Raw genomic sequence first — 60,948 nt, forward strand, 5'->3', positions numbered from 1 at the left:
TTGGAGGGGCAAGCGCGGCTCGGACAGTCCCCCCCATGAAACTGCAGAGCGACAGCCACATCCTCAGGGCCAGACACTGTCCTCAGGGCAGCCCCGCTGCCACCGGCTCCTTGGGGACCCCAAAACCCCGCCGTGACCCCCAGCACCTCGGCGGGGCCGTTCGCAGTGCCGGGGCTGGGCGGGCAGCGGGACGCGTCCCGGGGGCACCGCTGCGGTGGGCAGCGTCCCGCGATGGGGAGCCTGGCGCCGGCCGGGCTGCGGGGCCAAAACCTCCCGATGGAAATATTTGGCTCCTGACGCGTTGCGGTTTCCGGGTAATCACGCCGTCAGGGCTTCCTTGTTTTGTGAGGAGCCGGGACGGGCGCCCGCCGCGCTCCCCGCGCCCGGCCCCTCCGCGGCTCCGCCGGGCACGGTGCCACCGGGGACCCGGCGGCTCCAGAGAGCCCTTCCCAACCCGCATGGGCCGCTTTGAACCCAGGGCCGGCAGCCCAGCGGCGCTGGGACAATCTGCCCTTTATCCCGGCACAGAACCGGTTTGTTCTCGGCAGCCCTGCCCAGGTGCGAGGAAGGTGCTGGAGCCCCCGTGCTCGCTCCGCCGCCGTCCCAGCTGCGGGTTGGGGACATCTCCCAAGGCAGCTCAGGCGCAGTGGAGACACCGATGGCTTTTTGCCCAAGTGTCCCATGGGGACAAGCAGGACGGCGGAGGCTTGGGGTCACATGCGAGCTGTCCTGTGCCACTTGTCCCCTGTCAATCTGCTGCCTAAAGCTGTCCCGGGTGAGGTGTAAATCCCCCTGTACTTGCAAACAGCATTACGGGATTACCTGGGCTGTGCGGGGGGGAAATTTCCCGTCCCACTGCCCCCCAGCACAGCAGGGCTGACCTTGGGCCCCACATCCTGCCAGCTGCAGCGTCTCGCACCATCCTGCGATTCTCTGTCCCCAAAAAGGGGGACACCGACCCTGCTGGGCTGGTGGAACCCACCAGATGGGGCCACACGGTGCCTTAGCTGCCCCAAAACCCTGGTTAACCCCGGTGCCCACAGCACCCGGCTCCGCTTTTACCTCCCAGCACCTCCTAAGATGCTTTGAGGATGATGCCGAACGCGGCCTCTCCCCATCTGCTCTCCGGGTGGCTGTGGGATGTCCCCAGGACAGGGACCTGCCTGTCACCAGCAGGACGGGGACATGAGGAGCTGTTGTGGGTCCCCGCAGCGCGGAGCCCCCAGACCCACAGAGCTTTGTCCCCACAATTTTTCCACCAAGGTCCATCACATCCCGTTTGTGATGGGGGACTCAGAGGGACCCCCCACCCCAACAATGTGGGTGAGCTCAGAGCCGTCCACGCTGAAATACCCAAGAAGCCGCCAATTTTGTGGGATTTTTCGTGGAGCCAGTGAGGGGGGAACGTTTTGGGCTCATCTCCAAGATCAACGTTAATGTTAGGGGAGGGCAGGAGGGGGAGAAGAAAAGCATCATTCATCAGCGTTAGGAAAAAGGGAAATCGCATTAGAGGCGGCCGCGGTGATTGCAGATAAGAGCCGATCTCGCCAGATTATTCCAACTTTAATACAGAAGAGGAAAGCCCTGAACAACCAGCGCCTCACTCCCCACTATGGAAATGAAACCCCCATCTGTTTCAAGAGAGCCCAAAACTTTGCTCTCCCCCACATCTGGAGGTCCAGCCACCGCAGATGGGCCCAGCTGCACCCACAGAGGGACAGAACGTTTGTGGGGTGTCCCCTGTCATCAAACCCCCTTTCCCACCCCGTCTCCTACTCACTTTTCGTAGTTGACGTTGTCCTTGTCGCAGCGCGTGTCCTTGTGCTTCTCCCAGTCCTTGCCGTGCTTGCAGGTGGTGAGCGAGACGATGTCCTTCCCATTGTGGATGTGGTGCAGCGCGTTCCTGGTGCCGGAGCCGATGCCGGTCAGGTATCGCTTCCCTTTGAATACCAATAAATACTTCTTTTTGGGGGGGACCGAGTCCTGATACAACCAGCCCCTCTCCCCGCCGCGCTGCGGGTGGTCCTTGGAGAAGAGAGGGATGGAGATGTCAAAGCCCGGCCTGAAGTTCTGGGTGTAGAAGCTGGCTTTGGCCAGGATGGCTTGGCCAATGTCAAAGCCCAGGTCCTCGGTGTAATTGGGCCAAGTGCCTGAGTACAGGTTGAAGATGAGATGGTTACGGCCACCGTTCCAAAGCGGGAAGGCGCGGATTTTCTCGTCGACGTTCCGGACATATTGACTGGAGAGATGGTCGCGGTCCAGCGTGTCGATGCTGAGGATGAAGAGGCAGGCTTCCTCGGGGTTCGGCGTGTAGTAGAGCGAGCGCTCGATGGACGTGAGGATTTTGCTGTAACTCTCCGAGAGGGGCTGGTCCCTCTCCCGGGGGTAGGTGAAGACTTTGAAGCCGTGCTTCTCGCACCTGGAGAAGTCGAAGCAAGTTTCCATCCGGCATCTGCTGTCCTTGTAGACGCTCAGCCGCGCTGCCCGCCGCTCCCGGGGTGATGGCAGCGAGGGGTCCCCATCACTCTGGAGCTCCTCGGGGTTTGCAAAGCTTTTGAGGAGGGATTGATCCGTCCAGTGGGGCCAGTTCCTCCGCGCTTCAGCTTTCCTCCCAGAAAAGAAAGCGAAACGGCGCAGCTGGTCTCCTCCGAAGAAGAAAAGCAGGAGCCAAGAGGCAAGGAAAGTCAGGAAAATGTATTTCTTCCTGGTCTGCATAGGTTCACGTGCAGCCTTGGCTCCTCATCGGGTTTGGATGGGTGCTGGAGTCCAGTCAAAAAGCCAATGTCCCAAACCCCACGGGTGGCTCCTGGTCCCCAGGTGTTGTCCCGTGGCCCTTGCAGCCCGTGGGAGCGCGGATGAACCCCACAGTCCCCTGCTGCCCCTTCCAACCAGGGCTGCGCTGGCTTTTCGGGGCCGTGTCTCTCTGCAGAGTTCGGTGCGGCACCGTCCCGCTCCCTTCCCTCGGCTCAGCCTTCACTCCGCTGGGCCCCCGTGCCGTGACAATGACATTTCCATCGCCGCTTGGCCCAGTTTCAAATCCCTGGAGAAGGGGAGAGGTCGCGCCGTCGCCGTCCTGCCGCCGCCAACCGTGTCACCGCAAGCGGCTCCCGTGTCCCTGCGGTGGGACCCTCCTTCCCAGACCCCTCCTGGGATTTAAACCTCCTTCCCCGCCCCCACGCCAGCTCCCCCCGTTACCTTTGGGGACACGTAGCCCCGGGTGGGTCTCGGGTCGCTGTGCCCCGCAGTCTCGATCCGCGGGTCCCCGCGGCTCCGGGCTGCATCCCCTGCGGGGAAGGCGGCGGAGCAGCCGCCCCGCCGAGCAGCGCCGGTCCCGGGGGTGCCCCCGGCGGGGTGCGCTTGGCTGGGGGGGCTGGAGGTGTGTCCTCCCTTGTCACCTTGTCCGTCTGTCCCTCCGTCGGGCTGTCCCCGTGTCCCCCCCGGCTGCCGGCACCCCTCGTGGCTGCCCGTCCTGCTTCCCCCGTGTCAGGCTGGCTGTCCCTCCCGAGGCTGTCTGTCTGTCTGTCCCCGCTTGGGCTGTCCCCCTGCGTCTGTCCCCGGGCTGGCTGTCCCCCTGTCCCCTTGCCTGACCGTCTCTTTCCCGGTCAGTGCGCGGCCCCGCTGCCCAGCGGGTCCCCGTGATCCATCACCCGCCGTGGTCCATCACCCCCCGCGGTCCATCACTCCCGCTCCGTGTCCCGTGTCCCCCCGCTCCGTGTCCCCCCCGCTCCGTGTCCCCCCGTCCGCATCTGTCACACCGCGTCCTGTTCCCACCGTCACAACATTCGCCCTTGGCCCCGCCCCCCGCCTCCGATTGGCCATCCGCACCTCCGTGGGCGTGGCCAGAGGCCGCGCCCCTCGGAGCCCCACCCTGCGGCGCCTTCCCATTGGCGGAGGGCCGCCACCCGGAGCGCGCCCACGTGGGACAGGGGTTCCCCGCGCGCCCGCAGGGTCCCTGTGCCGCCCGCCCTCTGCGGGACCCCACGCGTGGACTGTCCCACGTCCCGTGTCCCACCCACAAAACCAGGACCTCAGGGCTTCACCTGCAGGATAGCCCACACCATTTCCAGCCAGGAGCCTTTGCCGGGGCGATGTGTGGTGCTGGGCGGCTGAGCCCCACGGCAGGAGCCAGGCGTGGGCTGGAGCGGGCAGCAGGGACAGGCTGGGACTCGCCTCTCCCACCCTGCCCCGGCATCCCCGGCTGTGCCAGCCGCCCTCCGCCCTGCCCTGCCGGCTGGGCAAGCTGGGACGTGCCGGGGTGCCGGATCCCACCCACGGGTGTAACAACCTGGCCGGGCTCAGCCTGCAGCTGGACCGGCCGCTGGGTGCCTGGCACAGGTCAGGGTGTCACCAGCCCCAGGGGAGAAGGTGCAGGGCACCCCAGGGTTTGGTCTTGGGTCCCCTCTTTGTGCCACATGGGACCCAGGGGGCACACACAGAGTGACACCCCCAGGGTCCCACTCGGTGCCATCCCGTGCCCCAGTTTCCCGAGCACCCAGGGGACCGTGCTGGGGTGCCCGATGTGCGGCTGTGTGCGCAGAAAACCGGTGGGGATGGTTTTCACCAGATCTTTAGATATTTATTTGCCGGGCCCAGCCGAGGGGACGGCTCGGCCCCACGGGGAGTTAATCCCTGGCCACGCAGGGGATTACCACGGGACCCGGGGCCGCTGTAGCTGCAGAAAGCGGATTAACCGAAGGACAGGGAACGTGGGGACGGGCAGCTGGAGCCCCGGGCACCTCTGGGCTCTGGGTGGGGGGGACATGGGGACAGTCCCCAGCAACAGGGGCCAGGAACCTGGCTGGGGTGCAGACAGGGCCAGGGCAGCCCCAGGGTCAGGGTGCTGCCCATGGGCTGCAATGGGGACACTGGGATTGTGTCCTGCACTGGGGACACTGGGAGCTGTGGTTTTGCACTGGTGGGACTGGGAGCTGTATGTGGCACTGGGGACACTGGGAGCTGTGGTTTTGCACTGGTGGCACTGGGAACTGCATGTGGCACTCTGGGGACTGGGAACTGCGTGTGGCACTGGTGGGACTGGGAGCTGCATGTGGCATTGGGGACACTGGGAGCTGCATGTGGCACTGGGGACACTGGGAGCTGTGGTTTTGCACTGGTGGCACTGGGTGCCGCAGCTGTGCTGAAGACACCAGGAGCTGTGATTGTGCGCTGGAGCTTGGGAGGGGCACTGGGAGACACAGGGGGAGCTGGGGGGCGGCACTGGGAGCTCTTGGGGAGCACTGAGAGCTGCGGGGGCACTGGGAGCTCGCGGGTACTGGGAGCTACGATGGTAACTGGGAGCGCTGGGGGGAGCCCTGTGTGCTCTGGGAGCTGGGCACGGGGAAGCACTGGGATCTGTAGTTCAGCTGGGGGTACTGGGACGTGTAGTCCGGACACCCAGCGCATACTGGGAGGTGTAGTCCCGGGCTCGGGGTGTACTGGGAGTCGTGGTTCCGCGGTCTCGGGGCTGCTGGGAGCTGTAGTTCTGCACCGGGGGCTGCGGGGCTCTGTCCGGCTTGAAATGGGGGTCTGGCTGGAAGCATCTCTGAGCACCCCGGCAGCGCAGGGATGTGAACGGGGACTGGGACCAGCCCAGGGACAGGAGGGAGGCGGCCCAGCCTGGCTCCAGCATGAAGGACAATGCTCCTGCAAACAGGCACACGCGGGCAGTGGGAACGAGAGACTTCGGAAGAACCTCCAGCACCTTCCTGGGGAGCACCAGGGACCGCAGAGCAAGGGGAGCTTCTTACGGGGGGTCCAATCCTCAGCCATCCCAAAGAAGGGCTGAAGCCGGCGGAGCTGCACGGATTTACCGCACCAGAGACCCTCCCCAGGCAACCCTGGACACGCCGCCTCAGCAGCTGCCGTAACATCCAGGCTCTGGGCAAACCATCTGCTTTCGCATTGTCCCCGGTGCCACCGGGATGCATTCCTGCTGGGGACACGCCGGGGGACGGCAGCAGCAGCCCTGGCCGTGCTCCCCCTCCTGCCACCGCGGGGAGAAGCTGCTGCAGGGTTTCCCGGGTGCCGAGCTGGAGGGGAGCGGGTTTGGGTGGTGACAGCGGGTGACAGGGCACCAGCAAAGCCCTTTCCCCAGGGGATGAAAGAGGAATGGAAAAGCCGCATCATCTCACTCCCCTGGAGTTGTTTGTCGCTGTGACAGCCACGTCCTCGCCTCACCGGTGGCCCCTGGACCGTCTGCGCCGAGGGCGAGTCCTGGGGATGCTCCAGGGCTGGGCAGCAGCACAGGGGACATCTGTCCACATTGCCACCTCTCCCTGGTGACACAAAGGGCTGATGCGAACAGGACCGCAAGACCTCGGTGCTTTTGAGGCTTCCAGCTATTTTTTTGGTAATGATTTTACACCTAAACCACCATCTCTGGCCCTGGAAGCAGGCTGCGCTGTGGCAGCCTCAGGACCACCCTGCGCAGACGCTGAGCGCGGGTGGGGGACGTTCAAGGTCAACGAATCGTGGGGGGGGGGGGGCGTGGGGAGCAGAGCCCGTCAGGTCCTGTTTTAACAGTGAGAGACAGTGACGGGTGCAGAAATCAAATCCCATTTTCCTCCCCGAATTAGCTCAGCCGGGGATCCGTGCTGGCAGCTCGAGGGAAGCTGCAGCCTGGTGGCGGCTCCGGCGCCGCACAGCTGAGCCAGGCTATAAATTCTGCAAGACTCTTATGTAAAGGCTTTCAGGAAGGGGGTGGCAGAAATCAACTGTGCTTCTGACATTCGTTAACCCTTCGGTTCACAGAGAAATGCTTATTACTGTCCGCAGTGCCGGCTGGGCTGGGGGAGAGGGTGAGTGGACAGATGTCCTTTGTCCCGTTGCTCCCCACTCCAGAGGCGGCATCTGTGCCCGGGACCATGTTCCAAATTCGTGTCTCTGGAGGAGAATCCTGCTAGAGGAAAGAAGAGAGTTCAGAAAAGCCCCGGGGTCACTCAAGCAGGACAGACACCCCCTTTCCTCGGCTCCATCAGCCCCGCTCTGCTCCTCTGTGCAATACGGTGGTGCAGGAGCCCTTGCCACTTTCCTGCTTCACTGTCTCACTTCATCTGCTTTAAAAACCCAGCGCAGCCAGGCTCTCCTTGCAAGCACTTTCCTCCCAATCCCCATCACATAGAATCATTTTGGTTGGAAAAGACCCTCAAGATCATCGAGTCCAACCATTCCCCACCCCTGTCCCTGCCCCATGTCCTGAGAACCTCATGTCCGTCTGTCCAACCCTCCAGGGATGGTGACTCCAGCACTGCCCTGGGCAGCCTGTTCCAATGCCCCACAGCCCTTTGGGGAAGAAATTGTTCCTAAATCCAACCTCAACCTCCCCTGGCGCAACTTGAGGCCGTTTCCTCTGCTCCTGGCGCTTGTTCCTGGGGAGCAGAGCCCGACCCCCCCTGGCTCCAAGCTCCTTTCAGGCAGTTCAGAGATCAGAAGGTCTCCCCTCAGCTCCTGTTCTCCAGCTGAACCCCCCAGGTCCTGGCTGTGCCAGGCTGGAAGGTTTTCTGGCAAAAAGCAGGAGATCAGGGTTACCATCTGCAACAACCCAGCGCTTGGTCACCGTGTCCTCCCAGCGCAGGGGTTTGGGTTTGAGCATGAACCAGCCAGGTTTATATCTGTAAAACCCCCGTGTTTTATCCACGGAGGGATTTTGCTTCTCAGGGACATGGGGAGGAAACACAGGGTGTCACCTGGGGGGAGCAGCACCCGGGGCACCCACCTGCAGGTCGGCAGCTCAGCCGCCCCCTGCCTGGGAATGTTCTGCTTTGGAAATTCACTTCCAGCCATAGATCCAAGCCGGTAGCTTTAAAAATAAAACAAGAAATACAAAAGCTGCCCATTGATATTCCCCTCACAGCTGTGCCGGCAGCACGGCTGGGGTGAGGACACTCATTCCTCTTACCCACGGCTTTATCTCCGCTCCCCGGCCGCCTTCGGCTTCAAAGCTTTTCCCCTCTCGGGACCAAAATCCGACAGCGTCAGCACAGAGCCCGCTTGGAGATCTTAATATCTCGGAGCTGAGAGTCTCCTTCTCATCATCCCCCCCCCAGGAAGCCCCTTCCAGCCCGTTCCTCCCCATCCCAGCGCACAAACCGGCACCAAACTGGAGTTACCGGCGCCAGCGCTTAGAGGAAAAACCCCACTCATTTACTCAATTGTAGCTTTCCTGTTGATTTAATTAATGCAAATTGAGACGTGTTAAAAGCTCCGTGTAATTACCATAAGACTGTTGTGGTGTTGTTTGGGTTTTTTTTTCCTTTTTTCTTGTATTTTTAAGGAAAATAGTAAGGGCTGTGTGCACAGCAGCTCGTGGAGGTTTGCGGCCCTGCAAGCTGAGCCCAATGAGAAGGGCAGAGGAGCCGGTACCGACCCCAAAACCAGCCTGAGCGGAGCTCCTCACATCCCTCTGCTTGGTGAGTATGTGCTTGATTTTACGTTGATTTTTCTATGCAAAGCTTTGCTCTGCGTGAAATTCCGAATTAAAGTCGAGTTCCTTAATCTCCGAAGCAAATTGTTATCACCAAGCGTATTGGCTTCCAGGCTGCCTCGAGCTGCAAACCCCGGATGCTCATGGTCACGAGGGATTCAGCTTAACTTTGTTGTTTAGGTTTGGATTGGATCTTGGGGACAACTTCTTCCCCAAAGGGCTGTGGGGCATTGGAACAGGCTGCCCAGGGCAGTGCTGGAGTCACCATCCCTGGAGGGCTGGACAGACGGACATGGGGTTCTCAGGACATGGGGCAGTGTTGGGGTGGGGAACGGTTGGACTTGATATTAAGGGTCTTCTCCAACCAAAACGATTCTGTGATTCTTCTATGACCTCCCCCAGCCGCAGTTCCTCCCGTGCTGGGTTTGGGGCAGGACGGGGGCTCTGCTGGGTGTCGAACCCTCGGGATGCGGCTCCGGACACGTTTGCCGTTGTCACAGTGCGATGCTGCGGGGCCGGGCTGCTCCTGCAGCTCCCCCACCTCCAAAATGCCCAGACAGCTCCTGTTCCCTCAGATGGCACCATCGAGGGTATTTTGAGAGCACATCTGGGTTTTTATGGCTGTTTCCACTCCGCAGCACAAGTCCCATTTCAGGCTGGAGCTCTTGCTGACCCTGGAGAGGATTCTTGGGTAAAAATGGGATAAAAAGGATGGAGAAGTGAAACTGAGGTGCTGGAGGACACAAGAAGCTGCGTGAGGCCTCTCTAGTTCCAGGCTCACCCAAAAAAGCCCTTGAAACAGATTTGAAGGGTGTTATTTTGTGAACATCAAGATTTCCCCCAATTTAGGAAGGCCAGGCTGAGCTCGGCCCTGTGGGTATCGGCTTATGGGGGACCCCAAATCCTCTGTTTTAAAACCCTTTGGTTTGTGGCTTCACCCCAGATTGGGCTGTGGGGACATGCTGGGACTGTCACCCCTCCCCGGGTGACACGGTGGCATCAGACACCCCAACCCACCAGCTTCAGGATTCCTTAATCTCCTCGCATTGGTAGCGCTTATCTAACGACGCTTATCACGCAGGGCCTGGGTTGGGGGTTTTGTATGTGTGTGGGGTTTGTTTTTTGATTTTTAAATTGTTTTTAATTAAAACGAAGCACTTAATTGGTAATCGAAACATAAGCATGTGTCTCCGGGTATTGATTTTAGCAGTTTGCTGGTTTATTGCATAAAAGAGAGCCGTGTTTTTCCTCCGGAAAGGCTGGCTTTGTCTGCCTGTTCTCACAGCTGCAGTGGATGTGTCTGATCTATTTCTTTTAAATATATATATAGATAGATCTATGATGAACTCCAATTAGTGGGGGAAAAAGGGATCAAACAGCACCGAGCAAACGTTTGGTGCAGGTTTTGTCTCTGTGCTGGTGCTGCCGAGCGATCGCAGGGGTGACGATGGAGCAGGAATTAACCCGTTTTGATGAAGAATTGGCAGTGGGGATGGGAGGGAAAACGCTTCTCGCCTAAAGTGTGAAAGGATAGATCTGGATCTCCTCATCCAGGTGCCGTAAAAACCACCACCACAAACCAGGCTTGTTTCCTTGGCTCACAAATCCTATGGGAAGAGCCATGTGTTATTCTGACAGATCGATGTCTATACGCAGCACCTATAGGTATTGCCGCGGGATAAGGAGCTGCGGCTGGTGCGTGGGGCAGGTCGGCGTCCCTGCGGTACCTGAGGGTGGATGCGAGGAGGGGGGGATGCTTCAAAATCCTGCTTTTTGGGCCAAATTCCCCATCACAGCTTTGGCAGCAAACGGCCCCAGTTTGAGCATTATATTCTATCTGATTTTAGTGGGAACAGGCTCATTCCGGGCTCTGTTACAAGCTCATCCATGTAGTTTATTTGAAGCAGGGGAAGGCTATTCCTTTAAGAGGATTTCCAGCCCTGAACTCCTCCCATCCTGACACTTCCAACCTACATTTTGTCTTGAAAGGGTGCGAGTATTTTTAACCATATCACGCCAGGGAAGTATTAATAGCACAATAGGCTTGTGGAGATGCTGGTAGCCCTGAATCCATATTTTAAATTCAAGGAACTAATTAAGAACTGGAGAATAATTAGTGCTATACCCAGCTTTCCTCCCCCCGCCCCACTTCATTTGCAAAGAGCCAAAGGAAATGTCTTTACTGGAATCTTCCACGGCTGTTGAATATTTTATGGCTTCGCTATGCGTTGCTATTCCATGTCAAAATCCCGCTGTCTCCTTCGCTCCGTCCCAGCTGAAATGGCCAACTGTGACACTTTCGAAATATAATTAGTGCATCCCCACAAAACCAAGCAAGCGGCCACAAGCCCCTTTTCGTGCTTCTCTCAGTTATCTTCCAGCCCTTGGCAGCGAGTTGTTTACAGCCTTCCCTGAATAGCAAAGCTCTCGGTGCTCCATATGGGAAATGCAAATTTGCAGATTCCTTTTGGGAGCAGAAAAGGAAAGAAGCAGCGAGGATGAAGAGAAGTGGGTTGAAGGTTCCCGGCTCGGTGAGGGGAAAGCAAAGCGAGGAGACCCCCGGACCCGCTTTCATTGCGTGTTTCTGGACGCAGGGGAGGTGGGAACCAGCGTCCACGTAAATCTGATCTTACATTGGGCTCCCAGGAGGGCACAACTGCACTGTCCCCTGTGCTGGGCACTGGGGAGGCCAAACCTCAAACCTGGGGTCAGCTTTTGGCCCCTCATGACAAGAAAGACCTTGAGGTGCTGGAACAAGTTGAGAGAAGGGACCGGAGCTGGTGAGGGGCTGGAGCACAAGTGTGATGGAGACTGAGGGACCTGGGGGGTTCAGCTGGAGAACAGGAGCTGAGGGGAGACCTTCTGATCTCTGAACTGCCTGAAAGGAGCTTGGAGCCAGGGGGGGTCGGGCTCTGCTCCCCAGGAACAAGCGCCAGGAGCAGAGGAAACGGCCTCGAGTTGCGCCAGGGGAGGTTGAGGACCCAGAGCAGGACCCAGAACTGCACCCCCAAGACTGATGGGGAATTTTCAGCCCCTACAACAGTGTTACAGGACAGTGGAAAAGTCCCTTGGTGTGCACACGGTGAGGACGGAGCAGCGGGTGTTGCTGCCATCGGAGAGCTTCCTAAAGGCAGAAAGGCAAAGGGAGTTATGGGAGAATCCACATGAAAATGCAATGGTTTGGCCTCCCCTAATTTAATTTTGAAGCACATCAGTCTGGTGGTGCAGACAGTGCAAAGGAACAAGTCTGAGCCATTTTTCCCCTGTGCTGGGCACTGGGGAGGCCAAACCTTGAATCCTGGGGTCAGTTTTGGGCCCCTCAGGACAAGAAAGACCTTGAGGTGCTGGAGTGAGTTGAGAGAAGGGAACAGAGCTGGTGAGGGGCTGGAGCACAAGTGTGATGGAGCAGCTGAGGGACCTGGGGGGTTTAGAGGAGGTTGAGGTTGGATTTAGGAACAATTTCTTCCCCAAAGGGCTGTGGGGCATTGGAACAGGCTGCCCAGGGCAGTGCTGGAGTCACCATCCCTGGAGGGCTGGACAGATGGACATGAGGTTCTCAGGACATGGGGCAGGGACAGGGGTGGGTTATGGTTGGACTCGATCTTGAGGGTCTTTCCCAACCAAAATGATTGTGTGATTCTATGACTCCAACTGCTCTTCAGCATCTCAGGGCTCTGCTGGTGCCGTGGAGGGAGCGCCCAGCCCTGAACGGTGTGGGACGTGCGGTTCCAGCTCAATGGCCTTGGGCAGGGTGTACAGAAATATGTTTTAATGAGTGTAAGGAGTGACAGCCCAGGCCAGTGAGAATGAATCTCGGGTCAGAAATCCACCTCCATATGTACGATGTGTGAATGTTGGGGCTGTGAATGAGTGGGTCAGAACGGTGCCCACAAGATATACGTGGGAAACAGTCGCAATACGAGTGTGGTGTGTTTGGAATAACCTTTTTTATTGAAAAACACCATCCTGTCTAACCTCTTGGTCCAGGCCTGTGTCTGTAAACCTATACATTGAGAACTGCTAATTAAAGAGGGCTCAGCTCGGCTCTCGCTGCTAACAAGACTTGGTGTCTGTGCGTCTGTCTGTCTGTGTCCGTCGTTCCCCATCGTGCAGAGGTGTCTGCGGTCGCTCCCTCGGTTGAAGTCTCTGGGCTCTAATAATAGTCGGGCTTATGCTGAAGCCCCATTCCTGCCTCTCCCCAGCCACCTGTTCTCGAGCAGCTCGTGGAATTCGTGTTGCTGAGCTCTTCTCCATGTTTACCAGAGGGTAAAGCTGGGAGAGACGGGGCACAGAAGTAGCTGGATCATGTGAAACCTCATTTTCTCAGGAAAAAGAACAATTAAAACCAAATCAGTAGATCGACCAGCCGGCTGGGGAGGGGTCTCGTGGTTCCTTCCTCAGGTGAAGCGAAGCAGAGCTCAGGATTTGAATCTGGGCAGGAGCAACCCCAGGTTCCAGTATAGGTTGGGAAATTACATATTAGAGAGCAGCGTAGGGGAAAGGGACCTGGGGGTCCTGGGGACAGCAGGGTGACCATGAGCCAGCACTGGGCCCTTGTGGCCAGGAAGCCAATGGTACCTGGGGTGGGTTAGAAGGGGGTGGTCAGTAGGTCAGAGAGGTTCTCCTGCCCCTCTGCTCTGCCCTGGGGAGACCACACCTGGAATATTGTGTCCAGTTGTGGCCCCTCAGTTCCAGCAGGACAGGGAACTGCTGGAGAGAGTCCAGCGCAGCCACCAAGATGCTGCAGGGAGTGGAGCATCTCCCGTGTGAGGAAAGACTGAGGGAGCTGGGGCTCTGGAGCTGGACAAGAGGAGACTGAGTGGTGACCTCATTAATGTTTAGAAATATATACAGGGTGAGTGCCATGAGGATGGAGCCAGCCTCTTCTCAGTGGCAAACAATGATAGGACAAGGAGTAATGGGATCAAGCTGGAACACAAAAGGTTCCACTTAAAGATGAGGAGAAACTTCTTCATGGTGAGGGTGGCAGAGCCTGGCCCAGGCTGCCCAGGGGGTTGTGGAGTCTCCTTCTGTGCAGACATTCCAACCCGCCTGGACACCTTCCTGTGTAACCTCATCTGGGTGTTCCTGCTCCATGGGGGGATTGCACTGGATGAGCTTTCCAGGGCCCTTCCAATCCCAAACATGCTGTGATACTGTGATACTGTGATGTGATCCTAAGAGGAGTGTGAAGACAGTCATCAGAGGCAATGCAAGAAAACAAATGGGATTACTTTCATTTAGAGGAAAACAAGGAAAATACGACTGGTTATGTAAAATGAAGGACGTACAAAATATAAGGCACTTAACATTTATCTTGTATTTCAATACAAAAATAATGGAACAACTGAAATTAAGGCAACAAATGTAAAAATGGTAACCTTTTTAACATAGAAACCATAGCTGACCCGTTGGAATCAGAGTCTTGAGCTAAAACTCCCAACTTAACAAAATACTTCAACAATTACTACAGATATCCAGTTACGCTACTGAGAATAACAGTTACGCATAAAACCAGTTGAAATCCTTGTTTGCCAGGCAAATCAACAATTAACCTGCCTGTACTTAAGAACTGTCTTCATATGGATAGATTGTTCCATTTGCCCATTACAGACACTTCACACCTTTTCCTGAAGCATCTGGTCCTCAGTATTCTGAGATTTACGGTATCAGATTAGATTGAGTATTGATCCAAAACTGCCCCCCAGTATAGAGAAACACTTCATAGTCTCACCCCATGTCAGATTTCAGGCCCAGAGGGACATTTTCTTTTCCTGTCCCCTAAATCCACCCCCGAACACACACAGACTAATCCCGGCCACTCTGGATTCTGGGACAGCAGGCGCTGATACCTCGAATTTATTGCGCATACTGTTTAATGTAAAGGGAAACGGAAAAACCTATTAAGTTTAATTTCAGCAAGCGCTGTCTCTTGAAATGTGTCAAAGTCATTCCATATCCTTTTATATACTTATTTGTTCTGTATTTGATTTCGTTGCTCAGGAATGTTTCTTAGCCATTTAATAATATGCATTTTAGGAGTAATAAGCTCCAATAAATTAACCAGCTGTTTGCACATCAAGTCCATTTTCTGGACTGCTGACCAAAGTGCGACATAAAATGGAGGCAAAAATAAGTCCTATTTTCATATGGGTCATCAGAAAGTTTTGTAAGTTCCACCATTCTGTCCCCCTGCCCAAGTCTAAGGCAACAGCAATAAAATACCACTTCTTGACTGCTGGGAACAGACAAGCAGGCTCTTCTCATTTGAGGGGAAAGACATTAACGGTGACACTGTGAGCTTGGGAGGAGCTCAAGCTGGCGTTGAAGGGACCTGCAAGGCTGCCCGTCTGCAGCCTAGAGTGGAAATACTGCACGCTCTGGTAATGATACTAATGAGGCTATACAGCTTTTACCCAAATAACAATGAAATAGTGACTTTTTAGCTGTCCCTGGGAAGGAGATTACATAGGATATATATGGGATTGTTCTGTAATTTACCCTGGGTTTCAGCCAAACGTGCTTCAAACACCCCAGGAGCGTCCTTCCGCTCCTCTCCCATTGACCCACCGGGGAACACAGTCACTCAGTAACAAAACAAAGTGGCTTATTCTGTTAGAGAAGTGAACTTTCTTGACCATTAGGCATATCTTGTAGTCTAATTGCAGGTAAAATGACACAAATATGATGTCTAGCACTTCCGGTACATCTTGTCCTCAGTGGCGTATAGTACAGACTGAAAAAGGTTCAAGCATGTCCTCGTGGTGACCAAATGACTTTGGGAATGTATAAATTGATAGCGACTCCATCTTAAATCCCATCAGTTTAAACTGTGTACAGGTCAATACAAGAGTAGGCAACAGTTTCAGATGTAAAATCTCATCAGTTCCATTTCTAATTATATAGTATATATACAGTACAAACTGTTCTGCCACTGGTTTTGGCAAATAAAAAGGGGGACAAAGAGAGAAAACAACAGCTAAGTAACCTGGTAAGGATTGTTTCCTTCACATTGGCACAGAGAGGCCACTTTTGAGAGGTTTGTCTTTAAAAGAGAGTATTTTCCTAGTGCTTATTGCAACAGCCCAGTCTGAGTCCTCACTTTTCAGAATGTATAAATCAGCTACGGGCATCAATTAATGAGCCAGATTTGTAATCATTTTATCTCCGATGTGTTGACTCGGACTAGAATTCATGTGTTTAATTTCTTGTAAAGAAATAAGTCTTGAAGGATCTGCTAAAGATTCTGCTTATTATAAAACATTTTACAAGAAAGTGCTTTTCCAGGCAAATGTGCTAAAACATTTATATGCTTTTTCTTAAATAGCTGCCTTTTTTCCTTATCATAACATGAAGACTTCATGACATTTCATAGATTATTTCTGAATACTGAAGAGAAGTTTTCTTTGTCATCTGGTGTGTGGGGTATTTATACTTTATCACCAGATAACATTACCTATAAAACCCACATCTCTTCATTTTCAACAAGCGAGCAATTTGCAATGCTTGTATGACTTTTTTAAAGTATTTAGACCTCATTCCCTTGAAAGAGGTTTTGAGAACTGACCTATTGTCTACTATAAAAACTTATGTACATTGTACTTAATTTAAATATTCTATGAACAAGGAAACTGAAGAACTAACTATTTCTAATGAAGGAAAGTATGAGGATTCTAATAACAAAAAAACTCCAAATGGACTCAACGTGTCCGTAAATACATGCAAGTCTGGACTTGGTGAAGAGAAAGTGGCTGACAGTACATTCTTCCTCTTCACAGGATTCCTAATTCCTACCAAATATTTGGGTTGACTTCCTTTTCTTCCACTTCATCCTCACTGTCATCGACTTGCTGAATTGCCCAGGTCGGACGAATCATCCTCCACGATCTCCACGTCAGATCTGTCGTCTTCTCCGTAGTGCGACTGGGAATCCTGATCTCTGTCTGGTGGAAATTCCCGGCGAGCTGCAACCACTAAGTCAACGGGGAGAGGGTTTCTGGCGGCTGCAGCCAAACACTCGTTACAGAGCCTGTAGCGCCTCGTCCCCTCTTGGACCACTTGTCCTGTTAGCTCAGTCACGTAGCACTTACACTTCCTGCAGATAGGCTTGCACGCCTGGTGCATCTGGGAAATCAAAACGACACATTTGATTGTATATTCACAAATAAGTGGGTTTTAAGACGACAAAGAGTAGGGCTGGAGTAGCATCGAACGGCAGTGTCAACTCATTTTGAGAGACAGTCATCAAACATCAAAAATGAACTAATCACAGCGCTGTAATTGCCCACTCAAGCTCTATTTCAGGGCTTGCATAGAGCAGAACCTTTGCGAGCCATCAATTAACAAATAAATTCATCCCCTTTCATGCAAATTACGCTTCAAATCGACTTCAACAAAACCAGATTAATTCTCTAGTACCTCTTCTTTTACGGGAGTCAATACATCAACCAGAGACACTTGTACTGTGTTGAATTACGCTGAGACAGATTTACGCATTAAACAAAACATGCAGTTATTAACAATACATACGATTCGAAAGTGGCTGCTCAGGTGATCCAGCCTGCTAAACCTTTTCCCACAGGCTTCACAAGGGTAAGGGCGCTCTCCTGTGTGACAGCGAAGGTGACGCTTGAGGTCGCCTTTTCTTTTCGCCGAGTGAGTGCAGAACGGACACTTGAACCTCATCCTGGGCAGATCATCTGCTAAGAAATCATGTGATTTAAACAAAAGTTGTAACCTGTCTGGTCATGTAATGCTCGGGAACAAGGCATTCACTGTCATTTAAACAAATGTTATCAAGCACCAAGATCTTGTGTTTTCCTGTAAATTACACAGAAGTGCAACAAAGTGGACCATTAGCTGTGTTAAAATGAGCTTAAAAATAGCCCAAAACATCACAACTTATTTGCAAGATAAAGCTGTAGAGACACTGAAGATTACATATTTTGAAAGGCTAGTTTGAATAAACCACGTACTTCAGTCATTCCCAGCTATTACACACCTCAAATTCACATTTCTGCACAATACAGATACCCGTTCGGCACCTGTACTTTCATTGGGTAAAGCACATTTTCTCACGCGCACAGCAGATGGTTCACACCTGCAGCATTAAAACTCAGTCTCACCTTCGGCCCAGCTTCCCATGACCCCCATGGGCATGCTCCTGGACGGCTCCTCTCCTTTCGAAGACTTGGCTTTACCAGAAGAATGGGGTGATTCGCGCTCCTGCTGCGACCCGGCCGAGTTCCTGGGTGTCGCGTCAGCCCCTTGGCCATACTGGTATCCCACGCGAGAAGATTCACGTTCTGGCTCGATCTGCCCCTGCTCCTCAGGCTGAGCGCTGTGGCCGGCGGGCTCGGCAGGCCTGTCCTCCAGCTTGCTCGATTTATAGGGAGGAATGTCGGAAGGTTGCTGCGGTCCCAGGTGCCTGGATCTTTTGCCGGAATCCTGCCGTTGCTCGTGTTTGGACGGCTGCTGCTGGGCGGTTCTTTGAGAAGGTGGAGAGTAGCTGAGATTGTTCCCTGCGTTTCCACCCATCACACATGTCCCTTGATCTGGACTCAAGTGCGAAGGCGGGGGGCTGCTCTCTGCCCTCCAGCCGGCGCTGTACACGCAGGACCGGTCCACGCCGTTGGAACTGACATCTTTGTCCGACAGGCTGAAGTAGCGATCCTTCTCCTTCTCGCTGATGTCCAGCGATGACTTAATGAACGTTTTACACACACTGATGACATCGGTCATCTGCAGGTAGCTGGCAGCTGACATGACTTCGATGACGTTCTGGCCAGTGAGAGACAGTTTGCCTGAATACACAAAATCTAGAATAACTGTAAAAGTGTCTGGAGAAAACGCCTGGAAAGAAGCTGTTGTTGGCTCACTCGTCTCCTTCGAGTTCTGCGAAAGGAGCATTTTGAAATAGCCGCTGCTGGCAAACAGCACATTGCGATGTGCTTTGAAGACCTTTCCCTCCACCAGGATATTGCAGTCGCAGAACAAGTCCTGCCTGCGCTGCTCATTTAGTTGCTCCAGGAGGTGAAACTGATGAGAAGAAATCTCCATTCCAGAAGAGATGAGATGAAACACTCTAAAAAAACAAAGAAAATAGTTAGACTCTTGACTTCGGTGTTGTGCAACTCAGCCAAAGATGTCAGACCCAGTTTTACAGATATCTTTACAAAAAATCTTGTAATTTAAAGACATATTTAAATCAATAATATGCATAACTATGCATTGTTTCTTTTGAAGAAGAAAACAGCGATGAAGAAGCCAGATAAACCACTGCACATTAGGTGGCACAGACGTGTGTGCGATGGCAAGAAATGTCTCCATCCTAAGGATGCGGGACAGGATTGTAGGACACAGTCATCTTGCCAATAGAACAGGCCCAGGCAGGACCTCTCAGCAAAGCTTATTTTAATAAGGGTTTTGCAAGGCCGGGTGTTGTAACTAAAGGCAGAACAGGGCAAAAAGCCCCTGCTTATATCCCCCCGAATCCCGGCCGCAGTTTCCCTCCCCTGTTCCCCCCTGGTTGGCACTGCAGGGTTTACAGACCACCCGACCTGCCTCAGTTTACCTGTCTCAGTCAGCTAATCCTAACAACCCCCTTCCCCGTACCGATCTATTTAAAATACGCATTCCTGGCTCTTTGGCTGCCCTTCCCCCTGGATTAACTTGTAAATACAGTAATCAGTTTGCATTCCGGGAGTAGTTCAGAGAGACTTTGTTTTACATTAAGGATTCACAGTCTGATGTCTCTCGGTCCTTCTCCCGGCTGGGGTCAGGGACCAGCTCCTCAGTTTTGTGAGAACAACGTTCCTTCGTTAAACGTGCTTACAGGATGTGTGAAACCCGCTGGCAGCTGCGCCGCCCTCAGATATTCCCGAGCAGCTGTGCTTGCGGACCGCGGCCGTGCCCTGAGCCGCCGCCACCGCGCCGCCCCGCTCCAGCCGGTGCGAACACCCGTTGCCAGAGGAACCACAGAACCGGGGACCAGGCAACAGAACCCCGGCGGCCGCAGCCCGCCCGGCCCGGGCTCCTCCGCCATTGGCGGACGCCGCCGTCAATCACCCGCTCGCCCGGTCCAATTGGTCGCTCGACCACGGGGAGCCCGGGACGCCCGACGGCACCGGACCCGCTAGTTCCTGCGCATCTCCCCCTGGGGTGTCCTGTTCCACCAGCAGCCTCTTGCTCTCCGTGCTCCTCATGACTAATTGCGTGTGAGTGCTTCAGATGGAATAAATTTTTTCTACGTAAATGCTGTGTGGAGTTGTGATTTTTGTGATTTTTGCCTTCTGTATTAACTACTTTGAGACTAAAGAGTAACTCGGAGAGCAGGTGCTGCTACAGATATTCCTCAGTTTGTAACGTGGACGCTTCTGCCTTCAGTCAGGCAGAAAGGGACCTGGGGGGACTAATGGACGTGTGCCCAGGTGGCCAAGAAGGCCAATGGTGTCCTGTCCTGTATCAAAAACACTGTGGTCAGCAGGACAGGGGCAGTGATCCTTCCCCTGTGCTCTGCACTGGGGAGGCCACACCTGGAGTATTGTGTTTAGTTCTGGGCCCCTCAGCTCAGGAAAGAGATTGAAGTGCTGGAGCGGGTCCAGAGAAGAGCAACAAGGCTGGGGAAGGGACTGGAACACAAGCCCTATGGGGAGAGGCTGAGGGAGCTGGGCTTGTTTAGTCTGGAGAAGAGGAGGCTCAGAGCTGAGCTCAGCACTCTCTAGAACTACCTGAAGGGCAGTTCCAGCCAGGTGGGGATTGGGCTCTTCTCCCAGGCATCAGCAATAGGACAAGGGGCCATGGGCTTCAACTCTGCCCGGGGAAATTGAGGCTGGAGATTAGAAAGCAATTCTGTGCAGAGAGAGTGGTCAGGATTGGAATGGCTGCCCAGGGAGGTGCTGGACTCACCGGCCCTGGAGGGTTTTAAACTGGGATTGGCCATGGCACTTAGTGCCATGATCTAGTCAATGGACTGGAGTTGGACCAAGGGTTGGACTGGATGATCTCTGAGGGCTTTTCCAACCCAGTCCATTCTGTGATTCTGTGTGATCGGGACAAGCAGCGTGGAGATGGGGAAGCTGCGGGGTAGCGAAAAATCCGATGGAGGTTAATACAAAGACTGCGAAACACGGATAAAAAGGAATATTGTAGCCGTTCTACTTCTGAGTGCAAGTTTCTTTCAAAATACCGTCTCCTCTAGCAGGTTATTTATTAAATCTGTTAAACTGGTTGACTCAGGTCAAATACTATATGTGATTTCTAGTTTTAAAATGAACTTTGCTAGCGCGGTGGCTGTAACCAGTCTCAGGAAATACTTGCTAATGTTACTTAAAAAACGTGCTTTAAAACATTCTCTGCTTAACAAACGTCAGACCATCCACCACGCGTGCTTAAGGGTGGCAATTTAATACTCAGAAAGCACATTTCCTTATTGGAGATTAAATATTTTTGCAAGTTAAAAGAGCCGCCGTGGGCTGAGTTGTCACCTAATTGTGTCAGTCTCCTTGTGGGATGTTTTGATAAGCGTGTCGGAGGCGACGCTTTCATCTTCCCCCTAAACCTGATCACGTCGCGTCCTAAATTCACACGCACCGGGAGCACTGATGAGACCCCGAATCGAGGGGCTTCGTGGTTTGTGCCCCCGAGTGTAAATCCCACGAGGGCGACGGCTTTAAGTGGGTGCATTTGTCACCAGATTGGAGGCACCATAACCCCTAGAACAAGTCATATTCCTAATTTATAGCAGTTGTTTTCTCCTTTCCCTTTCCGCTATGATCTTTATTTTCCTCAAGATGCACAAATTCATCGGGCCGATGTGGTTCGATTTGGGCTTGAAATGGTATTTTCCATCTCAAACGCTGTTTTGGGGCTAAATAGGAGTAGGAAAAGGCTTTTGTTGGTGATGAGGAATCCAGGAGACAAAACCTATTGCGGTCACGCAAGCCCGTCTGCTTAGAATCGCAGTCGATGTGTTGATAAACACGAATCAAATGCAAATCAAATCAAAGCTTTTCATAGACTCCTTGAGATCAGGCAAAAATAAACGCCACACAAACACACGAGTTTTATGAAACGCCCCAAAAATAAACCTGCTCTTGCAACGAAGCCAAAAATGTGATCGTCCACGTTGCGTTTCCAGCTGCTATTTCTCTTTGTGTCACAATAATACTCGAAGATTTTGGTTTAGGTTGAAACCAGTTGTTGTAGGTGCTGAGAAGCCCAGGGAATACAATGGGAAGCGTTGACAACAGCCCCCGAATGGCTCATAGTTTTATCTCACCCCGCGCCCCCTCTTCAAAAGCGATAAATGATATTTCACCACCATCGTCTCTCTGGGGGTGAGAACTGACACGGGTGCCAAACAAAAAGCCCCAAGCCCAGGAAACCTTGTTTCTTCTGGGAAACCCCGAGATCACCCCAGGATAAGCCCATTGATTTTACTAAGAAGCATTAATGTTAAAGCATCCAACACACTGTTGTTCGACACGGGTGCTAATTAATAAATGATCAAGTAAAACACAGGCTGGTGGCATGGTGTCTTGGCTGCTTTGTCTTCCAGAGACATTTAATGGCATTTAATCCAAGTGCTCAAGATGTTTTATTTAAAAACGTGTGTTGTATGTGATATCTGTGCGTGTCCCGCTGCTATTGAGCCAGAACCCCCCCGGACGCCCCCGTCCCGACCCCGAGGGACCAAGCAGACAAACTATTTTGAACCTGAAATCCCTACAAATCCACAAAAAGGTTCTGCTGGAAAATGGCTCTTCCAACGCCCGGAGAAACCTCTCCCAGTTCTAGCGGCTCGGTGGCTGGATGTGGTTTCCATGGAAATAGACGTCAGATCAGCAAAAAACAGGGCAAGTGTTTAAAATAATCTCTGTTTTGAAAGCTTTATGCGTTTCTGTCACAATATTAACCTTCCTCAAGGTAGGATTTTTTTTTGGGGGGGGGGGTAAAATCCTTGTTTTTAAGAGCGTGGGTCCTTTTTTTGGTATTTAGGATGCTGAGGCTGCTGTGCGGATCTTCATCATGATCTTCATTCGTGCTGTTCTCCGGCCACCTGCCTTTTGTGTGTGTTGGCTCTTGGTGTCACCCGAGTGACTGCAGCACAGAAAGTGCCCCGGGAACCGCACAGGAGTCGTTTGTACAGAGCACGTGAAACTGCCGCCGGTTCATTTAAAACACATTTGTGAGCGAATCACTTATTTACACTTGGGAAGAGATCCGCTCACAGTGCAACCCGTAGGACAAGGACAAGTTGTTTGAATGGCTGTTATATACGTAGTATGGAATCTGTATGAACAATGGATTTTCTGGACCTGCTTTGGCTGGCGGGTGTCATCTCAAAGGACAGGGTGGCTGGCCCCCAAAACACACTGCCAGGGGCTGTGGGGCCATGTGTCAGACCCACGGATCTGCTGTGGGGTTGGCCTGTGGTGGCTGTGACGCTGAGGTGACCAAAGGAACGTGGTGGGCGTCTTGGTGGTGACCACAAGCCCTGATGTTATTGTGGCTCTGAGACAACCAGCCTGGAGGTGACCGTGTCCTCAGGGAGGTGACTGTGGCCCCGAGGTGACCACGGCCCCAAGAGAAGTGGTGATGACCCCAAGGTGACCATGGCCCTGAGGTGACCAGGGGCTGTGAGGTAGGTGACTGTGGTGGCCTTAAGGCAGGTGGCCATGGCCTTGAGGTGACTGTGGCCCCTAGGTGACCAGGGACTCCGAGGTAGGTGACTGGGTTGGCCCTAAGGTAGGTGGCCATGGCCTTGAGGTGACCGTGGTCCTGAGGTGACCTGGGACCCTGAGGAAGGTGACAATGACTCTGAGGTGACCAAGGTGAGGGAGGTGACCGAGGTGGCCTTAAGGCAGGTGGCCATGGTCTTGAGGTGACCAGGACTCTGAGGTGACCAGGGGCTGTGAGGAAGGTGACAATGACTCTGAGGTGACCAAGGTCTTGAGGAAAGTGACCATGGCCCCCAGGTGACTGTGCCCCTGAGGCGACCACGCCAACCACGCCTCCGCTCCTGCCAAACACCCCCGAGGGAACCGGTGACCAACCGAGGCCGCCCAGGGCCCCGCTCCTCCCCACCACCGGGGCGGCAGACAAAGGGAGTCCCGCCGTCCTCCGGGAGCGGGCCGAGAGCACAGCGAGGGGTCGCACGGCCCCGGGGCGGCCCGCGGAGGCGAGGGGCGTCGCGGCGAAGCGCCGCAGCCTGCCCCGCAGCCCCGGCGGGCCCCGGGGGTCGCCGCCTCCCGCCGCCCCCGCCCGCCCGCGGGGAACTACAGCTCCCGGCATGCAGCGGGGGAAGGGGAGGGGGCGCGCGCGCCCCCCGCCTCGCGCTCCCCGCGGGCTCCGCCCTCCCCCCCCGTGGCGGGCGGCACGTGCCGATGCGCTCGGCCAATGGGGGCGGGGCGGGGCGGGTCACGTGCCATTGTTTGGCGCTTTTGTGCGCGGCGGGGCGGGCGGGAGCGGAGTGTGACCGGAGCGGCGGAGCGGGCAGGTGGGTGCGCGGCGGTGCCGGGGCTGCGGGCCTCCCGGGGCGGGGGTGGCTGAGCGTCCGCGGCCCTTCCGATGCGGAGAAGGAGGGCGGTGGTCCACGGAGGGTCCGGCGCTCCGTGAGGTGGGCGGTTGTGCCGCAGCGGACGGGGTTTGAGGGCGGGTGTCAAGGCGAAAGGGGCCATTGGGGGGTCTGCAGCCGTTTGGCGGGGGTTGGGGAGGGTGCCCCGCGCCTGTCCTTTTTGTCCCTTCTCGCGGGGGTCGCGTCCCCACCCGCTTTTCAGGCGTCGCGGTGACAAAGGGAAGGGACTGCGGGAGACAATGGGAGGGGGGACGTCCCCAGACCCCGCAGTCGTGGTGGGGCACGGGGTGTCCATTGTCCTGGGAGCCGCTCTGTGAGGGGCGACGGTCTGTGAGGGGCGACGCCTTGCTGGCGGCAGCGGCGCCCCCTCCCCTCCCTGACAGGACCCCGCCATTGTTAGTGGCGAAGGGGCGGTGCCCGGGCAGCCGCGCCCCGACGCCATCGAGCTCGGGGACCCGCGGTTGAGCCCCGCTCGGCGGCGGTGGGATGAGGGGGTCCCCCCCATTTCCCTCCCGTCACCCCGGGGGAGCGGCGGGGGCCCGCACCTGCGGCGGGGGGCGGCAGGTGCCCGGATGTTACCGTTGGCCCCGCCCTCCCTCGAGCCCCCCGCGCGCGGGCTGGCGCGCGCGCTCTCGCTCCCTCCCCGGCGGTTTGAATTCGGTGCGGTCAGGAAGGCGCGTGCGGGGAGGGGGCGGGGCCTCCGCTCGGCCGGGCGGCAGCCTCGGCGCCGATTGGCTGGCGGCGGGGAGGGGCGGTACCGCTGGGGGCCGGGTGGGTGCGCGGTCTTAGCGCCGTCCGCTGCGTCGTCGGCTTAAAACCGGGGGGAAAAAACCGCTCCTTTTGGGATCCTTTAGAGCCTTTTGTGGCTCTTTTTATTATCTACCTTTATAACAATGGGCGCTGCGCTGTGCGTGCTCCCTGTCTGTCGTGATGTGCGGCATCTGTCTTCAGCTGCACAGATAAAACGGAATTTTAAATGAGCTTGATGCGCACATTTGAGATCCTTTGGTAGCAGCAGGAGTCCTGGCTGTACTGCCCTGTTATGCGTTGTATTTTAATTCACAGAGCGTCTGCTCTGTGCGATGTTAGTGAAATATCCATAGCACTGTATGATGCTGAAATAACGGTGAAAATAGGAGTCTTTGTTTGCCTGCCCTAATTACCATGGAGTAAAATGGACTGAAAATGCCTGGCTATGCAGTTGTACATACAGATTCTGCGATGCCAATAGTTGAAATATCTCAGCTGTTCACAGCAATGTACATCAGCCTCGGCCCCATGGGCTGGCTGGAATTACTGACTGCCATGATCTGCCTGACTGTCCTTTGTTCAGCAGCTCTACTTATGCTTAGCCATTTTTATTAGGAGTTAGAAGAAATGAAATTGATGTACTTACTGTTCAGAGGCATGTCTCTTTGTTATCTAGGAATCCATCTGATTGAAGTTATCACAGACTTGGCTTCTGGAGTAATTTTGTCTTGGTCATGGCTACTTCTGGTATGTAGTATTATGTTGTAAGTGATCTTGTGTGTGTGTTTTTTTCTTCTAATTTCCTCAGAAATAATTTAAAATTTAATATAGTAAAATAAAATGTCGTCGCCGTGCTTTCCTGCCATCTCTAGGCTGCTTTGGAGAAGCTGCTAAAACCAAGTGCTTGTGCAAAGACAGCAGAAGCGTCTCGGAGGAGGCTGTGAGCAGATGGGCTGAGCTCGTCTGCACGCCATCTGCTCCGTTAGCGGAGCTGTCATCCAGACAGCTCGGCGATCAAAACTGGTGCCGCTGACACCGCGCGGGGCTGAGGTGTTGGAAATGAGAACGCTGCCTTACAGATTGCTTTGAAAACTGCTTTCAGCTCTTGGCTCTGTCAGGTTTTAGGCGAATGCCTTGAATTCTTCCTCTGGCTTGTTATTGGAGGAAGAAATTTAAGTTTTTTTAAATTTTCATTTGAAGTACCGATAAACTTGCTTCATGACCTTGGATATTAAAGACTAAAATAAAATGTGGCATCAAGGAAGAATTTCAAACAAAATTGCTGACCACATAATTTGAACGGTGCTGCTTCTGCTTGAAACAAAGCCATCAGCTCAGATGCTGTGTCCTAAAGTGAGCTCTGTGGCATTGAATGTTCACGTTATCTAGGCCAGTTTCTGGCTTAAAATACTGTTTGTTTGGGGTTTTTTTTCCCGTGTTCGTAGATATTCAAGTGAAGGAACTGGAGAAGCGTGCCTCTGGGCAGGCCTTTGAGCTGATACTCGGTCCCCGCTCGAAAGAAGCAACCCCGGAATTCCCTCTTTCTCCCCCAAAGAAGAGAGATGTGTCATTGGAAGAGATCCAGAAGAAGCTGGAAGCAGCAGAGGAGAGACGCAAGGTAAAATTGAAACAGTAGGTTAAGTGGGCTCTGCTTAGCTAGTCTGTGCAAGTCGTGTGTGTGGGGGGTTAATTGTGACAAGCAGTTTGCATTGTGGTAAATGGAATATTAATTGAATTTTGGAATCTCTGGGGTCTTACAAACCTTCGTTCTGGTCTACAAGGCCATACCTTTGTTCCCAAAGTGACCTTGAATAGTCACTTGAAAAACACATGGTGCATTCTGAGAAGCAAGAATCTTCTAGGAAAGATCTGTTGCTGTTCACATAAAGGTCCATGTTCTTTTTTTCCAGAAGAACCCCGTTTAATAAGACTTGCAAGTATTGACAAAAACTTAACGTTCCTGGTAGTTTTTAATGGTGAAATCTGGGTTATGTGGGTGGAGGAAGCACCATGGAGCTTTGCCCTGTATCATGAATTTCTGCTCTTTCACTGGAGAAGAGCACAAAATCTTTTCTCTCAGGAGTTGTGAGCAACTCGACTGTCTCTGTAGTTCGTCTGTTTTATGATCAAAGCGTTTTCTCTGTTCTCTCAGTCCCATGAAGCAGAAGTCTTGAAGCAGCTCGCTGAGAAGCGGGAGCACGAAAAAGAGGTGCTGCAGAAAGCGATTGAGGAGAACAACAACTTCAGCAAAATGGCAGAGGAGAAGCTGACCCACAAAATGGAAGCGAACAAAGAAAACCGCGAGGCACAAATGGCCGCTAAACTGGAGCGCTTGAGGGAGAAGGTGGGTGTAGGATCCCAGTTCCCCTTTTGGGGAGAGATTATCCATGTGAAAACAGGCTAAATAAAACTGAGCGGGGGGTTGGGCTGTGAATCGATGGATGTCCTGGGAGTTGTGTGGTGCTCTGAGCTTGGGGGATTATTACATCGCCAAAAGACTTTGCCAAAATCTTCCTCTCAGGGCGGAGGGATGGAGGTGGGGCAGCATCTCGGTATTACAAAGCTCCATCCTCCGTTTTGGCAGGTTCCCGGTGTGCGTGGGGCGGGAGGGGAGCCGGGGCGCTCACGTTGTCCCTGCTCGTGTCTTACAGGACAAGCATATTGAAGAGGTTCGAAAGAACAAAGAAGGCAAAGACCCCGGTGAGGCCGAAACCGACTGATTTCATTCTGGCAACTCTCTCCCCCACCTCTAAATATCCAAAGACTGTACTGGCCAGTGGTTTTGGTTTTTGTTATTTTTTTTTTTAAGTTTCTAGAAACTGATGTAGAACTGTAAAATTAGATCCAAACTGTACACTTTCTTTGGGGGCTAGAGGGGAGACCTGACATGTTTCACTTTTTCTAAAGTGTTGTGCTATCTTCTTGTTGCATCCTTTTCTACTCCAGCGCGCTTGCTGCTGGGTTTGGTGGCTAGTACTGTATCAGCTCTGTTTGTGAAAGGAATATGTGGTACGCTGTTCCATGCTGAATATCTGTTACACGTCAAAAATGCCAGTCTGCTAAAATACTGCTGTAACTGAGTGACTAAATAAAGCTGCACAGTGCTGTTATGAGACTGACTTCTGAAGAAATGACACGCGGAACAAAATGGGTTAGCCGAGGTCTGTTGGGCGGGAAGGGCCGCAGCAGCCTGGCCGCTTTTTCCCTAGAGTGTGCTCATTGTCTTAGTTTTACAATCGGAGCTTTGTGTTGACACCTCAGCAGTTGTCAGCTGGTGTGTTTTTGTCTGAAAGCGTTCAGAACCACCTCCCTTTGGATGCTGACACTTCAATAAACGAGTCCTTGTTACCACATGACTGATCTGAGGGGGTTCTTTTCCTTTTGTTTTTTTTTGGTAAGGGTTTCTAGAAGATGCCTCGTGCTATTGAATGGTGACTTGTGTCTTGTTCCCAACTCAGGAACCTGTTCAGTGCTGGGACCGGAGATGCTCTTGGGGATGAGAACTGGTTTTGATTTGGCTCTGTGCAGGTGTTTTGGGGCAGTGGGACAAACTGAAGATGAACTCCTGCCCACAATGAGATGTGTTTAATGTCTTTGTGGGGTTTTGGGTTTTCTCTTTTGGCGGTGGGTTTCTTTTTGTGGGTGGGATAGCTACAACCGTACTTGTGCTGTGAGGAAAGATGCTTTTTAGGTAGATTGGGCTCAGAGTTGCTGTACTGCATGGGTACCTTAAACAACCAAAACAAACCCCCTTCCTGTAAGGACACCTGTAGGCATTCATCTTGTGTTAAATTACTTAAAGCCTCTGGTTTTGTGTTTATCACACACACTGATGGGCACAGTGGGGTACACTTGGTCCTGTCTCTTTCCCCTTTCGCATCTGGCTTTGCTGCTGGGTTTGTTTTCAGATTAACTCCACATCTGGTGCTGGCCAGGTGACAGATTTGCATATCCCGAGGATGGAGAAGCTGGTAAGGAGTTATTAAGGGGCTAATTGGGTCCTGGACTACTTGACTCTTCTTCTGGGCTTGCTGAAGAAGGAACCTCAGCTTAGAAAGCTTTCATGTGTCACACTTCACTTGTGATTGCATCAGAGTTGTACTTAACCAAAATCTGATATTGCACCGTATGAACAAAAGAACAGTGAGATAAGCCAGGCTTGATGCTGGAGGGCTGGGATTGGATCTGCTGCCTGAAGGATTTTCAGAAGCCTTAGGATCCTTTGCAATTGAAGGTAAGAGGCTGCACCTGTGCCTGTTGGGGGTTTTTAGTGGCAAATATCAGTGTTGTGTAAGCTGAGAGCACAGGGCTGCGGGTCAGGATCTGCCTGGGGAGGGAATACGGAGCTGGACTGGGAGCCCAAGGCTGCCACCCTGCGTCATGTGCTTGTGTAGTTCCATATAATGGAGGTTTGATTGCTGCATCAGGTCCTACAGACAAACTGGGCACAATTAGCAATCAAAAAAATCAGCTCTTCATTTTGATGTATTTTTTCACCTGCTGAGAAAAGACCAAGCATCCCAAATACTACCTGTGGGGTTTCCTCCCCTCTTCTTGAGGGGATGACAGGGCTGCCAAACCCCAAATGGTGTTAAGAGCACAGAGAGATGTTAAATGTGTGTTTTTGCCTTGCCAACGCTGTCACAGCTCAGGGCTTTATTGTGCCTTGCCTTAGTTCTGGTCTATGTGACTGCCTGTGAAGCTGAGCTTAGTGCCCAGGGGCTGAGCTTAGTCCAGTTCCCCTGAGAGCTGCTGGGGGGGAATGGGAGTGAGATGGGGGATGCAAATAGAGAGTAGCAGTGATTGGAGGGAGAAAATAACAACATGGAGATGATGTTGAGGCAGGGAAATGGAATAATAGTCTTCGGTGGGGAAAGCTGGGCTGAAAATGAAAAAAGACAATTAATTACAAGACAAAAGTCCCCAATGCGGGGGGGGGGCAGCCGCCGGTGGCGGGGCGGGGCTGGCGGGAGGGGGCGTGGTTTGATTGGGCGGGGCAGGGAAGGGGGCGTGGTTTGGTTGGGCGGTGTCAGCGGAGGGGGGCGTGGTTTGGTGGGCGGGGCCGCGGAGGCGCAGGCGGTCCGGAGGGACTCGGTGTCCGGGGGGAGCGGAGCTGCGGCCGGTCCAGCAGGTGCTTTGGCGGGGTCGGGACTCGCCGCGGGGCGGCGGGAGCTGCCGGTGGGTCCCGGGAGGGGAGGGCAGCGTCCGGGGCCCAGCCGACCCCGCACCCAGCTGCCTGAAATCATCCCCCGGGGAGCGAATTCCCAGGAGCGGGGGGATCGGGCCCTGACTGCCCCAAAATGGTTTTGGGGAGGGTTGCGGCCGCTGCGCTGCCGGGAGGAGGGAGAAGCTGCTCGGGCGCTGTATGGGAAGCCCAGCACCGAAAATGCTCGGTTCGCATGTACCGGGAGCTCGGAGAAGAAAACGATCACGTGAAAAGAAACGTTTTTGTGCTTTAGAAGACGAAATGTGATGCGTGCGTGGGAGCAAATGGGAATGTAAACAGCTGGGGGCTGAGTGTGTCATTAAAAAATCCAGCAGGATGGGTGGATGCTGCTTGAGAAGTGCGTGCTCCCCAGGACATCAATAACAGGCCCTTGAGGCAGCGTTATTGACATCTTGTGGGTACGTGGAGGGTATTACTCAGAGTAGCAGCCAGATTAATGATTTCCAGCGCTGCACAGGATGTGCTCCGTTCGTTACCGAGCATTGCTTCATTGCTACAAGAGCTTTGCAAGTTGAGTCCTGCTGCAACAAGCTTTGGAGGAGCAAACACTCATCCCCTTCCCGCCTGGCTCCTGCTGCTCTGAGTGCAGCTTTTCCCACAGTGTTTCCCTGCGCACAACCGGGGCTGCTGTTCCTGGAGGAGTTTTTCTGGCACCTGTGATGGGGCCACACACACTCTGGAGTCCTTTGGGATCAGAAGGGCGGCGTTTTCTTCCAAACTGCAGCTTGAATTTAGCTCACAATGGCTTAATCTGGGAAGCTCTGCTTTTTCCCGCTTCTCCCCAGCCATTCTTGAGGCTGTTTTGGTTCAGCTTGGCAGCTGCGAGTCCGGAAGAGGTTTATGAAGCTGATTGTTTTCATGTTGCGGTGTTACAGGAGGGCTTAGGAGGCCGAGCCAGGGTCAGGGTTTCCCTGAGCCAGACTGTTTTTATTGGATATGGGGCCCCTTTTAACCAGGCGAGGTGGGAAAAGGGCGTTTAAGAGGGGAAACTGAGCTGCAAACAGCCTATTTCTATTTGCATCTCTGCTCCTCAGCTTCGGGCACGCACGAGTTACACACCTACCTCCTCCTGTTCCCAAACCTGTGAAGAGCTGTCCCTGCAATGACATCACTTGCCAGGAGTTGAGGAGCAAATCGGCGCTGGAGTTGGACCAAGTTGGGCTGTTTTCTTCAGAACTTGTCTGAGCAAAAGCAGGTAAAGAAGGGGGGAAACGCATTTGGAGCACGTTCTGTTCAATGTGTTTTTAAGGCTGTTGCGAAGAGGCAGAACAAGCCCACAAGGCTGCTGTTATCTTGGTAAGGATGGAAGCTTCAAAAATGTAAATATGGAAGCGCTCGCTCACAGATTACGCCACTGGGCCTCAGTGATGCAACAGGATGAACCGCTCGAGCTGTGTTAGTTTTGTGCAAAGCCACATGGAAAATGGGCTGAAAAAAGACCGGGAAGACTCTAAACACAAAGGTTGTGTCTGTTAGTGGTGTCACAGTTATTTACGTTCTCGATGCACCCCCAGAGGTCGTGTCACTGCGTGGGGAACGCGGCTCATTTTGACGTGCACAGACAGATAAACGAGGGGAAGATCTGCGCTGCCCCTGGAGCACAAAGTTTATTTAGGATGTTTAGTTTGTTTAGCAGTTCCCAAGCTGCTGGGAAGGGTTGAGCTCAGAACTGGTACACCCTGGTATGGTAATTATTGTGTCAATTAACCCCATACTCGTGTCCTCTGTGCTCCTCCGGTCTGGTGCCTGTGCAGCACGGGGCGCGCTGCCACGGGTTCTGAAATCTCACTTCAGCCTGCTTCATATTACTATTTTTGGTGATTCTTTTATTTCAGCCATAGTGAGGCCACTCTCCAGTCATGCACGATTGTCCAAAGATACGTAAAATTAAATAAAAAGGGAAAAAAATCCTCAACGGACAAAGCATTCAAGCAAGCCCTGCTTGTTGATTTCCTCCTTTGCCCCCCCTTTTTGTTCCCTCCTTTGCCTCGCTTTTTGTCCCCTTCTTTCCTTTTGGTCAAATCACTATTAAACCCTGCAGCAAAACTTCCCTTGTGTCTCAAAGGCTGTTTTGTGCAGCGGGGACCCCGAGTTCAGCCGCATCATGGCAACGGTTGTCCCGGAGAAGCTCAGCCGCCTGGTCTTCAACGTGCGGCAGCTCCCTCAGCTGCTGGGCCCCCTCTCTCCCTCCACCGTCAGCAGTTCCGAGGTGCCCAAGGTCTTCTGGAAGCCCTACATCCACACCGGCTACCGGCCCGTGCGGCAGACCTGGCGCTATTATTTCTCGACGCTTTTCCAGCAGCACAACGAGGCCATCAACGTCTGGACCCACCTGGTGGCCGCGCTGATCCTGCTGCTGCGCTTCCAGCAGCTCTCGTACCGCGTGGATTTCGGGCAGGACCTGCACGCCCGGCCCCTCCTCATCATCATCGTGGCGTCCATCACCTACCTGACGTTCAGCACCCTCGCTCACCTTCTGCAGGCCAAATCTGAGTTCTGGCACTACAGCTTCTTCTTCATGGACTACGTGGGGGTGGCCGTCTACCAGTACGGCAGCGCCTTGGGCCACTATTACTACGCCATCGAGCCGAGCTGGCACGAGACGGTGAAGGGGTTCTACATGCCGCTGGCTGTGCTGCTGGCCTGGCTGTCCTGCGCCGGCTCCTGCTACGCCAAGTACCGTTCCCACCAGTCCCCGCGCCTGCTGAGCCTGCTGTGCCAGGAGCTGCCGTCCGGGCTGGCGTACGCGCTGGACATCAGCCCCGTCCTGCACCGCATCTTCACCGCGCCGCCCGCCCGGCGCGCCGACCCGGCCCTGCTCTACCACAAGTGCCAGGTGCTGTTTTTCCTCATCGGTGCCTTTTTCTTCTCGCACCCTTACCCCGAGAAGTGGCTCCCCGGGAAGTGTCACTTCTTTGGGCAGAGCCACCAGATTTTCCACGTGTGCCTCGTGCTGTGCACGCTGGCGCAGATCGAGGCGGTGTTGTTGGACTACGAGTCCAGGCGCCACATCTATTCTGCTCTTCAGGGTGATTTGGTGCACAATTTCTCTGCCCTTTGCCTCTTCACCGTCACCTGCTCTGTCCTCACGGCCGCTTACATGGCCCGGAGGGTGAAGAACAAGCTGAACATCAAAGAGGAGTAGAAACCCTGAAGGAGAAGCAGGTGAGCTCACCCCAACGGTTGATCTGCAGCCAGACGCTGGTGTGAACCCGGCCACTAATTTCGAGGAGAAGAGGAACAAAATGCTTCGTCATCTGTTACTTCTCTTTGTGTTCTCTGTAGGGATGGAAAGTGAGAGCTGCTCTTTATGCTTTTTTTTTTTTTAAGCAAGCTGCAACTAATGCTGAAATTTATAACATGGTACACTAGTTTAATTCACGTGTCTGAATAAACAGAACATTAGCACTGCAGCCCTGGAAGGTTTTTTGGAAGCTCCTGCGTCTCACCTAAAGGTGAGGAGATGCCACCTGGTCCTGTTAGTGGTGGCAGAATGTGACCCACAGACACAGATCAAGGTGAGCTTGTATAAAACACAAACAAGGGTAGAAAATTTATTTAATATCAGTTTAGGCCCCTATCCACGTAGGGGCAGTAACTGGCACCTTTGCACCTCGGGGCAGCTGGGGCTGTTTCCCCAGGCCCTGCTGTGTTGGCTGCCACGGGTTGAAGGGCACAACCTTCACCTGAAAACACAGGGCAGGAACCTGCTGGGCTTGCAGCTTGTAAAGAGAAGGCTGGAGGGGCTGAGGGCGTTGGGTTGTGTTTGGTGAATGGAGAACAGCTGTGAAGGGGGAAAACCAGGGGTGTGGTGCTGCTCCCCCGCTAACCCCCACAGCAGGTGCTGTTCCTCGGCCCCTGTTGGCATTTCTGTCGGCGCTCGGGAGCTTCTGGCGCCGGCCGCCCCTCTCCTCCGCTGGGGTTCGGCGGTCCCGGCTGTTGTGCCCGCCCGCCGCCGCCGATCTCCTCAGGAGCCGCCATGCCGGCGCCTTTTATAGGGCGTGGCCCAGGGTGGGCGGGGCTCCGCCTGTCGCTCATCCCGTCCCGCCACTCGGATTGGTCCCGCTCCACCACGGGCGCGCGCGGTGGCCGTTGGCGGCGCTCGGCGGGGGCGGTGCGAGCGCGGGCTGTGTGGGAGCGCGAGGCGCGGCGGGAACCTGCGGCTGAGGGAGCGACCGGACGCGGCCCTTCCGGGCCCGGCTCTGCCTGCGGCCCCGGCCCTTCCCTGCTCCGGGATCCGGCCGGAGCCCGCCCGCTGCCGGGGATGAAGCGCAGGCGCAGGGGCGGCGCGGCCCCGCCGGCCGGAGCGTGCGGCGTGTGGCTGGACACGGCCGAGCTGAAGCAGAGCGCGGCGCAGGTGCGGCCCGATTCCCGTCCCGGGGTGGAGATGGGCTGGTTGTGAGAGAACAGGCTGTGGTGGGAGGCGGGAGAGGCCGGCGGTGTCACTGCCGAAGCATTTCAGCACGGTCTGTTGTGACAGGACAAGGGGTGATGGTTTAAACTAAAGGAGGGAGATTCAGGCTGGACATGAGGAAGGAATTGTTGCCCTGAGGGCGGTGAGAGCCTGGCCCAGGTTGGCCAGAGAGGTGGTGGATGAACCATCCCTGAGACATCCCAGGCCAGGCTGGACGGGGTCTGAGCAACCTGAGCTGGTGAAGATGTCCCTGCTCATGGCAGGGGGGCACTGGGGGAGCTTGAAATGTCCCAACCCAACCTATTCTATGAATAGGTGGGAATTACACCGTAGCACTGGAAGAAGGGGAGTATTGTTTTTAATAGCGTTTATTCACTTTCCACTTGTTTCTTTCCCTACCCAGTCTCTCACAGCCAAGACAAAAGCACCATGTCGAATTCTGGAAAGCAAGCGCGCCTGGGACGCGTTCACGCAGCCGAGAGCCGCTCAGCCGCGCACCAGGCAAACCAGCATCTCCGCCTTCTTCAGCGCTCAGACAGGTAACCAGTGTGCGCCCCCTGGAAAGAGCCTCAGCCTGGAATAGGAAGCCCAGCTCACTTTATTTCTTGGCAGCTTTACTAGGCAGAAAAATACATTTTCTAGTGAAGAGTGTAAAGGTTTGAATTCCCAGAAATAATGTTATTGTGATGGTTAATCTAAATGCAAGGACCTTTTATAGTGCTAGGCTAAAGAGTAATAGCGGTCACAGCCAGTCTTAACTGGAGAAAACTAAGTCACGCACTGGGCTTTATTTCCTACAGAACTGGAGTTTTCAGTGGAATGTTGGGAAGCCTGATCCAGCCTAAGTGGTGATACAAACCATCCAGGTGGCAAAATGTCTGGTTTAGAGTTTGTTGTAAATTATACCAGCCCTAAATGGTCAGTTAAATACCCTTGGAGTAACGTCATAGCTGGAAGTGAAAATGAACATTACTTTGGTCGAACAACTTCTCTGTAAGGGGAATCAGCAGGAGGTGAGAGAGGAAAGGTTGTGATGAAGGGTTGCACAAAGCCTTTTCTAAAGAATGCAGGTTAATCCAAACTGAACCAACGAAGGAATCGCCAGGGAACTGGGATATTTAAGGTGATTTAGCCAGCTCACAACTGCTGTGCTTTTGAGGCTGCTTTTGTGCTCTGGAATACAAGAGACTGGGATTTGTCTGCGGGTCTCAAATTAACAGATATGGAGAGAAATGAAATGGGTGCAGAAACCACCAGTGTAGGATTGTGTAGTTGTTTGTGTATTTTGAGTGCTGAGTAGTTAATCAACATTAAACTAGTGTAGCAAGAAGCAGATGAGAGGAAGCATTACATAAATCGTACCATTTCATTATTTGACTGAATTTTTGTGTTGTGACAGGGCCGTTGATGGTTTTTGCTTTGGCTTTGTTATTCCTACTCCTTTTGAATGTCTTGTGTGCTTTCTCCTGTTTTTGTTTGATTCCCTCAACTGATTGCGTTCACCTACTGTGTGTTTGGATTTATTGAATGCTGCTGCTGTTCCTGCAGAGGTCAGTAGGATTTAGGATGTCGGAGTATTTATTAGTATTTTTTTCCTTTTAACTCATCCTAAATTAAGGATGAACTTACTTATATTGAGAAGATGTATCAGATTTCATTTGAAATGGTTTCAGCAGCAAATGTGGGACTTGATGCCTTCAGCAGGTGATGAATTCAAGCTGTAGAAGTTTCACTGTGGGGTTTTGTGGTTAATTTTTCTAACTCTTGGGCTGCTGCTTTTAGAGGGAGTGCTGTAGGAAAGTGGAGAGGGGGAAGGTGGAAAAGCCAAAGCCAGGAGGCGCAGCTGTCGCACCCGACTTGAGGGAAGTACCAAGGAATGGTGACTGACCCTGAGCACTGTGTGCCAGCTCTGGCTTTAGCCAATTCTGTATTGTTTGCAGGTGAAAAAGACAAAGAAAACTCCAGCCCATCTCCTTTCACCCCAAACGAAGGCTGTAAGGAAAAGGGTATTTCTTCATCTGCCTCCCCTGTGAAGATCTTGGCTTTGCTGCGGGTGGAGGAAGCCCAGAAACGATCCAGCAGAGCTGAGGAGGAGCAGGTGCTGGTTCCACCCCAGCGCCGCGCACAGAAAGCACTGGCCTTGCCAAATCCTTCACTGGACTCTTGGTTGTCACAAGCAGAGTCCCACAGCGAGAGCAAAGCGGCTGAGGATTCCTGCTGCTTCAGCTTCAGCCAGGATTCAGAGGGAAACCGCGTCATCGCTCACAGAGACGCCTCTGACTTACTTGCTGGAGAAACGGTGTCAGCGAGTGGCAGCGGAATTTCAGCCTGCGGGACAAAGAAACACGCGGGCCAGCCGCACCCAGAGAACACCCGACTGGATCTCCAACCAAGACTTGGCGCAGACCAGACTAAGAAACCACGACGATCGTGTAGTGTTAATTCTTTAATTGATTCCACTGAGAATATAAATCCTGCTGTAAGGAGAGACGGTCCCTGGGCCGCTGCCTTTGGTTCATCTCCAAGAAGCGCAGCGGGAACGCGGCCTCTGCGTGAGCGCAGCCACAACACCAGCGCTGGCCCAGCTGAGGGCCAGGGCAGGATGGGGCCACCGAGCGGTCCCTGTGGGCAGCTCTTCACCCAGGATTCCCAGGGGAACAGAGTCATCGCTCACCGCAATGTCCCCTCTCCTCGCAGGGACAGGGACAGTGACGGCTCTGGCAGGCGACTGGGGGAGCGGCAGGTAGACGAGTGCTATGATTTACTGTTCACGCAGGATTCACAAGGCAACAGAGTGATCAAACACTGGTAAGTGACCCCAAAAGGGTCACCTAAAGACCTTGGTGAAGCCTCAGGAAAGCTCTTTTTTTTGTAAGAACACAGTCAGAATTGGGTAAGTGTCCGCTTTATTTCTGTATGTGTGGTCTCGCCAGCACATGCAGTAAATCAGTGCAGCAGGCAGGACCTCTTTGTTCTCTGAAATTTTGCTTTAATAAAGATAAAATTTTGAAGGAGTATGTTTCTAAAGGTTTGACTGTCTCAGCCACGATTGTGGCCTGGCTTTAGTACTGCCTGCTGCAGGTAAGTGCTGCTCTTCACCTCTCTTTACTTTCAGCACAGATCCAGCTGGAGTTGTGTCACAGCCCCGAAGTTAATTGCTTGGAGAGGCTCTTTTACCTCCAGCCAGAGCAGGGACACGGTGACAGCTCCGTCCCCTCTGCAGGCGGGTGTGTTACTGGGACGGGGAGAACGATGGCATCAACCTGTGGCTCTGAACTGTCTCCCTGTACAACTGGTTAAGTCGTAAATACTGTGTCTGCTTTTGCTCACTGGGTGGCCAGTGAGCCTTTTTAAGGTGGGGGTGATGATGGTTTAATTTTTCAAGGGCTGGTGGATTAAGAAAATCCTTGGCATCTATGTCCATCTGCAGCAGCTGCAATTCCACACCCACCCCCAAGCTCCCCAAAATGCTGCTGCCATGTTTGGCCATCTGTACGTGAGTAATATCAAGGACAACAATTGTCTTATTAAGGCTCCATTTTATATAAAGGAAAAAAACATACATTAAACAGGCATGAGGAACATTGCAGAGAATGTGCAGCTGGAGGAAACCCCCAGTGAGTGAGAACTGCAGCCACAGCCAACGCCGAGTTCCTGATGGGTGGTGGGTGCTCGGTTCTTAGCATCGGTGCTTTGATAAATAGACCTTTTAAATGCTAAATAAAATACATTATCTGAATACAAGGACTATTAATGAGACATTAAATTACTGGCAAGAAATTAAGGCCATTCTGTCATGCAACTGTGGGAATAATTTGTGAGTCAAGAAACCATGACCGTAACCATGACCAAGGGGTCTGATCGCTGGTTCATCCTGCAGAGGTACCAGGACAACACCTTTTACCGCAGTGATTAAACAAATGCTGACGACCTGGAAACGATAATCAGCTGATGCTCAGTAGCTCCGTACCGTACTCAGAACAGGGAAAGAACTGGGCGTTTGACATTATTTATACTGGAAATGGTAACTAGTTCTAGTGTAACAAGACCATTATAAGTTAATGCTTCATTTGAACCTAAGGAAAACTGAAGGTAGAAAGAAAGTCATCCAGCAGCACTCGTTGCGCTCTTCAGAAGATCCTTATCAACAATCAACATCAAAATACAGGTGGAAAAGAATTTCCACCGTCTTAAAAAGTTTTTTCTTAAATATAACAATACATGGAAAACACATCAAATCCGTCAGGTCTTTCCTAAGTAAGTGTCCGGTGCAGAAACACTTTCTAATTAATAAAAGAGGCAAAAGGCTCAATCCTTAGGAAGGCAGCTACTGTGGAGAAAATTCTGGACGCATAACACTTTTGCTTAGGGAGGTTAATGACAGCGCCATCATTTCTCCTTCAGGGCCAGATCTTCATCCTTTAGGGCAAATTTTCTTCTCAGAACTTCGGCTATCAGAACGGCCGGGTCTTCCTCCTTCATTGAAGTCCGGTTTCTACACAAAAGACAAAAGCACAGTGCGTTAGTAAAGCCATGTGCCAAAACTGACAGTTTACAGCTCTGGTTAGAGTGTTTTAAGTATTTTTGCAGCTCTTATCATCAGCTTTTCTCACAAGTGGAGGAAGGTGCAAGAAAAACACAAACCAACAAAAAGCAGCTAAAAATTCAGACCTTGCATGTTGGCTTAGAAACCCTGCAGCTCATTTGGTGGATCAAGGGGTATCCTGAAAATCTCACCCTCAAAGCTCTTCATAATTTTTATTCAACTGTGTTAATGACAAGTCAAATAAACCTTTGTTCATTAATTACAGCCTACATCCCCTCACTATAAATGTACAAGTGATGTGCTGGTTGAGTAGTTACACACGCACATTATGGGTGTGTAACACCGCACCGGCAGTCTGGACGCAAGCCGAATGTATTTCTCTTGACTATATATTGACTATATAATCTTTTCAGTGCTGAGAATTTAACTTGTCTTAAACTGAATTAGGCATAGAAGTTGTCAACAGCCATCATACAACATGTTATTTTTTTAGCCAGGAATCTTATAATGGCTACATAGATCTTCAGACTGGAAAAACGTGGCAACTGAACTTTATAATTGTGATTTCACGTGAAGGCAGCACAGTGAACATTTTTAATGTTGATGTGGCTTGATTCTGGGCAGAATCCCGTCTCAGCCATGCAGCGGTTTGATGTGTTCTCATGATCCAGGTGGAACTCATCATGAGACAAGTGAAAATCACTCTGCCCACGCTCAGAGCTGAAAAGCTCCGGGGGTTAATCCTGAATGTGGGCACACAGGGCAGCATGACCCCCGCTCTGAGCGCTGCCAAGACACACGGTTTGCTTTTCATTGGGGCAAACACAAGGGTTTTTTCAGGTGAATAACCTGACACAGCCAAATATTGCGCTTATCAGTGTAAGTTCCCCTCCAGTGGTTTCTATCCAGGCGGGTAAGCCACCAGTTATAAAAAGAAAACCCTCAGAAACATGTAGCGTCAGCAAATTCTGCTCTAAACTGATATTTCTGCCCCTGTGAATCATGACTATAGAGCAGCACCAGCAATGTCGCATGCTACAACGATTAGACAATAAAAAGGATAAGAGAATTGAGGAAGCACTCACAAGTCCTTGCTCTGCTTCATCCTGTGAATGTCCTTCAGAATGCCCATCATGTCCGCAAAGCTGCTGGCCTTGGAGAGAGACACCGAATCCTCCTCGTCGGGATCCTTCGGGTCGGGTTTGAAACACTCGGAGGTTGCAGAACAAAGCAGGGAGACCGACGGCAGCTCGGGGCTTTCCAGTTCTGCCTCCTCCTCCGTGATATCGCTAATGACAAAGGAAGTTGTGGATTGGAAAGAGGGTCCAAAACAGGGTAAAGGAGACGATGCGTTTGAACTTCCTGGAGATAGTAAATCTGGTGTTAATGAAGGAGCAGCTGGAAAAGAAAACAGAACAAAAAATACAGGTGGAACCACTTGCCTCTCTGTTCCTTTCAGGCTCCTTCCCCACAACCCTTACACCTGGTGAAAATGGGATTGATTTGCTCAAGCTTTGAATTGCAGGGAGGATAAGAACAACTAAATAAATTCCAAGTGTTGCTAAATGAAAATGAATTGGATATTTCCAGTGTAAAACACTAAGGGGAAACAACCAAAACCCCAGAAAAATGCTTAGTGCACATTTTGCAAGAACCTTCCCACACTGACAACAAACTGTACCTTAAAGCACTAATGCCCTTGGCCTCAAGAATAAACTTGTAGATCGTTATCAATTTCCAATTAAGGGATCTCTCCAACAGTATATAATAATGCAGATTGCACAATATTTCTTTTTTGACACCAATCTTTCCACAATAAGCCTGGTAAACAGTTATCTCCTCCATCGGCTCACCGAGCCGCAGCCGAGCCCTAAATCACAGCTCCCGTTATTGACTTGGAGGACGCAAAGTCAATACGAACCGTCCTCAAACGGCAGCTGATAACAACCAGGCCCCGCTGAGCAGAGAGGGAGAGAAAAAGGTATTAAATGATTAAATCATTTCTCTCCCATCTGGATCTCTAATTTTCCTCGTTATTACTCTCCTTGAATTAAAATGGACTTTTCCAGCACACAGCTCGAGCAACTGGAGAGCTGAGACGTGGCTTTTAGTTGCGTATAAATTTACTCAAAGAAATGAGCTGGGGTTCAGCCAGGCTCTGCCCCAAATACCTTATTTGCCACAGAAACGGCACCATCATTTTCACAGAGGACACAAGCATCTCATTCCTCCCCAAATCGAGATGTAACCCCCTCACTCCTGGCTGCCTTGGGGCAGGAATGCTAAGAATACACCAAATACTTTAATGAAACCAGGTGGCTGAGATGAGAACCGGCCTCCAGATCAAACACAGTCACAAAGCATTTCTTAAAAACAGGCTGGAATCCTCCAAGGAGACAGACGCAAACACAACCAGCACGGAGCTGACACCAACGGTGACACCTCAGCAAGGGAGCTGCAGCGCTGCTGGAGAAACACCGTGCGGGGCCGCTCGGAAACAACGCGGTTCACTGACTCAGCCCTTCTTCAAAAAACCCAGAACTCCTTATGTTCCTACCTGACTCCGCAGCGACTATTTTGGCTATCTGGCTCCGCAGGTGGCTCAGCTCATCCTGGAGCTCCGTCGTTCGGCTCAGTGCCGGTAAACCAGGTTTCTTCAGGGCGAGCAACTTCTCCTCCTGCTTCCTCAGGTTGGGGACCGAAGCGTTTCGCTGTATGACAGTGAAGGGACTTGGCTTCCACTTGTGCTTCAGCGGGCGAGTGTCGCTCCTGTGGGACAAAAAACTGTTGTAATTTACAAGGTCCAGACCCTTCTGTGACAACAACCGCTCTGCCTCCACCCCAGCGCAGCAGAAAACCGCAACACAACAAATGGAGCCTCTGTGCACTGTGTTTGCCTGTAGGTACCACCGTACAGACGTGCCGCTGCAGGTGCTCTCTGTGTGATGAGGAACAGAAAGCCTGTCACCAAAACCACGACTCAACAGCACAAGGTGGGGTGGGAGGACACAGGGACAGGAGTCTGGGTGCGCTCACACAGTTTCAGGTCATTTTCCTCCTGGTGACGGTGTCTCCAGGTGTGCACAGGAAATGTCACCTACCCCTTAACTTCTGCCTCGGATTTCAAAGCCCGTTTGATCTTTCACAAGATCCCAACTGCTGCCACCCCGCTGTACGGACACAAATTCAACCGACCAGAACCAAACTCCCGCTTACGGACCAGCGACACGAACAGGAAACCAACCTGACCCTGGCGTACGTTTCCTCCTCATCTGCCGCGATCCACACAATGTCTGCCAAGGTGGGGACCGGAGGGACGTCGTTTAAATAGAGCTCTGAAACATTTGGTAGAACCTAAAACGGAGAAAGTGGCGGTAAGGAGAGCGCGTCCTGCCTCCTGGGGCCGCCCCAGATGTGCTGAACCAGCTGTTGGGGAGTTCCAGTCGGCAGCTGCGTCTGTCAGGGAACAGATTGCCCCAGCTTATTGAATTACTGGGTATTCTGCTGCTTATGGAACTTAGGAAACTGCTTATTTGGCACTCGCTGGCATAAGTGGGTTTGCTTGGTGTAACCAAAGCTGTGAACCTTTGAACTTTCTGCTTGGTGAAATAAAAGGGCCACGGAGCTGGAAGACAAAGGGAGCTGCGCCCTGGAGAAAAGTGAAGGAGCTAAACAATGTCTAACAAAAGAATGTTTTGGCTGTTACCAAAGAACTTTGCAAACCAGCAGCCGCAGGGACTGCTCTGACACCGCCATGTGACAGCAGCGCCGCTCGGCTCACGGAATCGCGGCGCTGCCGCTGTCGGCTTCTGCGCGTCCTGGGTGTCGCTGCGCCGAGCGGGACAGCGACGGGACACCCGACACCTGCAGCGCTTTGTCACCGCGTGTCCCAGCGCTGCCCTTGAGCTTAAACAGTGACGAGCGTCCACAAACCCTGTTCTGCTGCTTAGGAAACGGGCCCAGAGCGCAGGTGGCTGCTGGAGGTCACTCAACAAACGGGTTCAGCAGCTGCACGTTTGGTCTCCTCTCGGTTGCTAATCCAGCCCGCAGACACTATTTTAGGGGGTATTTTCCCCAAGCTGCCAATGATCACTTACAAGAACAGAATTTAAAAATTAACCCTACGGCTACACGAGTTTTGTGAACACAACGTTTGGTTGACAGAACAGCGGTTTGTGAGGCGCCGTGTTTGCTCGGAACAGCCAGAGCGCTCACCTCGAAGGTCGCGCGGGGACAGGGCTTCAGCGGGAGGTGGGAGCCGATCCTCCTGACCACACTGCGCGCCGAGCCGTGGGGCTTGTTCTGCCAGATGGGGATCGTCTGCGAGAAGCCACATCATATAATTAATATTTCAAGTCAGCTGCCCTCCTTAAAATGTGTTAAATCGGAAATGGTCCTATAGAATCCACTCAAGTGTTCCTGCTCCGGCGGGGGGACTGGACTAGATGATCTTTCGAGGTCCCTTCCAATCCCTAACATTCTGTGATCTGAGTTTTGATTTGTTGAGTGATACTTTTAATCAGCAACCTGCTAATAAGGTCCCGACTCCCTGGAGCGTTCCAGCGGAACACTCGTGACAGCCGGGCAGTGACTACGGGGCGTTTCAAACACGGCTTTAGCGTTTTCAGGATGAAAACGTGGATCACACGAGGGGCCCAGGAGAAAAACGACATCAGCAGAAAGTCTCATGTAAAGGGACGCTCTGGCTTCCGCGTGATGCTGAACACAAGGGGCTCGGGCGGGTGTGACGTGTGGGGTGACGGGAAGCGCCGGGTCCCCCCAGGAACAGCCCGGTCGGGTGTGACGTGTGGGGTGACGGGAAGCGCTGGGTCCCTCCATGTCCCCCATGAACAGCCCGGGCGGGTGTGACACGTGGGGTGACAGGAAGCGCCGGGTCCCTGCGGGTCCCCCATGAACAGCCCGCTCGGGTGTGACGTGTGGGGTGACGTGTGGGGTGACAGGAAGCGCCGGGTCCCTGCGGGTCCCCCATGAACAGCCCGGTCGGGTGTGACGTGTGGGGTGACGTGTGGGGTGACAGGAAGCGCCGGGTCCCTGCGGGTCCCCCATGAACAGCCCGCTCGGGTGTGACGTGTGGGGTGACGTGTGGGGTGACGGGAAGCGCCGGGTCCCTCCGGGTCCCCCATGAACAGCCCGGTCGGGGTCTCAGAAACACCAAACATTCGGTGACCTCTGGATCCTTTCAAAGCGGCTCCCGAGCTGAACCGCTCTGCTCACCACCGGCCCTCCGCACGTTTTACGGCTGACAGGGGACAACACGGTGACAAACGGGACCCGAACGGCTCCTATTGCCCAATCCCCCAAAAACCCATTAATTTATGTATCGCCAGAGCCCGTTACACACACAGCGCCCGCGTTCTGGTTTTGCGCAGCGAGGCTTAAAACTCCCGCTGTGTGTTTCCAATGGGACGCGTGCGCTGGGGCTGCGGGGCCCGGGGTGCGGGTCCGGTCTCACTCACCGACTCCGCTGCCATGTCCGTCGGGCTCAGCGCTGCCGGCTGCGGCTCATCCCCCCGCGCTCCGTTCTCACTGCGGGACACACGGACTCGCTGCGGCCCCGCGACACCGCGCGCCCCGAACCCCCCGCGGCCACCCCCCCGTCCCACCGCCCGGCCGGGTCGGGCCCGGACCCGCCGGAGCCCCCGGTACCTGAGCGGCCGCGGCTCCCGGCCCCTCCGCCGCCATCCCCGGAAGCAGAACCCGCCCCCTGCGCTTCCGGTTCCGCGGGCGCCGGGAGGGTGTCATGGGGGTGACAGCGCCACAACCCGTTCAGGGAATCCCAGAGTGTCAGGGGTTGAAGGGACCTCACAGCTCATCCAGTGCAATCCCCCCATGGAGCAGGAACACCCAGATGAGGTTACACAGGAAGGTGTCCAGGCGGGTTGGAATGTCTGCACAGAAGGAGACTCCACAACCCCCTGGGCAGCCTGGGCCAGGCTCTGCCACCCTCACCCCCAACAAGTTTCTTCTCAAATTTAAGTGGAACCTCCTGTGTTCCAGTTTGCACCCATTGCCCCTTGTCCTGTCACTGGTTGTCACCAGAAGAGCCTGGCTCCATCCTCCTGACACTCCCCCTTTCCATATTGATCCCCAGGAATGAGTCCCCCCTCAGTCTCCTCTTGTCCAGCTCCAGAGCCCCAGCTCCCTCAGCCTTTCCTCACACGGGAGATGCTCCACTCCCTGCAGCATCTTGGTGGCTGCGCTGGACTCTCTCCAGCAGTTCCCTGTCCTGCTGGAACTGAGGGGCCACAGCTGGACACAATATTCCAGGTGTGGTCTCCCCAGGGCAGAGCAGAGGGGCAGGAGAACCTCTCTGACCTACTGACCACCCCCTTCTAACCCACCCCAGGTACCATTGGCTTCCTGGCCACAAGGGCCCAGTGCTGGCTCATGGTCACCCTGCTGTCCCCAGGACCCCCAGGTCCCTTTCCCCTACGCTGCTCTCTAATAGGTCATTCCCAACTTATACTGGAACCTGGGGTTGTTCCTGCCCAGATGCAGGACTCTACACTCACCCTTGTTATATGTTCCCTGTCCTGCTGGAACTGAGGGGCCACAGCTGGACACAATTCCACACCGAGCGCTTCCCGCCCCCTCCCCAACCCTCCCCGTCCCCCCCTCGGCGGTGAACACTGAGGAGGCCGAGCCGGTTCCAGGGACGGTTTTACCGATGCAGCTACAGCACCGACCCGCGCGGGGCTGATCCACCCGCTCCCCCCGCCCCTCGGTGACCAACATCAGCCCTGGCCCGATGGGTTTGGGACCAGAGCGTCACACAGCACCGGGGGGTGGGGGGGAGCAGCACCTGCCCCCCCCGGCACCACAAACCTGGTGGAAAATCTGAGTAAAGTTACAAAGAGGAGACAAAGAGCTTGGCACCCGTGAGTAAACGCTTCACCAGGCTCTTCCAGAGCCCGCGGCGGGTCAATGAGCTTTGCCGTTAATGGGGTAACCAGGGGCAGAGGTGGGTTCTCCTGGACCCCCCAGATCCAGGGGGCTGTTGTGGTTCTGCTCAAACCCCCCAGCCCTGGGCTCACGGGAGGCGCCTCCGGGCAGGGGCTGAGACCCGAAAAACAAAGAGAAGGGATTTTCAGGGCCCCCGATGTTCTGTGGGAGCCCCGCTGGGCGCGGGACGGGCCCCCCGAGCCGGCGCTGCCGGGAGCTCCGACTGCAGATCACACAGCACCAACCGCTGCTCCCCAAAGCCTGAGACAGAAAGCAATGAACCTGCAGAGCTGCTGCTGCGAACCCAGGGGAGGAAAACGAAGGGAAGGACGAGGGGAAGGAACTTTCCATCCTGGCATGACTGACAGACATCGCTTCAACATCCAGAGCCCCCCAGCGAGGGGCTGCAGCAAAAACAACTCGAGTGAAGCTTTAAAAAGGCAGAAGGGCTGGAGCTGAGCTGCCCGAGGAGCCTGGAAGGCGACGCTCACTCTCTGCCGCCATCCGCCCGGGACAAACCCCACGAGGGACGGGAACAAAGTCCCTGAAGGGACAAGGCCACCGGTGCGACAGGAGCTCGGTCTCAACCGCTGCCCGCAGGTTCTGGCGCCTCCCGCAGTGCCAGAGCTGAGCCCGTCGCTGCCGCGGGGCCCTCGCAGCGCGGGGAAAGTGCAGAGCTAATGCATAGTTATAAAGCCGATACTGAGAGACATCCCAGGGGTAATTAATCTCCTGAGAGCAATTAGTGAAGCGGTGCTGGTCCAGCTAAGCTCAGGCTCCAGCCACGGGGCCAGGCTGGGGTGGGGACGGGGGCATCGCCACCCCCGGGTTCCTCCCAGGAGCCCAGGAATGAAAATACCCCTTCCAAGTAAAAGGCTTTTCCCCATCATTTGATTTGGTCCAACAAAATTGTGCTTCAGAGAGCAGAAAAAGCATCACCAGCCACAGCTGGCTGCAGCCGCCTAGTGAAGATGCTTTGTCTCCTCGCTATCGACAGGAATATGCTTTAAAACCCGTTTCGTTGAGCCTTTCCCTCTCCAAATCACGCTGCCCTGTGGCCGGCGCTGGCACAGGGCAGGAGCTGCTGCTCAGGGCGGCTGCAGAAGGGCCGGTGGCTTCTGCCTGAACAACCTTTGGAAAACTTTCCTGAAAACGTCTTCCCTCCCGCTGCCGTTTGGATCTGCTCCGTTCTCAGGCAGCTCACGCTGAACCTCCCGTTCCCAAAGGGAACTTTGTCGCGGTTCATCGTTCCGTGTGACCGGGAAGCTCGAAGCCAACAGGGACGGAGCGTTTCAGCAGCTCCGAGGAGGTGCTGGGAGAACAAAGGGGGGATGCTGCCCGGTGCCGTGGCCTGGAGCGCGCTGGTTCTGCACCGCGGGGCTGGCGGGGCTCTGGGCCCTCGTCCCCCGAGTTAACCCCGGCCTGAGCTCTCTGAGCGGCACCAAACCCCTCGCGCCCTCGTCCCCGTTCCTAATTCCACTGTGCCAACCTCAGCGCCTCCCTCAGACACGAAGAACCTGAACGACCACGAACCGCTCGCCCAGGGTGCTGTGAGGGCTCTGGAGCTCAGGCCGCCGGTTTGAACCTCCTATGGTCACACTGTCAACAAATGCCACCGTGAGGAGGTGGCACCCGAGCCCTGGGCAGCTCAGAGCGTCCCCCGCGCTGGATCCTGCGCCTTGGCCCGCGGGCACAGGCGCTCACCGCGATCGATCGGTCCTAAGGGTGAAGCTGCTCCCCGTGATTCCACACAGGCCAGTCCTTCAGATCCAGGGTGTCCGGTGACGCTCGGTGCAGCTGTGACAAGAGTTTCACCACCGAGTCTGAGCAGGAGGAGCTGGAAAAAGACGAGGGCGAGTGGCGAACCGAGGCGTGTGCACCGAGAGCGTTTATAGATTCACATATTGTCATGTCTGTAAAAATCTGCCTGAACTCAAACGGGCGGGTTACGTAAACTGGTATCGCTTGAAACTGGGATTAAAGCAACATCCTGAGCAAAACCCCAGTTCTGGGACTGTCTGCGTCTCAACATCAGCGTCTGCCGTGAAGATAAGGAAGGGTTTCTGTAATCAAAATAGATCTCTGAAGTCTTTGGCCATCTCTGCGGGGCATTCGGGTGCCTCTGGTTTTAGGTCTGCAGGTAGGGTTTTGCCCTTTGCAGTCCTTCCTTCAGGAACTGGAGGTACGTTGCAGTGGAAGGGTCTTCAAAATTGCTTGAAAAACTAAAGATGCTGCTTTCAACATCTTCAGGCTTCATAGAAGTGATGTCCAGGAAGTAGTTGGCGTTGATATGGTGAACCTGGGCAAGAAAACAGATGAGGAGACCATAAGGGCCAGAACAATTCCCCATGCGCTGCCTCGGCCTCTATCCAGGACACAGGTGACAAGATTCTAACAACTTTTAATGAATCTCTCAATTCAGCATCAGGGATTCAGGTTTGTGTTTTACAGCCAGAGAAACGTGTGAAAAACAACGGGCTGTTTCTTCCCCCAGGACCCCTGACCCCTCGCTGCTGTTGGTTTGTCTCTGAATTCAAACAGACATTTATTTCACGTTTCTTGGTAGAGCTGCCGCAGCACCCCAGGACCAGAGCACCCCGAGGGAGCCGGGGGGCGCAGGGGGAGCGGCCACGCGTGTCACCATCTGCGGGGAGGACGTACCACCGTGCCGTTGGGGAGGCAGATGATCATCTCCACAGGGAAGGTGTATTTCTCCAGGTGCAGGGCAGCCAGCTTGCTGTAGAACTCGTTCTCGCTGTTGCTCTGTAAGGAGAACCCAAAGAAACGCGTGTGAACACCCCAAAACCAGCAGAACGGCGGAGGAGCACACCCGACGCAGGAGGGAGGGAACAGCGGCTTCGCAGCGCGGTGGTTACTGGTTCCATTCTCACCATCTGCTTTACTGTTCCCCTTCAGTCTCCCCCTCACTTTTCAGCTGTAATTTTCTCCCCAAACAATAAAATCCCCCATCTCTGGCAGTTCCCAGCACACGCAGCCCCATCCCAGCTCTGCCAGAGTCCCCAGCTGACACCGCAGGACCAGACACGGGCTCCTCAGTGGGGAAAAGTGCAACCGGACACTCAGGGTTCAGATGGCACTTGGCTGCTCCCGCGTTATGGAGAAGTCAGTTTGCTGACGGCCCAAACGGCCTTGGGCAGAGCGACCGCGCGGCGAAGCGCCTGGTTTAGCTGTTAATACTGGCACCGTGACAGAGCGAAGGGGTCACGGTGCCGTTTTCTCAGCTGGTGTTCGCTTGGCCCCTGCGATCGCCAGGACACGGAGGGATTTCAGGTCCATGACATCCCCCTCTGGCACAGGTGTGAGCCCCCGCTCTCCCGCTGGAACCCTGTTCCAAGCGCCTGTGACACTCACCTGCAGCTCCTCCAGCTCCTTGACCAGCGACCAGCTGCTCACAAAGCTCTCGTTCAGCAGGGCGAGGATGGGCGAACTTTCCAGGACAGTCTCCCGGAGAGTTCGCCCTGAACCTGGCGCAGGAGAGAGACAGACAGCGGTTTGCCCTGTTTCCTGAACTGCCTGTTGTCACGTTTGATGCCACTGGCTCACAGAATCCCAGAATGTCAGGGGTTGGAAGGGACCACGAAAGCTCATCCAGTGCAATCCCCCCATGGGGCAGGAACACCCAGATGAGGTTACACAGGAAGGTGTCCAGGCGGGTTGGAATGTCTGCAGAGAGGAGACTCCACAACCTCCCTGGGCAGCCTGGGCCAGGCTCTGCCACCCTCACCATGAAGAAGTTCCTTCTCATATTCAAGTGGAACCTCCTGTGTTCCAGTTTGCACCCATTGCCCCTTGTCCTGTCCCTGGTTGTCACCCAGAAGAGCCTGGCTCCATCCTCCTGACACTCCCCCTTTCCATATTGATCCCCAGGAATGAGTCCCCCCTCAGTCTCCTCTTGTCCAGCTCCAGAGCCCCAGCTCCCTCAGCCTTTCCTCACACGGGAGATGCTCCACTCCCTCCAGCATCTTGGTGGCTGCGCTGGACTCTCTCCAGCAGTTCCCTGTCCTGCTGGAACTGAGGGGCCACAACTGGACACAATATTGCAGGTGCGGCCACGCCGGGCACATCGATCCTCACCTCAGCAGGACTGGTCGTCCAGGGCGCCCCACAGCAGGATGGAGTGCACCAGCTTCTTCTCCGCTTCCGCTCTCTCGAAAGCTTGTGTGAAGGGAAGATAGGAGACCTGGAGGGAGAGAGACGGCGTGAGAAACAGACGCAGAACAGCGCGTCTCAAACACGAGCAGGGCCTGGAGGAGCCAGACCCGCCACATCCCACGGGTGACGCACAGAGTTGATTCTGCAGTAGCTCCTGCAGATTAAAGCAAGTGGCAACCGCGATGCAACCCCCAGGGACGTCTTCATCTCCCGGTGAGACTGTTGTGAGCTCCTCGCAGCACACGGGCTGTTAGAGGCCCCTGCAGAGCCCCATCCTCACACGCTGCAGAGAGCATCTGCACAAGTGCGGGCACGCTGCCCGCAAACGCACTGCGGCAGCCACGCAAATCTGGCCTGCAGATATTTACTACAAAATCTCACCAAAACGGCCTAAAAACTGGCTGTGAGGGACCCTGCACAGAGACTGATCCAACCGCTCAAAGGAAGGGAACTTTATTAACATCTTGGCAGCTCAAAGGGACATTTGTAAGCTCAGGCACAATGAGGCTGCCATTGAAACGTGTCCCTTCGGCCAAGGAAGCAGTGACAGGCAGTGGCCATCTGCTCCACAGGCTACCGGCATGTTAAATAGTTTGGGTCACCCGATGCTATAAATCTGTGTCTCGCCGCGGGACGCAGAGGCACAGGCGGATTGTGTGTTTCCTGCTGATAAGGAAAGCTCGGTCCAAAGGTACAAACGCTGCAAAAGTAACGCCAGAGGAAAACCATTTGTGAGCAGCGCGATTACCCGCTTCGCTCAGAAATCGCGTCGGCAGCTGCTGATAAAGGAGGGAAAGATGAGCTGACATGTACAATACAAGCCTGGGACACACGACATCCAGGCTCTGCTGCTGCCCCAGCTGCTGTGTGACCCCAAACGGTCTTTCGGTGACGCTGTGCAGCTCATCTGGGAACTGGAATCCCATCAAACCGCACGCGCTGGGCTGGGAGACCCTCACACCGCTCTGGTCAGGTTGTGGCCTTTGGTTTCTGCTGGATGTCTCGGCTGGACCTGACCTGCCCTACACAAGGCGCCGGGGAGGAGCCTGCGGCTCCCTCACCTTCTTGAAGGGATACATGGCCACCTCCAGCCTCCGCGCGGCCTCTGCCCAGGGGATTTCCCGCTGCCAGGTTATCTCTTCGAACACGAACTGAATGGGCTCCCCCGAGGGATCCCGGCTGTCGATCACGTTCCCGTTCTCGTCGTGGATCACAGAGGGGACTGAAGGCCCCGTCGACTCCAGCTCCATCTGCAGGAGAACAGGCTGAGAGTTGGACACTGCAGACATCCCGCTCCTGCTTCTTCTGTGCTCCAAAATAAGACTGTGCACCTTCTAACAAAGATACAGCTTGATCTATTGTCTCCTGGAGCTGCATGTTACCAGTTGCAGGTGTGTTTTACTGGGGAATACCAACTTCATTTCCTTCAGTTATCTTGTCTGACTGTGCGATGCACGAGACCTGTTCACTCTGCGTTCCCACCATCCCAGCAGAGATTTCTGACCCTGGGACATCAAACCCTCAAAACGCTTTGGACCCGCAGGGCGAGTTGGGAGCTCTTGCTCCAACCGCCAGCACGGCCCTTTCACAGCCCCGGCTCCCACAAGAGGGTGCAAGAGGGAAAGCTGCTCAGGAGCTTCCCTGTCCATCCCGTTCTGCTACATCTGATGTTGTTTTCTAAGTCTCTTTTCCTGACTTTCGGCAATTAAAAAGAAACGCGGATCTAGTTGAGGAGAGAATCGGACTGTTAAATTCAGGCATTCAAAATCCTGACTTATGTTTCCTGTCCTAAGAGCTGCGATTACCACAAAATAAAAATACAACCTCACGCAGTTTCTAAATGCAGATGGACTGTTGTTGACACAGCCCTGTGGGCTCAGGGCCTGCGTTCGGCCCTGAATCTCCCCCCACCACCAACTTTTTAAAAATGGAAAAAGTCCCAGGATTCCAGGAACTTATGATTCAACCCACACAGAGGGAGAAACAAAGATATCCCAAGAACGGGCAGTAGGGAGGCACGCTGCTGCAGAGGATGTACATGGACAATATGCAGCCAGAGGTTATCTTGTTATATCGAAGCTTTCGAGAGAAAGCTCTAACGGATGGGGATTACTGAGGTTACCCAGCGTAAATCCCTGTGAGATGCTGCTGAGAGCGACTACGCACCTGGGGCAGGTATCCGATGTCCACTTCCATGTTGCTGCTCTCGCTCGCCCCGTACAGCCACTCCATGTCCACGTTCAGAGACCTGCAAGGTGACCCCGCCATGGTCAGAATCCCCCAGGCTGAAGCTGAGCATGGAAACCCCGAACAAAGGGGAACATCCAGCCCTCCCCTCGCAGGGTCAGCACTGAAGCCTCCGGATCCTTGGAGACCAACTGTGCTGACCGCACAAGACCACAAACACCAGATTCTTGCTGGATCGTGGCCCAGGCACCCACCCACCACTCTGGGCAAACGCAGCGTCACCTCTGAGCTCTGTAAAAGGAAGGGGGAAGTGTCTTTGCTCCCCCTCCCTTCCCAGGACTTCACTTGCACGTTCTGATCCTGCTTAACTTTTAAAAGTGTTTTTTTGGAAGCCAAATGCTTTTGTAAGGAGTCGCTGGCAGGGCCGAAGTGTCTGCTTGCTGTAACAAATGTGCTGACAGAGCTGCAGGGGCTGAGTCGCCAGGGTAATGTTATAATAGCATTTTCACTCCAGCCGTCATGGGCAAAGAGATTTGAAGCTTCTTTCCCCTGAAATGCTTCCAGCGGTTTGCTGGAGAGCAGGACGGAGCCCAGGCAACGCTGTGCACACAGAACTTAACTGGTGAGACATAGAGCAAAACGTATGTTGAAGCAGGAGCACCAGGCTTTGCTGAACTGGCACTGGGGTTGCCGGATGCCCCAGACCTGTTGATAAACAGCTATTCCTGAAAAATTGCATCAGAACCAGTTCAGGGAGCAAGTGTAGGTAGAGAATTGAGGACACGGTGACTGTGGTGACCCCTGGCAGGGAAGGATGTGTGGGGAAAAGAGATAAGCAAACAGAACTGAGGCTGCAGATCTGCCTTCCCTGCATGGGCCAGGATGCCCAGACACCGCAAGGGACAGGGCTGTCACTGCACCTACATCCTCACATAAAAAAAGCCACCAGCACAGCCCCACTCTTGCAAAGAACAGGATGGCAGAGCCCCTGCATTCCCTGGGCTTCATTTACAACAGTCCTCAAGTCTGTTCGGCACCCAGGAAGGGAGAAGCGGCTGTACCTGTTGTTAGGGACGAAGAGCTTAAACTCTCGGACGTGGGAGGAATCCTTGGAGAGGATGATGTGACCTGTGAACTGGCCTGGGGAAAACCAGAACGGGAAGCGCGGCGGTTCGTTCAGCTGGAACTCAGCGTGGATTCTGCAGTGAGAAAGGAGCCGTCAGCTGCAGCGCCGGGAGGAGAGAACGAATCCCGCATTGCAGATGACGGCGGGCAGAAGTCATCTCCAGGCACCACAAATGATGAAGCTCAATTGGGGCAGAGGTTCAGTTCAAAAAGCTTTTTGGGTCACACAATGAAAAGGATAAAAGACTGGAGCAGATCCTCTGGGTCAGGATCATCTCCAGTGTCGATGCTTTTTAGAACTGGGCAGTAAGTGTCCACCCAGGAAGGATGAATTAAATTATCACTCCTTGAAATGTGGAAACAGACCAAGAGCCCTTCAACCTCCTTTCCACTTGATCAGGCAAATGCAAAGTGCATAATACTCCCAATAAAAGAAGAGAACAATTCTCCAGACTCTCCCTCTTGCAAAGGCACTTCATCCCCTAATTAAACAAAAACTAACCAATTTCTCGCTCATCAGACCGTCCCCTTTCAACCAGGGATAGCGATGGAGAACGGCTGCTGCGCTGCGCCTGGGCAACAGGTCTGGTGGCCTCTCAGTGTCACCAAAGTGTCACACACAGGCAAGAGCTGGCTGTGAACCACCCTCTCCTCCCAAGGGCTTCGCCTCCCTCCCAGCCAGGACACATCTCATCTTGCTTGGGCGCACAACTGCACGTGAAACGACACCCACACCCTCAGCCACAGGCTCACAGCAGCTTCTCCGCTCCCCGGGGACACGGAACAAAGTCACAAGTGTCCCCACGCCCCCCACCCTGAACACCCCAAACCTCACCTGAAGGCGATGGTGTAGTAGAAGGTGCTGATGGCCTGGATACAGGCCACCGCGCCCTGCGGAGCAAAGCGCGTTTTGACGAAGGGCCGTGGGTGGAACATGCTCAAAAGCTTGTGGATTATGATCTAGGGAAAGAATTGTTAAGAGAGCAAAAATGAGAACGGTTCCTCCACTGCAGGTCAGCTGCAGCTCCTACGTAACCCTCCGCCGAGTCGGGAGGGAAGAGAACTGCTATGACTTCCAAATCAGCTCAGAGACCTCCCCAGCCACAAACCAAGGAGATAAAGCAAGAGATTGCTTTTAAAAATAAATCCATCTTCCATGCTTTTTATGCTATTCCCACTGTTTGCAAGCTTCCATCATCCCCGTCAGGTGAATGTCTGAGTACGGTAAACTGATCTACGAGGCTGCCTCCATCAATACTGCTTAAGACTGTGAAAGAGTGGATTTGGGATCAATAAACGCGCCAGGCTGCGAGGGTGTATCAACTGTGCGATCGCTAACACCCACCCCACACCCCGGGGAGGGCCGTGGACACCCCGGGCTTCACAAACCACGGAGACGCAGCGTTTCGCTTGCCAATGAAACACTCACCTCTGGGCAGGACTTGGTGAAGACCAGCCTAAAAACCCAAATGCTTAAATGAAGCAAGATGAGGTTACTCAAATCAGGCTCATGTGGCCACGACAGACACCCAGAGCTTTCACCTGCTCTTGCTTTTATCTCCAGTTTGGGAGCTGGTGCGCCTGGCTGTATGATACAGCCTCTTATCTCCAGTTTCGGAGACAATGCACCTGGCTCTAGGATACTGCCTTTTATCTCCAGTTTAGGAGACAATGCACCTGGCTGGATGATACAGCCTTTTTGCTCCCTTAGAAAGACCAGGGAGACAAAATGCAACAGCTTGTCTGCTCTAGGGACGTCTCTGACTCACCCGGGCTCCAGGGCAGAATGATTATACAAACTACCTCTCACATATATAGAAATTAAGATTCATATCTCACCTCTTTACCCTTGGGAGGCGGAGGGTAAAACCTGTTGTTGGAAAGATACCCAGTGAAGATGTTGAGTTCACTGGGAATTATCCACCAGGGATCCCCGAGCTCCAGTTTGTTCTTTGGAGGGAGAAATGCTTTGAACTGCCTGGCCAGCATTGTGCTCATCGGGGCTGCCGGGGCCGTCCAGTTCCGCAGCCCAGACAGAGCGACATGAGAAATCTGGGAGAAAAAGACAACACCAGAGCCTAGAGCGGACTTTCCAAACACACAGTAACGCTGATGGATGTCAGCGTTCCTACCACCGCCAAACAGCTCTGCAGCTTTTGATTATGTGAGTAATAGGAAAGGGGAGAGGGGGGAACAGACCACGTAACACCACTGCTGGACGTGGCTCCAGCAGAGCCACCTCTAGCGTGTGCTCCAGGTTGCGCAGAAGCGTGTTAACTGGGGCACAGCGCTGCTGCGTGCGCTGAAAACAACGGGACGCTGCAGCAAGCGGCGAGTTTCCTCGTCAAAGCAAATCCCAGGGGCTCCGGCGAGACCACCTCCCCCTCCCGACACGCCAGCGCTTATTCCAGCTGATGCCACCAGCCTGTAGAATGTGTTTACACCAGAACTTCTGGCCATACGCATCCTGCGTGATACCTACTCCCAAGAAACCATCCTTGCTCTTGGTCATTGTTTCCATGACCAAGGGCTGGAATTTAGCCACAACGGACAACGTCTCCCCGCTTGGATCGGGCGTCTCCTCCTCTTCGAAATCCGAGACGGGAGCGACCCCTAGACAAAGGGAGAGGAATCTGAGCAGCTGTTTCTCCTCCCTCCCCTTTTAAGCAATTATGAAGTGATTACACATTTCTCCTGGCAAATCCAGGAGCAGCGGGAGGTTCCCAGCTGTCCCTCCATTGTGTGCAGCACTCAGGCCAGCCCCAGAGAGCAGTTGGGCTGCACGAATTCAAGGGGAGCCCTTTTGTAGCAGCTGAGGGATCAGAACACGCTTTAGCCAACTCATTCCAGCACAAGCAAACAACTGTCTGTGTTTCGACCATACCATAAGCTGTCCTGTATATTATCATCGCCACGCTTCTTCCTGCTTGGCACCAAGAGACATTCGCTACGCGCTGATACGTCTCCAAACACGATGTCTCGCGGTTGGTGTCTGAGAGGGGCGGCTGCAGCCGCAGGATTGTGTGAATGAAGCGCTGAGCTCGCTAATAGTTTTGGCGTAGCCTGGGCTGAGCGGCGTTGGTTGCATTCACCCGTCCCAAATCCCCTTTAAGCTCCGCACAAAGTAACTGATGTGCTTTGCTAGTCCAGCAATGGGATCTTCCCTCGTGTGAAAACTCTCCTTTGTGAAAGGGATGTCTAGTGCTTAAGCTTTTTCAGAAACGTGTGGAGCTTATCAGCCTCTTTGCATGTAAGTAAGACGGAAAACAGCACCCACAAAAAAATAAAGGCACGAATAAAAACTTTTGAGTGCGTTCCGTGTGGCTTTTGCTCCGTCTGCGCAGTGAGAGCTGTGCAAGGGGGATACCTACCCGTCAGCTTCTCAGCGATCGGCTTGAACTCTTCTGGACTGAGGTACAGATCGTTGTTGGTGTCCAGGGACGAGAAGAGAAACAGCCCCTCGCTTCCCAAGGACTTCAGGGCCAGCTCCTGGTTTGGGGAGAGGAAACAAGTGAGATTTCATCCCACCCTCTTGCAGAGATTCACTCCGGCCCCTCTCGGCTTCAGAGTTAATTTGCATTCTTCCCAGCACACAAACACAGCCGTCAAATGGAAAGATTAACGCCCCTTGGCAGGATGTTGTGCTATTTACAACATGGATCGGTGTCCAGGAACTGTTGGCATGAGCATATTAAAACCGCATCTGGTTGAGTGATTCAGACTGAATCATTTTGCTCAGAGTCGGCCTCAAAGTCTTTTGTCAGAAAAAAATCCCAACGTTTTCCAGATAGTTGGTCCTAAACCTGCAGATATTCAGAGCACCTGGAGATGGTGGGTTCTGTAATCAAGTGACAGCGAAACAAAGGCAGTCAAATACGTGCTCACCCACATTACAGAAACACAAGGGAAATGAGCTGAGCCCTTGTAACTCTGCAGAAAAGGACCGAGCCGCAAGCCCCACGGTGTTCCCCAGAGACCTCTGCAGGATCCCAGCCGCCCCGTGCCTCAGTTTCTCAAAGCCCACGGGAGATCACCCAGTGGAAAACACACCCAAACGCAACATCTCCCTCGGAGCAGCCCCAGAAAGGCTCTGGATGCTTCCAGTCGCTTCCACTCGGCGCTGAAGGGAAAGGGAACAACTTGGACAAGGAGAAGAGCTCCAAGAAAAAGAGAGACATAGAGCAAACCAGACAAGGAGGTCCCCGGCGCCCCGTCACCCGGGGCCGCTCCCCCGCCGCCCCCGCAGGAGCCTAAAGCTGCGCGGATAAATACTCTGTGTTCTGCTGTTTAATCGTGTTTATTCTCCATTGCCTGCAGCACCGTTACCATCCCCAGAGCTCCTGAACTAGTTTATTTTCCATCTGTTGCCTGCCAGCCTGAAGCAGCACTAATGCCGCCTGGAAGGCTTCGCTCCCGTCAACTGCAGCAGCAAAAGCACTTCAGAGCCCTCCAGGGCGGCTTCGGGACCGAGAGAGACAGGAATAAAGATCCTGGAATGAAACCCGGGGATCTGGAGGCTGAGGAAAAGCCGAGAGGGGAGCGTGGAGCAACTACACAGCTGAAAAAAGGAACGGGCGAGATGGTTATTGACCTGCGCACAGGACAATCTGCTCCAGGCTGCCCGTGTTCCTGGGGCTAAAACTGCTGAAAGGGAACTGGTTCCACCCCACACATGGAGCAGAACGTCGGTGGCTGCGTCTAAACCAGAACGCAAGCGGGGGAACACAAGAGCCTGGTGTTGGACGTTAGTCCTGCTGCACTCGGCCAAAAGGGCCGATGAAAATGATGTTTAAAAGGAGAGAGACATGTCAGGGCTTGGCCTTTCGCTTTCTGATAATGTTCATGTTACAGGAAGCTCCTCAGAGCTTGTGGGTTTTTCCTTTCCAATCTGGGCTTATAAGAAAGACAAAGTTCCCGTTTGCGGCAGAGGAGTGAGACTGAGCTTATTTTGGTCTCGTTTTGTAGGGGAGGAGAGTCGTGGTTTTCACAAAGAGTTTTCTTCTCCCACCTGCTTGTGGGTTGTTCAGCTCAATAAACATTTCCACGGAGAGAGGCAAGACATATGTTTTGAGCAAGACAAAGGCAAAATAAAGCCCTTGGGCTGCTGCCGGTTTGCCCAGGAAAGACAAACCCTCCGGCTTGGGGCAGGTCCCGAACCTTCTGCCCCTGCCAGAACTCTTCTAATTCACTGCTTTGAGCCATTTTCCCCCTTTTTGCAACGCAAAAAGAGACAAAGAGAAGAGGCGTCCTTTAAAAACACTCCTATTTTTGCTATAGAAAAATCAAAAAGTCTTTTCCGCAAACCTTTGGAGGTGTTCGAGGGTGCACGTGAAGGGCCAGGAGAGAACGATGTTTAACAGACACGTGTTCTGAGCACAGAGCAGGCATTGAATTGTTCGGATTACAACCAAAACCAATGTAAATCAGCCCAATTTAAAACATCGAAACACAACAACAGCCCTGAAAAAAAAACCCTTTCCCGTTTTTCAGCTCACGTTCTCCACTCTTCGGTCAAGGCACACCAGACTTTAATTTCTAGTCTGAAAATGAAACAAACCTGAAAAAAAAGCCTCAGCCCCATGGCCACCTCAACTCCAGTGGCCACCAACGCCCGGCGGTCACCTCAGTCTGGCCACGGCCACCTCAGCTCCACTGGCCACCTGTGTGTGGTGGTCTCCTCAGCCTCCTCAAAGCCAGTGGCCACCTCAACCACCAGTGGACACCAAAAACAGGGAGTCACCTCAACCCTGGTTGCCACTGCTGCCTGGCGGTCACCTCGGCCTGGCCACAGCCACCTCAGGCACAGTAGCCACCAATACCTGCTGCTCCCCTCAGGCTGGCAGTGGCCACCTCAAAGGCTGGGGCCACTTATGTGTGGTGGTCTCCTGAACCCTGCAGTGGCCACCTCAAATCCAGTGGCCACCTCAGCCACCAGCAGCCACCTCAAACCCAATGGCGAACTCAAAGCCTGTGGCCACCACTGTGTAATGGTCCCCTCAGCACAGCAGCGGCCACCTCAACCCCAGTGGCCACCGGTACCTGGCAGCCCACCAACAGCCACCTCAACCCCAGTAGCCACCAACACCTGGTGCTCCCCTTAGCCTGGCAGTGGCCACCTCAAAGATTGTGGCCACCAATGTGTGATGGTTCCCTCAACCCAGCAGCGGCTGCCTCAAGCCCTGTGGCCACCTCAGCCCCAATGGCCACCAATACCTGGCAGTCCCCTCAGCCTGGTGGTCACCACCTCACGCCGTGGCCACCTCAGCCACAATGGTCACAGAATCCCAGAATGTCAGGGGTTGAAGGGCCCTGGAAAGCTCATCCAGTGCAATCCCCCCATGGAGCAGGAACACCCAGATGAGGTTACACAGGAAGGTGTCCAGGCGGGTTGGAATGTCTGCACAGAAGGAGACTCCACAACCCCCTGGGCAGCCTGGGCCAGGCTCTGCCACCCTCACCCCAACAAGTTTCTTCTCATATCCAAGTGGAACCTCCTGTGTTCCAGTTTGCACCCATTGCCCCTTGTCCTGTCACTGGTTGTCACCAGAAGAGCCTGGCTCCATCCTCCTGACACTCCCCCTTTCCATCTTGATCCCCAGGAATGAGTCCCCCCTCAGTCTCCTCTTGTCCAGCTCCAGAGCCCCAGCTCCCTCAGCCTTTCCTCACACGGGAGATGCTCCACTCCATCATCTTTGCTGCCCTGCGCTGGACTCTCTCCAGCACTCCCCTCGGGCCACCGACACACGGCGGTTCCCGTTGTCCGCTGGTCTCCGCTCCTCCCCGGTGATCCCCTCAGCTCCCTCCGCCGCCCCGGCCCCAGAGCGGCGCGAACCCGCCATTTCCTCGCTCCCTCCCTCCGCGCGGGGCAGCGCGGCCTCAGCACCTCCCCCCCGCTCCTCCTCCCCTCCCGCCGCCTCCCGCCCGTCCCCGTTACCTGCTGCCGGGCCGCCTCGCCATCCCGGTAATACTTGACGGCGACCAGCGCTGCCAGCGCGGCCACGGCCAGAGCCAGGCGCGGAGGGGCCGCGCCGGGCCCCGCCATGAGCGCCGGTTCCGCGCCGCCCGCTCAGCGCCGCCGCTCCGCCATGGCCGCGCGGCCGGGGGAGGCGCCAGGCGGGCAGCGCCGCCGAGGAGGGGCCGGGGCCGGGGCCGGGGCCGGGCGAGTCCGCCCGGGGGCCCGGAGCGGGGAGAGGGCGCGGCCGGGGCTTCTCGCCTGCGTTCGGCCGCTCTCCCCGCTCCCGGCCCCGCAGAAACCTCCATGCGAGGAGAAAAAGCCTTTTTGCCCTTCAATTTCTAAGAAACAGTTATTTTGCAAATATAATAGGCCCAGGCAGGATCTCTCAGCAAAGCGTATTTTAATTACGGCACACAGAATAGGGCAAAAAGCCCCTTATTTCCCCCAAACCCCGGCCGTAATTCCCCTCCCTGTTCCACAGTGGTTGGTACTGCAGGTTTACAGACCACCCGACCTGCCGCAGTTTGCATACAACACCCTTCCCCTTATCAGTATGGATTCCTGGTACTTTGGCTACATTTCCCCCTAAATTAACTTGTATATCAGCAT

General features: G+C 54.0%; 7 protein-coding genes across 11 annotated transcripts in view; 3 read left to right on the forward strand and 4 right to left on the reverse strand.

The window, feature by feature from the left end:
• The window catches only part of EXTL1 (exostosin like glycosyltransferase 1), an 8,147-nt gene extending 4,494 nt beyond the window's left edge, over window positions 1–3,653 (reverse strand). For both annotated transcript variants that reach the window (XM_082071711.1, XM_082071710.1), the window contains exons 1-2: window positions 3,196–3,653; window positions 1,781–3,040 (exon numbers count right to left, since the gene is read on the reverse strand). In XM_082071711.1, the coding sequence (XP_081927837.1) occupies window positions 1,781–2,715 (935 nt within the window). In that variant the 5' untranslated portion in view covers window positions 2,716–3,040; window positions 3,196–3,653. The remainder of the gene's footprint in view (window positions 1–1,780; window positions 3,041–3,195) is intronic.
• Window positions 3,654–13,725: 10,072 nt separating this feature from the next.
• On the reverse strand, window positions 13,726–18,481 carry LOC309449424 (zinc finger and BTB domain-containing protein 8A-like; the record flags this gene model as incomplete). Its single annotated transcript, XM_082071540.1, has 3 exons — window positions 13,726–16,546; window positions 16,952–17,124; window positions 17,623–18,481. The coding sequence occupies 3 exons, from the start codon at window positions 18,479–18,481 to the stop codon at window positions 16,262–16,264; spliced, it is 1,317 nt and encodes a 438-aa protein (XP_081927666.1). The 3' UTR covers window positions 13,726–16,261.
• Window positions 18,482–23,841: 5,360 nt separating this feature from the next.
• On the forward strand, window positions 23,842–27,859 carry STMN1 (stathmin 1). Its single transcript, XM_082071537.1, has 5 exons — window positions 23,842–23,921; window positions 25,426–25,496; window positions 26,195–26,367; window positions 26,902–27,093; window positions 27,401–27,859. Exons 2-5 carry the CDS (start codon window positions 25,484–25,486, stop codon window positions 27,467–27,469), a joined length of 447 nt encoding a protein of 148 aa, XP_081927663.1. The 5' UTR covers window positions 23,842–23,921; window positions 25,426–25,483; the 3' UTR covers window positions 27,470–27,859.
• Window positions 27,860–29,803: 1,944 nt separating this feature from the next.
• Window positions 29,804–33,406, forward strand: PAQR7 (progestin and adipoQ receptor family member 7). 3 transcript variants are annotated; one of them, XM_082071238.1, is made up of 3 exons: window positions 29,804–29,880; window positions 31,011–31,171; window positions 32,056–33,406. In XM_082071238.1, exon 3 carries the CDS (start codon window positions 32,081–32,083, stop codon window positions 33,119–33,121), a length of 1,041 nt encoding a protein of 346 aa, XP_081927364.1. In that variant the 5' UTR covers window positions 29,804–29,880; window positions 31,011–31,171; window positions 32,056–32,080; the 3' UTR covers window positions 33,122–33,406. The 3 variants fall into 3 exon arrangements, with proteins under 3 accessions (XP_081927364.1, XP_081927362.1, XP_081927363.1); XM_082071236.1 differs by having other exon boundaries at window positions 32,042–33,405; XM_082071237.1 differs by having other exon boundaries at window positions 29,837–29,927; window positions 32,042–33,405.
• Window positions 33,407–33,940: 534 nt separating this feature from the next.
• AUNIP (aurora kinase A and ninein interacting protein) lies at window positions 33,941–37,770 on the forward strand. Its single transcript, XM_082071562.1, has 3 exons — window positions 33,941–34,333; window positions 34,794–34,929; window positions 36,331–37,770. Exons 1-3 carry the CDS (start codon window positions 33,956–33,958, stop codon window positions 37,200–37,202), a joined length of 1,386 nt encoding a protein of 461 aa, XP_081927688.1. The 5' UTR covers window positions 33,941–33,955; the 3' UTR covers window positions 37,203–37,770.
• Window positions 37,771–37,909: 139 nt separating this feature from the next.
• MTFR1L (mitochondrial fission regulator 1 like) lies at window positions 37,910–44,691 on the reverse strand. 2 transcript variants are annotated; one of them, XM_082071564.1, is made up of 7 exons: window positions 44,604–44,691; window positions 44,414–44,483; window positions 43,152–43,256; window positions 42,181–42,290; window positions 41,494–41,705; window positions 40,022–40,334; window positions 37,910–38,885 (listed from the first exon to the last, which is right to left on the reverse strand). In XM_082071564.1, exons 2-7 carry the CDS (start codon window positions 44,426–44,428, stop codon window positions 38,780–38,782), a joined length of 861 nt encoding a protein of 286 aa, XP_081927690.1. In that variant the 5' UTR covers window positions 44,429–44,483; window positions 44,604–44,691; the 3' UTR covers window positions 37,910–38,779. The 2 variants fall into 2 exon arrangements, with proteins under 2 accessions (XP_081927690.1, XP_081927689.1); XM_082071563.1 differs by lacking the exon at window positions 44,414–44,483 and having other exon boundaries at window positions 44,604–44,649.
• A 917-nt stretch (window positions 44,692–45,608) lies between these two features.
• On the reverse strand, window positions 45,609–60,463 carry SELENON (selenoprotein N). Its single transcript, XM_082071612.1, has 12 exons — window positions 60,319–60,463; window positions 56,756–56,873; window positions 55,867–55,997; window positions 55,224–55,436; window positions 54,220–54,344; window positions 53,321–53,458; window positions 52,239–52,320; window positions 51,134–51,322; window positions 49,995–50,100; window positions 49,272–49,384; window positions 48,561–48,662; window positions 45,609–48,198 (listed from the first exon to the last, which is right to left on the reverse strand). Exons 1-12 carry the CDS (start codon window positions 60,424–60,426, stop codon window positions 48,028–48,030), a joined length of 1,596 nt encoding a protein of 531 aa, XP_081927738.1. The 5' UTR covers window positions 60,427–60,463; the 3' UTR covers window positions 45,609–48,027.
• Window positions 60,464–60,948: the final 485 nt, after the last annotated feature.

Source organism: Streptopelia decaocto (assembly GCF_964273445.1).
Source record: "Streptopelia decaocto genome assembly, chromosome: 23".
NCBI classification, from domain to species: domain Eukaryota; kingdom Metazoa; phylum Chordata; class Aves; order Columbiformes; family Columbidae; genus Streptopelia; species Streptopelia decaocto.

What these genes read in the sequence shown, in the direction of transcription:
- STMN1 (XM_082071537.1), top strand. An exon ending in CAGCAGAGGAGAGACGCAAG is followed by an intron (nt 26,368 to 26,901) that starts GTAAAATTGAAA and finishes CTGTTCTCTCAG; the next exon opens with TCCCATGAAGCAGAAGTCTT. An exon ending in TGGAGCGCTTGAGGGAGAAG is followed by an intron (nt 27,094 to 27,400) that starts GTGGGTGTAGGA and finishes CGTGTCTTACAG; the next exon opens with GACAAGCATATTGAAGAGGT.
- PAQR7 (XM_082071238.1), top strand. Translation starts at nt 32,081, where the DNA reads ATGGCAACGGTTGTCCCGGAGAAGCTCAGCCGCCTGGTCTTCAACGTG.
- AUNIP (XM_082071562.1), top strand. Translation starts at nt 33,956, where the DNA reads ATGCCGGCGCCTTTTATAGGGCGTGGCCCAGGGTGGGCGGGGCTCCGC. An exon ending in TGAAGCAGAGCGCGGCGCAG is followed by an intron (nt 34,334 to 34,793) that starts GTGCGGCCCGAT and finishes TTCCCTACCCAG; the next exon opens with TCTCTCACAGCCAAGACAAA. An exon ending in CTTCTTCAGCGCTCAGACAG is followed by an intron (nt 34,930 to 36,330) that starts GTAACCAGTGTG and finishes TATTGTTTGCAG; the next exon opens with GTGAAAAAGACAAAGAAAAC.
- MTFR1L (XM_082071563.1), bottom strand. Translation starts at nt 44,639, where the DNA reads ATGGCGGCGGAGGGGCCGGGAGCCGCGGCCGCTCAG. An exon ending in GAAACGTACGCCAGGGTCAG is followed by an intron (nt 41,706 to 42,180) that starts GTTGGTTTCCTG and finishes TTTGTCCCACAG; the next exon opens with GAGCGACACTCGCCCGCTGA. An exon ending in ATGAAGCAGAGCAAGGACTT is followed by an intron (nt 38,886 to 40,021) that starts GTGAGTGCTTCC and finishes TCTTTTGTGTAG; the next exon opens with AAACCGGACTTCAATGAAGG.